The 72,089-nt window shown below is 37.1% G+C and overlaps 2 protein-coding genes, 1 non-coding gene and 2 pseudogenes across 4 annotated transcripts; 1 reads left to right on the top strand and 4 right to left on the bottom strand.

The window, feature by feature from the left end:
• Window positions 1-3,967: 3,967 nt before the first annotated feature.
• CLEC4D (C-type lectin domain family 4 member D) lies at window positions 3,968-12,846 on the bottom strand. Of its 2 annotated transcripts, XM_063693795.1 has the most exons (7): window positions 12,789-12,846; window positions 12,591-12,691; window positions 11,023-11,115; window positions 8,077-8,187; window positions 7,191-7,342; window positions 6,007-6,122; window positions 3,968-5,224 (listed from the first exon to the last, which is right to left on the bottom strand). In XM_063693795.1, the coding sequence occupies exons 2-7, from the start codon at window positions 12,616-12,618 to the stop codon at window positions 5,077-5,079; spliced, it is 648 nt and encodes a 215-aa protein (XP_063549865.1). In that variant the 5' UTR covers window positions 12,619-12,691; window positions 12,789-12,846; the 3' UTR covers window positions 3,968-5,076. The 2 variants fall into 2 exon arrangements, with proteins under 2 accessions (XP_063549865.1, XP_004052704.2); XM_004052656.4 differs by having other exon boundaries at window positions 3,973-5,224; window positions 12,591-12,846.
• A 772-nt stretch (window positions 12,847-13,618) lies between these two features.
• Window positions 13,619-14,580, top strand: LOC101139499 (transcription elongation factor SPT4-A-like; annotated as a pseudogene).
• Window positions 14,581-34,952: 20,372 nt separating this feature from the next.
• Window positions 34,953-35,059, bottom strand: LOC115930256 (U6 spliceosomal RNA). Its single transcript, XR_004066909.1, has one exon. It is a non-coding gene; the product is annotated as a U6 spliceosomal RNA (small nuclear RNA).
• Window positions 35,060-40,035: 4,976 nt separating this feature from the next.
• On the bottom strand, window positions 40,036-65,340 carry CLEC6A (C-type lectin domain containing 6A). The gene is made up of 6 exons (XM_004052655.5): window positions 65,310-65,340; window positions 63,465-63,554; window positions 61,753-61,854; window positions 55,830-55,975; window positions 43,577-43,692; window positions 40,036-42,499 (listed from the first exon to the last, which is right to left on the bottom strand). Exons 1-6 carry the CDS (start codon window positions 65,338-65,340, stop codon window positions 42,355-42,357), a joined length of 630 nt encoding a protein of 209 aa, XP_004052703.5. The 3' UTR covers window positions 40,036-42,354.
• Window positions 60,220-60,834, bottom strand: LOC101134061 (large ribosomal subunit protein eL15-like; annotated as a pseudogene).
• Window positions 65,341-72,089: the final 6,749 nt, after the last annotated feature.

Below are 72,089 nucleotides of genomic sequence, written 5' to 3'. Positions count from 1 at the left end.
ACCTATGATTGACTGGGGTACCAGAAATAGACAGGAAGAATGGAAACAAGCTGGAAAACACACTTCAGGATATTATCCAAGAGAACTTCCCCAACCTAGCAACACAGGCCAACATGCAAATTCACAAAATACAGAGAACACCATTAAGGTACTCCACAAGAAGATCAACTCCAAGACACATAATCATCAGATTCTCCAACGTCAAAATGAAGGAAAAACTGTTAAAGGCAGCCAGAGAGAAAGGCCAGGTACCTACAAAAAGAAGCCTATCAGATTAACAGCAGACCTCTCAGCAGAAACTCTACCAGCCAGAAGAGATTGGGGGCCAATATTCAACATTCTTAAATAAAAGAATTTTCAACCTGGAATTTCATATCCAGTCAAACTAAGCTTCATAAGCAAAGGAGAAATAAAATCCTTTCCAGACAAGCAAATGCTGAGGGATTTTGTTACCACCAGGCCTGCCCTGCAAGAGCTTCTGAAAGAAGCACTAAATATGGAAAGTAAAAACTGGTACCAGCCACTGCAAAAACAGACCAAAATATAAAGACCAATGACACTATGAAGAAACTGCATCAACTAAAGTGCAAAAAAACCAAATAGCATCATGATGATGGGATCAAATTCACACATAACAATACTAACCTTAAACGTAAATGGGCAAATACCCCAATTAAAAGACACAGACTGGCAAATTGGATAAGGAGTCAAGACCCATTGGTGTGCTGTATTCAGGCGACCCATCTTACATGCAAAGACACACAAAGGCTCAAAATAAAGGGATGGAGGAAAATTTTACCAAACAAATGGAAAGAAACAAAAAAGTAGGAGTTGCAATCTTAGTCTCTGACAAAATAGACTAAAGGTTAAAAAAGACAAAGAATGGCATTACATAATGGTAAACAAAATGATTCAACAAGAGATAACTACTCTAAATGTATATGCACCCAATACAGGAGCACCCAGATTCATAAAGCAAGTCCTTAGAGACCTACAAAGAGACTTAGACTCCCACATAATAATAGTGGGAGACTTTAACACCCCACTGTCAATATTAAACAGATCAACAAGACAGAAAATTAACAAGGATATTCAGGACTTGAACTCAGCTCTGGATCAAGTGGACCTAGTAGATGTCTACAGAACTCTCTACCCCAAATCAGCAGAATATACATTCTTCTCAGTGTCCATGGCACTTATTCTAAAATTGACCTCATAATTGGAAGTAAAGCACTTCTCAGCAAATGCGAAAGAACTGAAATCATAAAAAACAGTCTCTCAGATCACACTGCAATCAAATTAGAATTCAAGATTAAGAAAATCACTCAAAAACACACAATTTCATGAAAATTGAACAAACTGCTCCTGAATGGCAGCTGAGTAAATAATGAAATTAAGGCAGAAATCAAGAAGTTCTTTGAAACCAATGAGAACAAAGATACAATGTACCAGAATCTCTGGGACACAGCTAAAGCAGTATTAAGAGGGAAATTTATAGCACTAAATGCCCACATCAGAAAGCTGGAAAGAGCTCAAATTGACACTGTAACATCACAATTAAAAGGACTAAAGAAGCAACAGCAAACTAATCCAAAAGCTAGCAGAAGACAAGAAATAACTAAGATCAGAGAAGAATCGAAGGAGAATAGAGACATGAAAAACCCTCCAAAAAATCAGTGAATCCTGGAGCTGTTTTTTTGAAAAAATTAACAAAGTAGATAGACGACTAGCTAGACTAATAAAGAAGAGAGAGAAGAATCAAACAGACACAATAAAAAATGATAAAGGGGATATCACCACTGATCCCACAGAAATACAAACCCCCATCAGAGAATACTATAAATACCTCTAAGCAAATAAACTAGAAAATCTACAAGAAATGGATAAATTCCTGGATGCATACACCCTACCAGGACTAAACCAGGAAGAAGTTGAATCCCTGAATAGACAATTACAAGCTCTGAAATAGAGGCAGCAATTAATAGACTACCAAACAAAAAAAAAAAGCCAAGGACCAGATGGATTTGCAGCTGAATTCTACCAGAAATACAAAGAAGAACTGGTACCATTCCTTCTGAAACTATTCCAAACAATTGAAAAGGAGGGACTCCTCCCTAACTCATTTTATGAAGCCAGCATCATCCTGATACCAAAACTGGGAAGAGACAAAACCAAAAAAGAAAACTTCAGGCCAATATCCCTGATGAACATTGATGCGAAAATCCTCAATAAAATACTGGCAAACTGAATCCAGCAGCACATCAAAAACTTGCCCACCACAATCAAGTCAGCTTCATCCCTGGGATGCAAGGTTGTTTCAACATACGCAAATCAATAAACATAATCCATCACATAAACAGAACCAAAGACAAAAACCACATGATTATCTCAATAGATGCAGAAAAGGCCTTTGATGAAATTAAACATCCTTTCATGTTAAAAACTCTCAATAAACTAGGTATTGATGGAACGTATCTCAAATAATAAGAGCTATTTATGATGAATGCACAGCCAATATATCATAATGAATGGGCAAAAGCTGGAAGCATTTTCTTTGAAAACTGGTACAAGGCAAGGATGTCCTCTCTCACCACTCCTATTCAACATAGTACTGAAAGTTCTGGCCAGGGCAATCAGGCAAGAGAAAGAAATAAAGCATATTCAAATAGTAAGAGAGGAAGTCAAGTTGTCTCTGTTTGCAGACAACATTATTTTATATTTAGAAAACCCCATCATCTCAGCCCAAAAACTTCTTGAACTGATAAGCAACTTCACCAAAGTCTCAGGATACAAAATCAATGTGAAAAAATCGCAAGCATTCCTTTACACCAACAATAGGCAAGAAGAGAGCCAAATTATAAATGAACTCCCATTCACCATTGCTACAATGAGAATAGAATACCTAGGAATACAGCTAACAAGGGATGTGAAGGACCTCTTCAAGGAAAACTACAAACCACTGCTCAAAGAAATAAGACAGGACACAAACAAATGGAAAAACATTCCATCTTCATGGATAGGAAGAATCAATATTGTGAAAATGGTCATACTGCCCAGAGCAATTTATAGATTCAATGCTATTCCCATCAAACTACTGTTGATATTCTTCACAGAATTAGAAAAAACTATTTTAAATTTCATATAGAATCAAAGAAGAGCTTGTATAGCCAAGACAATCCTAAGCAAAAACAACAAAGCTGGGGCCATCATGCTACCTGACTTCAAACTATACTATAAGGCTACAGTAACCAAAACAGTATGGTAGTGGTCCCAAAACAGACATATAGACCAATGAAGCAGAACAGAGACTTTAGCAATAACACCATACATCTACAACCATCTGATATTCAACAAGTCTGGCAAAAACAAGCAATGGGGAAAGGATCTCCTATTCAGTAAATGGTTCTGGGAAAACTGGCTAGCCATATGCAGAAAACTGAAACTGGGCTCTTTCCTTACACCTTATACAAAAATTAACTCAAGATGGATTAAAGACTTAAATGTAAAACGCAAAACCGTAAAAACCCTAGAAGAAAACCTAGGTAATACCATTCAGGACACAGGCGTGGGCAAAACTTCATGACTTATTGACAACTGAAGCTCAACCTATATATAGTTCTCTACAAATTAAAAATGGATAATATTAACTATACGAAGCCCACTAGCATTTACATAAAGTTACTTCAACAAGTTTCATAGGTTTCATGCTACATAATTTAGTGAATATGGCAAACACAGTCAAATTTATTTAGCACCATTTCAGCTAAAAGTATCAGCTTTTAACACAGCTACACACATCCATCACCACCACCACCACCACACAATCAAACACCAGTATTTCAAACCCAAAAAATCAGTAGCTAATTTACAAAATAAATACTGCTTTTAAAAGTAGTAGTAGGAAAGTTAGGTTAAAAAGCTGTTGCCTGGAATTTTTCAGCTTAGATCCAGGAAAAATTAGCAAATTGAAAATTTTAAGAAAGACCACCATATTTTATTAAAGTTGGATGTGACTGCCCTTTGCAATTAATGTTACATGCACCAGAAAAGCATAATTTCTGGTTGTCAAAACAATAACTTCCTTGCTAGTTCAAACTATAGTTATACAGCTCTAAAGAAACATTAACAATTTGTATAAATGGGTTGAAAATGTGATTATTTTCTATTCAAATTAATAATGCAAACACGAATACAATGTTACTTCAAATAATTAAGAAATTTTATCCAGTCGTTAGCTAAGTAATGAGGTCGAGTAATCCCCAGTAACTTCCTGTGATACCAAAGGGAATGTATGTTATCTCTAATGAAGCACACCTGGGTCTGTCATGAACTAACAATGTGAAGGTGAGCCCTTTGGCTTCTGGGGGATTTTATTTCCTCTGCTGTAGAATTGAAGGACTTTGTTTAAGGTGTCTTACAGAGACTTCTTGCTTTGCAAAAACGTGTTGGGTGGAGTAAGAAGTAAATTTTTAAAGGCATTTGGACTTTTTTTCTATCTGTAGAACAGCATAATTCAGAACTATTCCACAGTGTTGTTCTGGAAAAATTTTCCTCATGCAATGTAAATGTAATGACTGACATTAAAAAGTCTGAAAATGAAACATCAAACAATAAAAATGTGGCTTAAAATCTTTAAAGTGCTTGCAATATTTGGGTTAAAAATGATGCACCACTACCAGTTAGAATATCCCATCTTTGAATTTTAAGAGCTAAGAGTCTGAGAAGGGGAAAAATGACAAAGAGATTGCATTATTCACGCTATTCTTCCATACATGCATTCAGTGCACACCAATTGAAAAGTAAACACCTTGAAATACTACTAAGAAAGCAAAGAAAGATTATTCCTTCCATCAAACACCATACAAAAACCACATTATCTACACACACACACACACACACACGCACACACATACACACATGTTGTCTCAAATGAATCAAACAAAATAGAGACCATCATGACTAAAAACGCCGTATGAACCAGCATGTTTTCTGTGTTCCAATGACGCATGTACATTCTGCTTCATTCTAATTGGTTCTTCTTTTCTCTTTCCATCGCAAGGATCACTTTGTGGGTTTCTAGTTCAATGTTGTTCCAGGTATTTTACAAATCCTACTTGCTTCAAAGTTACAAGGAACATCATTCCAGGCCCATTTATCTTGGTTATAAACAAGAACAACACAGTTTTCTCCCTGAGAGTTGTCGGGTTCATTCTTATGCCAGAATCTGAAAGAAAAACAACATAGATAGAGATTTATAGGTATATATAGACAATGTAGATTATAGGTGTAGATTAGATATAGATATATTAGGAGACAATTCAGAGAAATGTCCCTAGTGAACAGTTTAGAACTGCGCTAATACTATACTCACTAGGCACATGTAGCTACTGAGCACTTGAAACGTGGCTTCTCTGAATTGAAATGTGCTTTAAGTCTTAAGTGCTGTATTTTGAAGACTTAGTGCCAATGAAGAATGTCAAAGACCTCAGTAATAGTTTTATAATGATCACATGTTGAAATGATAAGATTTGGATATATTGGGTTAAATACATTATTAATACATTATTAAAATACATTTCACTTCCTTCTTTTTACTTTCTTAATATAACTAACAAAAAATTTTAAATTGCACATGTGGCTTTGCATTATATTTTTACTAAACGATATTGGCTTCAAGAAAGAAAATGACAAGATTTTGATTCTCTTTCAAAGAAAATTTTTATCGCTTATGTTGTTTATCTAAATGTCAAGCCTAAAACAAATTTTATATCACTTCTATGCTATTCATTCTTTCATTATTGACATTGTGCAAATAAGAATACTGAAAATTGCATGCAAATTATAGGACCATTCTGGAACTGGGACATAGCATATGGAGATTACTCAACCTGCAGTGGTCTCTCCTAACATTTTTATATCAATGTACTCCACTTCAAAATGAATGTTTCTTGCTACCGTCTTCTAACCTTTGCTTATAAATCCCCTCAGCCCACTCAATATACTCACACTCTGCGTGGGTTAAATGGCGTCTGGTCCACCCAACGCCACTGACCTTTGGCATTCTCATCTCTAAGTCCAAGGAAATAGGAAAGCCGTCTATCCAGAAACTGAATAATAAAGTTCTGCATAAAAATATAAATTTTAATATAGTTGCATGAATCAGGTGATGGCTATGATGTTGGAAAAAGAGGAAATATGTCAACTAGATTACTGGTTAAGCACAAAAGCTCTGGCATCAGATAGATCTGTTTTCAAATCCTGCCTGTAATGTTAGTAAGTGCTTCAATCTTACCAAACCCCCAGTTCTCTTGTCTTCAGAACGGACAACTCCACTACTTTATAGAGTTACTAGGAAGATTAAGTGAGGTCAGACTTGCAACCCTTTTAGCACAATGCTTAATAAGATTAGATTTTTTAGGAGGTTTTGTTTTTAATATCATCTTCTTTAATTGCGTGCATATTTCATTAAATTCCATTTTATTCAGAATCACCGAACCTATACATTGTAAACCTATGGAGACAAAATCCTTGAGGAAACTATTAACCAAGAAAAAGTTAGAATCTGAGTCATGGTACATAAATGGAAACATATTACATGAGGAAATAAATTTTAGCCTTTAAAGAATTTACCCTAAGATTTCTTTACTTATCATTAGATCCATACATCTGAATTAGTTTTCCTATACTTTATCCTGAGAAGCTAGTTCAGTCCTGATTAACCATTCATTTATTCACCTACTAACCAAACATTTATCAAGACCTATCCAGTGTGCCTCACACTGCACAGGACTTTGGAAGCGCAAAGGTGAGTAGAGCATGGATCCAGCCCTCCACGTAGTAAAAGTCACTGGAAGAGATGGAGCAGTGAACAGACAATTATAGTGGAGTGAAGTAAATGCCATGATCTCGTTGTGCACAAAGTCCCACAGAAGTACTTCCCACTTAGAACAGGGAGGGGTAGAATGAGGAAGGTAGTTAGGGTAGCTTTCTGGAGGAAATAACATATGAATCAAATATAGGAAGACCAAAAGAAGTTGGCCATATGACAAAAAGTTGAAGAGGAAGAAAGGGCTTTCCAGGCAGATGGAGCAGATGAAAACAGACAGAGGCATAACAGGACAGAGAAATTCCTCTTTTTCTGGAAAGAGATTCAAAGCAGCAGAGAAACTGATGTGATCTTCCCAACACACCTGCTCAGCTTCCGTGCTGATGGTCATCAGATGGGCCCCCATCCCTGAACAGTTCCTTTCACTCTCAGCCCACGTCTTGTTGTCAGTAAGAGGAAAATAGCAGTTGGACTGGAAGGCTCTCCAGTCAATAGGACAACAGTTCCAGGTGCTCCCTCAAGTGAAAATTAAAACGGAAATTGGTAACAAAAGAGCATTTCATCTGTAACAGATTGCATAACTATTCTACTACCTATATCCAATTAATATTTGTGAGAATAATATCAAGATCACCAAAATTATTCTGTTCTCCTACCAAAAGATCCTGAAAATTACATTCCTAAATATCTTCTAAACATAAGTACTGGACACCACATAATGACTACGAGAAAATTACAAAATATTATCTTAGAAGGCATGACTGTTATTCAATGTTCCTACATCTGTTGACTTGCACATTTAAAGTGTTTCCATTACGAAGCTTTTGCAGGATATTTTACCCAAAGGGGGTAAAGAACCTACTAAAACTTAAGCACTGCCCCATTCTCCCAAATGAGATGACAAATTCCACAATAATAAAAGAAATAAAGACATGTCAGCAAAGCTGTATATTCTAGGAGGAAACTGTCTTTATCATATGTCTGAATCAAGGGAAAATTGAATTTGATTAATGTTATGTTTTGGATGTCAAAAATAACCCATCCATCTGTAAAGCTATATTCTCCGGTTATTAACTGGATTACAGTAATGAGAAATAATTCTATCTTAAGGTATTGTTATTTACTCCGATGCCAGATTCTCATCTTATGCTATTTTAATCTTTCCTGGTTCACTACTGACATTCCTTAAGTCAGACTATAAATTTGAACGAAAATGGAAATTAAAAAAGAAATTATCTTACACTCTGTACCTTCAGCATTTTTCAGTTCTGATTTCTCTTTGATGCATTTGAGCTTTGCATGGTGCTCTAATTTGTGCACTCCTGTGCCTCTCTTACAGCGTGAAAAGTTGTGATGAGTCACTGTCAAGGATAAAAGCAAGTTAGGTTTCTTTTTCTATATAACCACTAATTAGGGAAATAGGGGCTGACCTTCCTAACCTTTCTCTTATCCTAATAATTAAGGCCCTCATATTCTCTTTTCTTTCTATGCAGCTTGTTTGTTTCAGCTCCAGGTGAATTGGTTGAAAGCAATTGTTGAAAATTAATATTTTTATTATCATATTGTCCTTTTTTTTTTTGAGACGGAGTCTCGCTCTGTCGCCCAGGCTGGAGTGCAGTGGCGCGATTTCGGCTCACTGCAAGCTCCGCCTCCCGGGTTCACGCCATTCTCCTGCCTCACTCAGCCTCCCGAGTAGCTGGGACTACAGGCGCCCGCCACCACGTCCGGCTAATTTTTTCTGTTTTCAGTAGAGACGGGGTTTCACCTTGTTAGCCAGGATGGTCTCGATCTCCTGACCTCGAGATCCGCCTGCCTCGGCCTCCCAAAGTGCTGGGATTACAGGCGTGAGCCACCGCGTCTGGCCCGTTTTGTTCTTTACGGGAGAAGTTTTGCAAACTTTTATGTACACATGCTTGCAAGCATGTTTTTCTATCAAAATTTGTGTTAGGATAGGGGTTTTTGGTGCGCGCAGGGTTGTATGAACCTTATGCATTTCTAAAATACTTTCACCTTGAAATATATAAACAAATGTACCCTTCCTGGACAGCACACACCGGGGCCTGTTGTGGGGCGGGGGGAGGGGGGAGGGATAGCATTTGGAGATATGCCTAATGTTAACTGATGAGTTACTGGGTGCAGCACACCAACATGGCACATGTATGCATATGTAACTAACCTGCACGTTGTGCACGTGTATCCTAAAACTTAAAGTATAATAAAATAAATATAAATAAATAATAAAAAATAAACAAATGTAAAAAAGTGGAAAACAGTTTAGCAAATTATTGTGAGGTGAACACTCCAGGTAACAACTACTCAGCTCAAGAAACAGAATATTGCCAAAACCCCAGATAGCCTTCACATCTCAAACGCAGCTCACTCCCTCGCCTTTAAAGGTAACCACTCTCCTTTACAGGTAACCACTCTTGGCTTTTAAGTAACCACTGTACTTTGTTTCACAATTCTGTCACTTACTAACATGTCCCTATAGATCAGATTTGCCTGTTTTTGAACGGCAATCACACAGTATGTATTCTGATTCTTTTGTTGAGAATTGTTTCTGAAATTTATCTATTTTGTTACGTGCCCGCTATAATTCATCCATTGTCATCGCTGTAGAGTGAACTATTGTTTTCATGAAATAAAATATATTTATCTATTCTACTCCTATTAGATGTGTGCATTGTTTCCAGTGTTTGGCTACTGTGAACTATGCTCTTCTGAGCATTTTCAACCATGCATTTGGAGCACATAAGCATGCGTTTCTGTAGGGCACATACGTAGGAGTGGAACTGCAGGCAATAGGGTATGAATATTGTAAACTATGATAGCGGTAAACTTTTCCAGAGTGATTGTAATGCTTAAACTCCACCAGAAGCAATTCATTAGAGGTCCATTTGCTCCATGGCATCATCAATATTTAGTAGTGCCAGACTTTTTATTGTTGCCATCCTGTTATGTTTGCAAAGGTGTCTCACTGTGAGTTGCATTTGCATTTTCCTGATAATTAATTAATGAGGCTGGCACTTTTGTGTGTTTATTAGACATTTCATTTTTCTCTTTGTTTTAGTACCTATTTAAGACTTTGCCCACTTTTTTTATTGTAAGTATTTTTCCTACTGGTTTGAAAAAATTTGTATATAATCTACATGTGAATTATTTATTAATTATATGCATTACAAGTATCTTCTCCTATGGCTTTTTATTTTCACTGTTACTGGTATGTTTTGTTGTACAGTAACTCATTTTAATGTAGTATAATTTGTCAATGTTTATTTTCTAGTGCATTTTGTGGCTTGTTTAAGAAATCGTTCTCTACCTCCAGGTCATGAGGATATTCTCCATTTATCTTCTTAAAACTTTATTGATTTACTTTTCACATTTTGGACAATAATCCGCTCTAGATTTGTTTTTGTATACAGTGTGATGCAGGAGACCAATTTCATCTTTTAAGTATAAATAATCAATGGGCTCTGCAACATTAATTGAACAAAACTGTCCTTTTCCCATATATCTGACATATCTTCTTTTGTTTTATATAAAGAGTCTTATATACATGCAGGATCTGTAACCAAGCTCTCCTTTATTTTCCTCTAGTCTATTTGTCTTGCACCTATATCATATTACTTTAATTATAATTATTTTAGGTTTGATATCAGAAAGAATTTTTTTAATGGTGGTGATGGTTTTCAAGGGTGTATACTAATCCCCCAAATTGAGATGTATACATTAAATATGTACAGGTTTTCATATGTCAATTGTACATCCATAAAGAGGTTGAAAGAAAGGAAAAAAGAAGGAAAGAGAGGGAAAGAGAGAGAGAGAACAATTCTTCCAAGCTTGTTCTTTTCAAAGCCAGTCTATCTGAAAGTTATTTCTCTTCTGCTTACTCTTTACTCATAAGACGTATCCCTTTGTAATCCCAGTCCAAAATGGGGGGAAATCTGCTATAGTAACCAACTTTTACATGTACAGAAAATGGTCTAAATTCCATCATTCAATCTCTATCACAAGGTACCACCATTGAAAGACAGAAGGTCAAGAATGTAGCTCTGAATATTCAGTGCAAGACCCTGAAGATATTATAGATAGGTTATGCTAGGAAAAATCAAGATACCAAAAGGCTTAGAGCAACTTCAGAAAAGTTGTTTGGAAATAATAATTCAAGAAGAGTTCTACTTTGGCTAATAACTTACCCAAACAACTTGCAATAAAACAGACACCGAGAAGTAAGATGAAAACTACAGCAATAACCGAAGGTATCAGCTGGGAATGCACGCCTCCTTCCACTAGGACCAAAAGAAAAATAGAGATTAACCTCCTCTCAGCTACAAGCTAGGAAAGCTAATTCTACCAAGGAGCAATCTAAAAGTGAGAGCAAACAAAATATTTCAGATCTAGAGAAAAGCATAAATATTTTCTCCAAATAAATCAATTTTAGAGCTTATTGATGAATAAATAAATAAGAAAGAAAAATGTAAAATTTCTTGGTAATTTTGAAATGAAAAGAATTTTATAAGTAAGATGCAAAACCCAAGAGCCATTAGAATAGATAATTTGAGTACATAAAAATTAAAACTTCTATATAACCCAAGCAATGTTAGAGTCAAGGAACGTATGAAAGGAAAGTCTTGTCATAATATTAATATCCACACTGCATAAAGTATTTCAAAATCAACTAGAAAACTGAGCAAAACTCTGAGCAGGAAATTTGCTGAAATTTTAATTTGCTGAAGTTATAAATAGCCACTAATCAAACAAAAATATGCCCAATCAGGGAACTGTAAACGAAAAGATTGTGGTATAACTTTTCACACATCAGATTTTTTAAGTAAATTAAATACATGCAGTGTTGGCAAGGCTGAGGGGAAATAAGCACTCTTAGTGAGAAAATAAATGCTGCTGCCTGGACTGGAAAATTAGGAATGCCTTTTAGAAGGATCAATTTAGTGGCATTTATCCATTTTTAAATGCATTTCATTTGCCACAATAATTTCAATTACAGGTGTCTATTCTATAGAAATAATTGAGCTTGTTTATGTTAAAAGATATTCATTGCAGTACTTCTCAAAATAGAAAAAACATACTGTAATCTAGTATTTACATGTGTATTATCAATAGTGGAAATTCTAAATTATGGTCCCTTCACACAATGATATTCTATATAGTAATTAAATAAGCATGAAATCAGTATATATTGATGCAAAAAATCTCTAAGAAATATTGTTACCTAAAAAGGTAATTCAATAGGATCACACTGTGATTACAGTTTGCCATGGTAGGGTGATGAGATAAAGTAAAACTTTAATTTTAATTTAAACATTTCCACATTTGTTCTATATATCTATCAAAAATATTATTTAATATTATCACAATACAAATCCACTGGTGTCACTTAAGTCAAACATAAAATGGGACAATTAGAGCCTCTGATACAGCATAAGCCTAAATGCTTTTTCTACATCTTCCTTTTCTCTTTTTTCTTTAAAAGAATCTTCTCATATTACTCTCTTTCTTTTCATCTTATTTCTCTTTTATATATTTTATCTCCCCTCTTGGTCCAATATACATTTTATAAAGAAGTTTCTGTTATCCAACTTATTTGACTCTATGTCCTTCCTCTTCACCAACGTCATTTTTATTTCCTTCCACCTCCTTCTCCCCGTCATCATCAACAATCTTTAAAACTACCATCAACTCATATCTTTTAAATTAGTATAATTCCATCTGCTTCTTTGAAATTGAAAGGAGAGAAAGTACTCACGTTTACTTTGACGTTTTTCTAGCTCCATTGTCTAATTAGTCTCTTGTTCAATGGTCAGGAGGGCAAGAATTTGTTCTATTTTTTTCCCCCAGAGTATATTTCTGTGGATAGAGGAATATATTCAGAAATACTTGAGATCGAACACCAATGTTACATATTGTAGTGAGATTAGAAAGGTACCAGTATAAGAAACTTAACTCAAAAGAAGTCTTTTTCAAAGACGGGGGTTTCCTTTGATTCATTCCGGGAGATGAGGTGGAAAAAAAAAAAAAAAAGGAAATTGAGAAAGCAATACCAAACAACAGTTAGTAGAAACCCACAAGTATGTTGAGATCACTGGATCAGTGTGAAATGTGGAATTTCTCAATTTGTTTTTTTTTCATTTAGACAAAAAGTTTAGCAACGCCTAAAAGAAATAATTGTTATGCCCAATAAAAATTTAGTAAATATCCCCTCTTTTTAAATTCTTTTTGTGAATATTATATTTTCAAAGGCAGTTATATTCTTGGGGTGAGTTATATACTAAAAAGTTCTCTGGACTGAATAAAAAGTTGAGTTTAAGAGAGCAAAAGACAATGTGAACAATGAACAAAAACTTTTAAAGTACACATTGTGTGTACATGGCATGCGAAGACACAGCAACCTTTGTTTTCCAGTTGAGGAAGAGATGATAGAGCTGTTAATTAAATCCCAAGAACTTTCTAGGTGAGCAAAAAGAGTTGTGTTAAGGCAAAGACAAAGAAAATGTAAGATTCTGTGATAAAGACACCATTAGAGTCCCTGACTTCATTTATAGCACTGTTAGGGAGTGAATGTATCTCCTCAAAATTCATTGGTGGAAGCACTACCCTCCAATGTAATGGCATTTGGAGGTCAAAAGTTTGGGAGGTAATTAGGTTTAGTATGAGGTCATGAGAATGCCGTCCTCATGATGGAATTATAATAAGAGACCCGGCTAACGAGCTGTTTACTTCCTGCGGGTGCGCAGGCTGTGGCCGTCTTCCTTGCTGTTGCTCTTCTCATTGGAGAAGATGGCCCTGGAGACGGTGCTGAAGGACCTGCGGCATCTGTGGGTGTGTTTGCTGTGTTCACTGGTCAAGGTACTATAGACCAGTTTGAATATGATGGTTGTGACTATTGAGATGCATATCTACAGATGAAGGGTAACTGAGAGATGCTATATGGCTGCACCAGCTCCTCCTTTGATGGAATCATTGCGATGATGAGTCCAGAGGACAGCTGGGTCTCCAACTGGCAGCGAGTCAATAACTTCAAGCCAGGTGTATATGCGGTGTCAACCACTGGTCGCTTGCCCTAAGGAACCGTGCAGGAGCTGAAAAGTTGAGGAGTGGCCTACAAATCCAAAGACACAGCTATAAAGACCAGATGCAGGGCTGCCAGCATCTTTGCTCTCCACCTCCTGCCTCTGCTTATTTTTTGTTCTGGAACTAAATGGGCAGAGCTTCAAGTGCTTCCTACCCTCCAATTCAGACTCAGCCAACTGTTGAGAGAGCAGCACATCATTTTATCATTTTACCTTATTTGGACTTCAGGTGGGGGTGGGAGGGATTTGGGTTGGTGGATTAACAGATGCAATTGAGGAGAGAGTAGGATGCAGACTTTCCTACCTGTGGCCCAAGGCTGTGCCTTGCTCATGAAGAGGTCTAGGTCAAATGTCAATATATAAACCTCTAGAAAGTTCTTAAGGCCATGACACCTGCCTCGCCTCCCTCTTCCTTTCTCTTAGGCACACAGTAAGAGCTTATTTGCCCTATAAGATACCTTCCCAGAGCAGCAGAGGCCCTTCCACTCCCTCTTGACTGTCTCAGCCTCCAGAATTGCAGCCTTTGTAGTGTGCTTACTTGCTTCCTATCAGAAGGTGCTGTCCAGAGGCTCAGTAACCCCATCAGCTTGGTGGCCCTGGTGTTTTGCGCTTGTATCCTTCTGCCCTTCAGACCTGGCACAGCAGTATCCCTTGAAGAAATCCTGAGGCTTTGTAGTGCTCCTTGCTCCTTGACCATGTTTAATAATTCTTTTCCCCCTCTGCTCGTCAGTTTTCTTCTCTTTACTGCTCTTCCTATATCTTAGGCCAGTCTCACACACTCACATTTTACATTTTCCTTACTGGAGACCCTTGGGCCTTGGCCGACTGCTGGGTCCTAGTCTGCCTTGTGTGTGCCCCTGTAGGAGGCAGGTCCTTTTCTCCGCCGGCCCAGTAGGGGACCTTGGGTAACATCCCATTTTTCGGCCAAGGTGAGTTATTTGTTTTAGGATAAAAAATTTACTACGAATTCTCATTTACTTAAATTTCCACAGAAATCCTGTTAGTGTCCCCATTTTGATTTCCCTAAGTTCCTTGTTCTCCCTCTGTAAAAAGAGAATGATTACACCTTGCCTGTTTACCTCAGGAATGTTGTGATTGTAGAAACGAAGCTATGTGAAAATTATGCAGCCATAAAAAATGATGAGTTCATGTCCTTTGTAGGGATATGGATGAAGCTGGAAACCATCATTCTCAGCAAACTATCACAAGGACAGAAAACCAAACACCACATGTTCTCACTCATAGGTGGGAATTGAACAATGAGAACACTTGGACACAGGGATGGGAACATCACACACCGGGGCCTGTTGTGGGGTGGGGGGAGAGGGGAGGGATAGCACTGGGAGATATACCTGATGTAAATGAGGAGTTAATGGGTGCAGCACACCAACATGTCACATGTATACATATGTAACAAACCTGCACGTTGTGCACATGTACCCTAGAACTTAAAGTACAATAATAATAAAAATTTTTTTTAAAAAGAGTGATAGGGACATCAAAACACATTGCAAGATAATGGTTCAATGTCATTTTGGCATACTTTTATAAATATAAACTATTTGAAAAACTAAAAAAAAAAAAAAAGGAGAGGTGAGAGTTGGCATCCTTGTCTCATTCCACTTTTCAAGGGCAATGCTTTCAGCTTTTGTCCATTCAGTGTAATGTTGGCTGTGGACTTGTCATAGATGGCTCTTAATTTTTTGAGGTATGTTCCTTCAATGCCTAGTTTGTTGAGAGTTTTTAACATGAATGGATGTTGAATTTTGTTGAAAGCCTTTTGTTTATTTATTGTGATGATCCTGTGGTTTTTGGTTTTAGTTCTGTTTATATGATGAATTACATTTATTGATTTATGTATGTTGAGCCAACCTTGCATCCCAAAGATAAAGCCTACTTGATTGCAGTAGATTAGCTTTATGATGTGCTGCTGGATTCAGTTTGCTAGTATTTTGTTGAGAATTTCTGCATTAAGTTGATCAAGAATATTGGCCTGATGTTTTCTTTGTTTGTTGTGTCTCTGCCAGGTTTTGGTGTCAGAATGATGCTGGCCTCATAGAATGAGTTAGGAAAGAATTTTTCCTGCTCTTTAACAGTTAAAGTTAAAGTGCACATTCATTTTTGCCAGAATAAACTGTCACCATAATAACAACTGTGAGAATTTCTAATTTTATATTAAAAATTTTTGAGACTTTGAATATTTAAATAAGGAAATGAAACAGCAGTGAACTTAAAGTATAGTAATTTAAAAAAATTATACAGAACCATAGTGTAAATTAAAATATGTGCATATCTTTTTGGTTGTTTTAAAAATAAACAAAAACAGAAATCAAACACACAACAAAAAAAAGAAACAGCAGTGAACATAAACACTAAAAGAGAGTGTAGTATACTTTAGGAAGACAATGATCTTTTTGCAAATGGTTTTAAACTTTATAGAATACAACAAAGTAGAAAAATAGGAATTAGATGATTTCATAATTCTATTATTTGTAGAATTGTTTGGTAAGCTAGAATTTCTAATAGTAGTCATATATTTCATTTAAGGTATGTTTCTTTCCCACTTTGTAGATTCTTCACATCTTTTAAGGATTAAATCACACCTCACAATTCATAAGGAAAAATCATGTACAAGAATTATGATAAATTCTACAATCTAAGACATATTTAAGGCCAAGTAATATCAAGGAAAAAAGAAAGTGTTAGAGGAAAATGAGGTACCCGATAGATATTTTGGTCCTCCATAAATCTCTTTGAAAGTAAATATTTGTTGCAATCCAGAAGCTGAGAGTGTTATGTAATTATTGCTGCACTATATACTCAAGTTCTTGTGACTTAACTACTAAAAACTTAGCTGCAATAATTTTTGATAAGTTTATATTTATTCTTTTATCCCAAATAACTCATTCTATGATGTGAGATTTATTTTAGCTCGGCTTTCTCCAAATGTTTATTTTAACATTTAGCCATTCAGCATTCATTTATTCAACAATTTACCGATCACTGCTGTGGTTTAATTGTGCCCCCAAAGTTCACGTATTGGAAACTTAATCCCCAGCACAACACTATTGGGAGCTGAGGCCTAATGGTAGGTGATTAGGTCCTAAGGGCTCTGCCTTTATGAATGGATTAATGCTACCATACAGTCAGTTTGTTATCATCAGAGTGGGCTTCTTAGAAAAGTGAGTTTGGCCCCTCTTGCTCTCTCTCTCTTTCATGCATGTGCTCTCTTGCCCTCCGACCTTTTTCCATGGGATGTTGCAGCAAGAAGATCCTCAACAGATGTGGGCCCCTAGACCTTGGACTTCTCAGCTTCAGAATTGTAAGAAAGAAAGAAATCTCTGTTTTCTATAAATTACTTAATCTGCGGTATTCTGTTATAGCAGCATAAAGAAACTACGCCAATTACCTGTTTTGTGACAGGCAGTGCTCTAGCCTTTCACAGTCTGATAGAACTGGCCGTGATGATGGATCAATATGGTAGCCATTAGCCTCAGGAGACTACTGAGCATTTGGAATGTGGCTAGTAAGACTGAGGAAATAGCTTTTTATTGTATTTAAGTTTGTTTAACTTCAATTGAAATAGCCAGAAGTGAACAGAGGCTACACTATAAAATGGCACAGCTCTAGACTCTTATGAAACAGGGAACAAAAGAGGCAAAAATCACCGCCCACATAAAACTTAAATTCTAGTAGGATGAGATAAAGTAATTAAAGATAATCATATATTAAGTAAATTACATAGTATGTTAAAAGACGATATGTGTAGTAGGATAAAATAGAACAGGACAAATGGGATTGGAACTACTGAGAGTGGGACAGGTATAATTTGGATCTATTCATCTGGGAAAGTCTCACTGAGGTCACATTCAAGTAAGCACTTAAAGTTGATGAGAGTTAGTCGTGTGGATTTCAGAGAGAAGAACCTTCCCAGGAGAGGGAGAGGAAACAGCTTGTGTAAAACCCTAAGGTGAAAGCTTATCTGACATTTTCAGGAAGAGGAAGCAGGCCAGTATGACCACCTAACTATATATTTGAGGCACCTTAGTTAGACAGTTAGAAAAGTAAGTACATGTGTTTTGGAAAAAATAATGAAGAATATGGCATTGATATTTTACAATACCTTTAAACATAGCACCAATTTCTGTAATCATTGCATTCGTATCTGCTGGAAGTTTTTGAAGTGTCCAAAAAATCAACCATACGAAATTGCTATTGTTGTTTAAGTATTTTTAAGAAATTAATTTTCAAATATGTAGCTCATGTATCTAAGCTCAGGAAATACTGTGTTTTAAATTTTTGTTTGTTAACTATACACTGCGCACCAAATTGTGCCCAAGGCCCCACAGATATTAGAGATATTGTCAATAATATCTATGTTATAATATGATTTCATTAGTGGATGCTGAAAGATACAACAATTTTTTCTTCTTACTCTCTTATTAACCAATGACTTCAATTTTTCTTTTTTTATACCTCTTCCCAGGTACTTGCTATTCAATTATTTTTGTTCATATCAGTATTTATATTTTCAACCCTAGATTCTAAATTCTTGACATCTTGCTATAGTGCTTTATTCCTAATAATTCATTCCTGGGTTGGCTATGATAGTAGGAATGTAAATGAAAACCCTTGATATGCTTATTGGGTTCTGTTTTCTAGCTCTATATTAATACTCTAGCTCTCTATACTGTACCTAATACTTGTGTGCTTGAGTTTTATTTAAAACTATATAATTTTCTCTTTTTATCAGGTAGAAACAGCCCTAGCAATTAACTCCTAGTAGCTACCTATAAACCTGGCATATGTATACAATTGTTAAGTGAAGATATAAGTAGGAAAAGATTAAACTTTTGAACAAAAAATATATATACCCAAGCACTGTCACTTGTAACAAGTAACAGTCCATCTATTCAACTTTATCAGGAAATCCAATGTTAAATGCGTTTTTGTGGAAACTTAACAGTTTGTGAAAGTTCAACAGTTTGCAGGAACTGAAGTAGATACACTTCAATTTAATCCCTCTTTGATAAAAAGCTATCTTAAAGCACAAAACACAGTCCACAAAATCATAAACAGAATTATTGATCTGGAGCATGTCACTTGGCTTCTCTGAAACAAAGTTGCCTCATCTGTAAAATGATGCTTGCCTCCTGATCTCATAAAGTTGCTGCAAAAAAGTAGGTCTGTGTGAAAACATGCATTTTCTTAAATATTTTAACTTTTATTTTAAGTTCAGGGATACATGTGCAGGTTTGTTATATAGGTAAACTGGGTGTCACTGGGGTTTGATGTATAGATTATTTCATCACTCAGGTAATAAGCGTACTGCCCAATAAGTAGTATTTGATCCTCTCCATCCTCCCACCTTCCACCTCAAGTAGGCCCTGGCGTCTGTCATTCCCTTCTTTGTGTCCGTGTGTCCTCAATGGAACACATGTTCTAAAACTGTAAAGAACTGCGTAAATAAGACACTATCATCTTTGTTAATGAAGATCCTTTAAACTTTACTCTTCTACATCCTCAGTTTGAAGATCAGTGATTATACTGGATGCTCATGCCCTTACAACCAACGTCTGCTACATTACATAAGGCCCCCCAACTATACTTATAGCATTTTTTAGTTTCCTTCTCTTCTTCACTGTCAGGCCATTAGTGTCACTTTTTGTCATTCTCAAGAAGAATCCACATGTCTACCTCTTGCAGTCAGCAGTTGATACCTCCTAATGCAATGGTTGTTAACAATTTCAGTCAACACGCTCTTTGTGAGTATTGCTCCTTTTATCATTCTTCCTCCAAAAAAATTAAACATACATTCATTTTGTGGGCGTTTTATCAAATCTGGGAGAATTCCGTAACAACTCTGCATGGCCCTTGTCAGAATTAATTTAACTAGAAGATGGTCCTCTTTTTCTTTACCTGTCTTTTTTTACAACTCCAAAATAGGATGACAAATAAATAAAATGTTTCATTTTTTAAAGCTTATAATTTAGAGGAGAAACAAGATGAATTTAACTGCAGAGGAAGAAGGGAGAAGTTGCCCTCCTGTGGCTGCTACAGGTAAAACGACCTTCAAGCTTCCCTCTGCACCACTTCTGTTGCAGGTTAAAATAAAGGAATCTCCTCTGAATAAACCAGAATTGAAACACAAGACCCACAGAGAAGAAAACATCACATTAGGGTACAGAATACAAGTTCTAACAAGCTCCTAAAAATGGATAGATCCACCTGAAACCCATGTTGAACAATGGGACAATCAGTGGTGATCCTGGTACACTGCAGATTAAAAGCCCTTCTCCCTTTGTCCTGTCCTCCTGGACAACACATAACCTTCCTGGAATCTCATGCAATTGCAATGAGGAGAAAAGAGCTCCAAAATAACTGAGATTGAACTTCCTATGAGGCTGGCATAACAGGATCTTAGAACCAGATTTCCTTGCACACTCAGGTGTGTTGACAGTTATACCCAACACAACAAAGAGAAAGGCATAGTGTACAAGAAACAGTAGATCTAAACCAAACGAGCCGGGAAGGGAAGTCCTTGGATAACAACCATGAACAGGACTAAAGGATAGTGAGTCTAGTGTGGAGTAGCAGAAGGAGGATGCTGAGAAAAACAGATCAAAGCACAATGCTGTATAATAGAAAGATTGGGAGGATTGAAGATCAAGGGTATAATAGATAATTCAAGGAAAGGTAACTAGCAATATCAGAAAAAAATTAAAGTTGTACAAGAAAGGAGGATTTAAATAGGAATCAAATTGAAGTGTGGCTTGAGTTGAAATAATAGATGGAGTCTAAGTAAATAGAGGCCAGGTGATCTGAGTGATGGAAGCAATCTCCTCTGAATAAATCAGAATTGAAACACAGTACCCACAGAGAAGAAAACATAATGTCAGCCCATATCTTGGCCCAAAAGAAATGTGATTATGTAAAAATTTATTGATTAGAGTTAGTCTTTGGACAAAGCATGGACATTCGGCCATGGTGGAGTATAGAATGTAAATGTCAACAACCTTGACAAGGTACAATTTAAAATGTGGCTGAAGTAAGAAGGAAAGGGATGAAGGAATATGAGGGGAGTATGGGAACAACTGTTCTCATTTTAATGAGATGAAACAAAAAATAGATGGCCAAGAATACTATTTAGACTTACAAAAGTAACCAACAAATTAATGAAAAGTAATAATATCATTACTTAATTATCAAAATTCAAAGTAGAAAATGTAAAAATGAAAAGGAAAGTGGAAAAGAATTAGAGGAGCAGGGAGTACTGGATTGCAATTTGCAGAAATAGAAATATGAGTTTTATTTAGAATCATGGAAAAAATCACTAGAAGAACTTAAAAAAAAAAGCTGACCAGGCATGGTGGCTCACACTTGTAATCTCAGCATTTTGGGAGGCTGAGGCGGGCAGATCATAAGGTCAAGAGATCAAGACCATGCTGACCAACATGGTAAAACCCTGTCTGCACTAAAAACACAAAAATTAGCTGGGCATGGTGGTGCTTGCCTGTAGTCCCAGCTACTCAGGGGGCTGAGGCAGGAGAATCACTTGAACCCAGGAGGCAGAGGTTGCAGTGAGCCAAGATCAAGCCACTGCACTCCAGCCTGGTGACAGAGCGAGACTCCGTCTCAAAATTTAATTAAAAAAAAGCTTAAAGAACTTGCATCTGCACAGTAGTGCCAGGAAAGATTGGTTGCTTTTCATAATAAACTCTTTGGAACAATTTGAATGATCACCACGTGCATATTTTATTTTGGTGTTAATTTTTAAAATTTATTATTGACCTGTATGATGTCAGAGTTTGCATTCTTTTTATTATTTCATGCTGCCCAAACTGGTGATATAGGAATATAAATTATTGCAAGTAATTAAAGCATTACAACGGCAACAACGAATCCCCCTGAGTGTATCAGAGCACAGGAATAAGAATGGGGAATCTTTTATACAATGTCCAGAAATCATGTCTCACTCAGCCATGGTTGAAGATATTGTCAGTCTCTGAGGTAGTCTAACTCAGCTGCAGGAGAAAGTTCTAACCACTGCTCACACTTGAAATCAGAGAAGTAACAGCACTCAAAGTTTTAACAGATGCTTATGGGTACAGAGAATATGAAGGTGGGGTTAGAAAAGAGGATTGAGAGTTGATCGAGTAGTTTTCGGCAGAGATTCCAAAATTCATCAAGAAACAGGAGTCATGAACAAACTGAAGCAGACATCAAATCAATGGGTTAAAAATGGTTGTATTTTGGGAACGGTCTGAGGATAAGGTAAACAATTTCTAAATTCATAAACTATGCTGGGTGGGGTGGCCCATGCTTGTAATCCCAGCACTTTGGGAGGCCAAGGTGGGAAGATTTCTTAAGCTCAGGAATTGAGTCTAGCCTGGGCAACATAGTAAGACCTTGTCTTAATAATAAATAAATAAATAAAAATTATAGGCAATGTAAGTGTCTCACTATAGATATCAGATCTTATCAGGTACAATATTAATATCAGTCCTACTAATTAGAGGAACTGATGTCCTTTTTGAGTTTTCAGGTTAAACAGCAAAGCTGAGTTTGCAAAAAGACGATATTGGTGAATACAGCCAGAAGAGGCTGGAGTAAAGGGAGTGACTGACAGATATGGATGCTTTGGAAACGGATTCCTAATAAAGTGGTCTAACAGGTTGTGTCTCTGATTCATTATTTAGATCTTTTGTTGGATCTTTAATGTGTTTGTCCCCTGCCCTCCGACCATTGGCATTATATGTCAAGAGTTTATAACCCCCAAGGACATAATTGTGGCCTTTCTCTGCCCCATCTTCAACGAAAGGAGTTATAAAAATAAACTTATGTAAATTATTTTAAGGAATTTGGGCCACGCCAGTGTAGGTTCGGTACTGTATGAGTAGTCACGTCATTTTGTTATTGCGGTACAGGAAAATAGTTTTCTAGCTCAAATGTTCTTAAACTGAAATCATGTAAATGAGACCAGAAAGTCCTTGATGGTAGTGGTGAAGGCAAATTCAGTCAAATTTTTTTGAAGCAAAAAGCCAACCAAGAGTAAAATTTGAAAATCATGAATTGAGGCAATGCCAAAATTGTCAAATTAGCATGTCAATAGTACACGTCACTGGGTGGCTCAGTACATCTTCTAGAAAGAAGAAATAGGCTCCCCAGGGATTGGAAAAGGAGCAGAAATGTACATCGTGGGAAGGAGGACAACAGTTATTCACTGCAGACTGATGAGCTTCATTTTAATAATTGCCAATAAAGCAAAACAAAGCATAAGATATTTTGAAACTGGCTTTTAAGTAACATTCATCTTGGCTTAGAAAATTTAAATGAAGGCATCTTACTCGATCCTCTCTATTGATGAAAATAGCCACTATTAACAAGACAGTGAAGCTGCACCCATAGCCGCCCCTTCCCCCTGATGCTCTGTCCCAGGAAGATGGGAGTTTTATCTACAAGCCCATGACTGGGGCTGCTGCCTTTCTTTCAGAGATGCCCTGCCCAGAGAGGAGGAATCTAGAGAAGCAGTCTGGCTACAGTGGCTTTGCCATGCTGCAGTGGGCTCCACCCAGTCCGAACTTCCCAGGGGGCTTTGTTTACACTATGAGAGGAAAACCACCTACTCAAGCCTCAGTAATGGAGGAAGTCCCTCCCCCTACCAAGCTGTGCCAGGTCAACTTCAGGCTGCTGTGCTGGCAGCGATAATTTCAAGCCAGTGGATCTTAGCTTGCTGGGCTCTGTCGGGGTGGGATGCACTGAGCAAGACCACTTGGCTCCCTGGCTTCAGCCCCCTTTCCAGAGGAGTGAACAGCTCTGTCTCACTGGCGTTCCAAGCGCCACTGGGGTATGACAAAAAAACTCCTGCAGCTAGCTCGGTGTCTGCCCAAACAGCCACCCAGTTTTGTGCTTGAAACCCAGGGCCCTTGTGGGGTATAGGCATCACATGGAATCTCCTGGTCTGTGGGTTGCAAAGACCATGGGAGAAAAGCTTAGTATCTGGGCTGGATAGCACCGTGCCTCACAGCAGGGTCTCTCATGGCTTTCCTTGGCTAGGGGAGGGAGTTCCCTGACTCCTTGCACTTCCTGGGTGAGGCAACACCCCACCCTGCTTCTGCTCGCCCTCTGTGGGCTGCATCCACTGTCTAACCAGTTCCAATGAGATGAACCAGGTACCTCAGTTGGAAATACAGAAATCACCCACCTGCGATGGTCTCACTGGGAGCTGCAGACCAGAGCTGTTCCTATTCAGCCATCCTGCTTATTACAAAAATTGACTCAAGATGGATTAAAGATTTAAATGTAAGATGTAAAACCATAAAAACCCTAGAAGAAAACCTAGGCAATACCATTCAGGACATAGGCATGGGCAAAGACTTCATGACTAAAACACCAAAAGCAATGGCAACAAAAGACAAAATTGACAAATGGGATCTAATTAAACTAAAGAGCTTCTGCACAGCAAAAGAAACTATCATCAGAGTGAACGGGCAACCTACAGAATGGGAGAAAATTTTTGCAATCTATCCATCTGACAAAGGTCTAATTTCATGCATGTCCATGTGAAGAGACCACCAAACAGGCTCTGTGTGAGCAACAAGGCTGTTTATTTCACCTGGGTGCAGGTGGGCTGAGTCCGAAAAGAGAGTCAGCAAAGGGTGGTGGGATTATCATTAGTTCTTATAGGTTTGGGATAGGTGTACAAAGTACATTCTTAAGGGCGGGGAAGAATATTACAAAGTACCTTCTTAAAGGTTGGGGAGAATATTACAAAGTACCTTCTTAAGAGCGGGGGAGAATATATGTATCAGTTAGGGTGGGACAGGAACAAATCACAATGGTGGAATGTCATCAGTTAAGGCTATTTTCACTTCTTTTGTGGATCTTCAATTGCTTCAGGCCATCTGGATGTATACGTGCAGGTCACAGGGGATATGATGGCTTAGCTTAGGCTCAGAGGCCTGACAGCTAATATCCAGAATCTACAAGGAACTTAAACAAATTTACAAGAAAAAAACAAATCACCCCATCAAAAAGTAGGTGAAGGATATTAACAGGCCCTTTTCAAAAGAAGACTTTTATGTGGCCAAAAAACATATGAAAAAAAGCTCATCATCACTGGTCATTAGAGAAATGCAAATCAAAACCACAGTAAGATACCATCTCACACCAGTTAGAATGGCAATTGTTAAAAAGTCAGGAAACAACAGATGCTGGGGAGAATGTGGAGAAATAGAAATGCTTTTACATTGTCGGTGGGAGTGTAAATTAGTTCAACCATTGTGAAAGACAGTGTTGCAATTCCTCAAGGATCTAGAACAAGAAATACCATTTGACCCAACAATCCCATTACTGGGTATATACTCAAAAGATTATAAATCATTCTGCTATAAAGACACATGCACGTGTATGTTTATTGTGGCACTATTCACAATAGCAAAGACTTGGAACCAACCCAAATGCCCATCAATGTTAGACTGAATAAAGAAAATGTGGCACATATACACCATGGAATACTATGCAACCATAAAAAAGAATGGGTTCATGTTCTTTGCAGGGATATGGATGAAGCTGGAAACCATCATTGTCAGCAAACTAACATGGTAACAGAAAACCAAACACCGCATGTTCTCACTCATAAGTGGGAGTTGAACAATGAGAACATACGGACATAGGGAGGGGAAAAACACTTACTGGGGCCTGTCAGGGGAGGATAGGAGGGGGTAGAACTTTGGGGAAAAGAGCTAATGCGTGCTGGGCTAATACCTAGGTGATGGGTTGATAGGTGCAACAAACTACCATGGTACACATTTACCTATGCAACAAACCTGCACATCCTGCACATGTACTCCAGAACTTAAAAGATAAAGTATAAAAAATAAAAATAACAAAGATTTAGTCTGCTAGAGAAAATCCCTGAGCATTTTTTAATTTAAATATTGGTGTTTTCACAGAGAATTCATGGAGAAGGACAAAAAAAGAATTTCCTTGGTTAAAAAAAAAACCAACTTAATACAAGTATCCTAAGTAATATACCAATAAAAAGATGAGTTCCAGCTGACGCTAGCTCTAATCTTGGAGCATTATGAAAGATGTACCTCTAAAGCAATGATAGGTAACATATGTTGATATGTCAGGCACTGCTCTAAGCACTGAATGGTAATTAACTTGTTTAATTTTCACAAAATGAGGTAAATGCTATTACTGCCATTTTACAAATAACATACCCAACACTTTAAAAGTTAAAAACTTGCCTGAGCTCCTGAAGAGTGCTGGAATATGCTAGAACTGGAATTCAGATTTAGGCTTCATAACACTCAAGCCCATATTGGTAACCTCTAGGTTAAAATCCTCTGAGAAAAAAAGGACATCTTACCAGTTAAAAAACCACCAATAAACACTAACAGATAAATTAAAAACATCAGAAAATATCTAGCAATCAAATGTTGGGATTCATGACTAGAGTAACTAGAAAAGGAGACTGTGTAAGAAGCAGAGGAAGGAACAGATGTATACCAAGGGTCGTGGTGATGAAACTGGTATCAGCAAGCCAGATGGAAACCACAGCAGCAGTTCAGTGACTCAAAAGGGACCCACAGCTTCCTCTTTGGGTGGAAAATGTAAAGAATAGTGATCTGGGGTAATAAGCTTCTCGGCCAGGGTAACTCAGAAATGTTTACAAGTGAGTATGTCTAGACTTACAGTAAAGATCCATTTTTCTTTCCAAAAGTACTTCTGACACATTCTAGAGGGCAGACTGCAGTCAGAGACATTTTAAATAGAGGAAATGTCTTCAAGTAGTGAGACAGCATCCATACTTCCAGGCTACTGATGGGGTATATATGTAGGAGATGAACTCCTTAGGAAACACAGATTATACATTTACATCTCTAGTTCTTTTATAGTCAGGGGCATACTTAACTTTCTTTTCAAGGTTATAGTCGTTTCCCCAAACCACTATAATTTTATATTTCATTCTAATCCATCTCAGGTTATCATTTCCCTACTTCTTGTTATTTAGGTAATTTGTGTATTGTGTTATATTTTCATTTGTAAGTGATAGAAATAAGCTTGTGGGCCAGGCATGGTAGCTCAGTCCTGTAATCTCAGCACTTTGGGAGGCCCAGGTAAGCAAATTGTTTGAGCCCAGGAGTTCCAGACCAGCCTGGAAAACATGGCAAAATCTCATCTCTGCTAAAGATACAAAAAATTAGCTGGGCGTAGTGGTGCTTGCCTGTAATTCCAACTACTCGGGAGGCTGAGGTGGAAGGATCACCTGAGCCCAGGAGGTTGTGCTGTGATCCATGGTCATGCCACTTCACTTTAGCCTGGGCAACGGTGAGATCCTGTCTCGAAAAAAAAAAAAAGGAAAAGAAAAGAAAAGAAAAGAAAGCAGCTTGCTAAAAACTGCTAATGAAAAATGAATGTATAGGAAGGCTGCTTGTGCATTTCCCAGAATCCGTAGAGCAGAACAACCAGGCCCCACAAGGATGGGGTTGATGTAGCTTGGGGAATCTCAGACACAAAAGCATTTGTGGATCTTAAACCTAGAGCTCTGCCGTCAGCAAGATTTGGTTCCCCAAATCGTGGACTCATATTTTTCAGCTTACATTCGGAATCTATGTGAGGGAGAATTTAATTTTGATAGCCTAGAGCAAGTGTAGCCAAAAGATGGACTCATGTAACTACAAACATGGTTACTAAGCTCTCTGGGGACAAACCTCAAAGGAAATAAAATTGTCAAAAAGTGGAAATGATAGCCCCAAACCTCCTACTTCATCCCAGTGTTTCTGCTTATGCAAAAATTTTTCTTAGAAAATGTGTACACATTACTACCAGCTCATTTACTTAGATATAGGGCACATTGGTCAGAGCTCTGAGATGACATACAATGGAATGGAATGATCTCCTATGATCAGAATCAGTAGTCAAAATCTCAAAAGGTTAGATAGGTTGACCAAAAATAATAAGAAACAACTGAACATGCATAAACATTAAGAGTCATGCTTGTGTCCAGAGATGTAATTGTATGGTCAGTAGTGGTTCAGGGAAAAACCCTCAACACACTGGAAGATCTGCTGTTATTTCCTACCCACAACTGAGCAGACTCCATTACATTTCGGAAGTACTCTGGAGATGGAGTTTATGTGTAAAGATTGTTTCATACAAAAATTACAAAACAGAAAGTTGTTTTCACTATTCAATAAACATGTTATATTTACATTTTCAAAGTATATTCCTTACTATAAAAGGGGAAGCTGGTTGGATCACTGAGAAGCCTTACCTTAAACCTATCACAGCCTTGTTATTAGCCAGTTGGGTGAAGGATAACATAAAGTGTTTTAGGCATTAACTAGATACCAGGTCATACATTTCCTTAATTTATTACAATTCCAATAAATTCCAAGAGAAATGGTCAGCAGAGAATGATTTATGACAGGCAGGATTTATGACAGGAGTTTGAGACCAGCGTAGGCAACATGGTGAAACCCTGTTTCTACTTACAAATACAAAAATTACCTGGGTGTGGTGGTGCATGCCTGTAGTCCCAGTTACTTGAGGAGCTGAGGTGGGAGAATTGCTTGAAGGTCGAGGATGTAGTGAGTCAAGATTGCACCAATCTCAGAAAGTAATGACTTTTAACTCTTGAAATAGGGAAAATGAGGGTGGATGCACCCTTTTTGCTGCCGCACCTCTCCTCTCCCTATATGTACTATTGACGATTATTGGCCCACTCACTGGAATAAATTTTCAGTGTTAGATTACATTAGCAGTTGAATGCATGACTGAGAACTTCTATAGTTCCCACTGCCTCTCAGACCATTAATATGAAATACTAGAAAATAAATTGATTATATATTTGTAGCTGGGAATGGTAACAGGGTTGAGGTGCAAATCAATTTTAGCCTTTTGTAAAATGTATTAATTTTGCATGAGGAAATGTATGTTTGTAGTTGTTGACTTTAAAATAATTTAAAATAATCAAAAACAAGGTAAAATTTCATTGTGATTAAATTCTGATCTTATCACAGATTAAATAAGCAGATTATTTGAAGAAGCCAATATGCTGCCTTTTTTAATTTGTAATTTTTTTTGAGACAAGGTTTCACTCAATTGCCCAAGCTGGAGTGCAGTGGTGCAATCTTGACTCACTACATCCTCGACCTTCTGAGTTCAAGCAATTCTCCCACCTCAGCTCCTCAAGTAACTGGGACTACAGGCATGCACCACCACACCCAGGTAATTTTTGTATTTTTAAGTAGAAACAGGGTTTCACCATGTTGCCTATGCTGGTCTCAAACTCCTAGATTCAAGTGACCTGCCTGCCTCAGCTTCCCAAAATGCTGGGATTACAGACATGAGCCACTATGCCAGGCTTCAATTTTTAATTTTTTAAAATTTCATTTTATTGTGGTAAGAACATTTAACATGAGATCTACCATCTTAATAAATTTTTAAGTATACAATACAGTGTCATTGACTACAGGGACAATGTTGTACAACAGATCGCTAGAACTTATGCATCATGCTTAACTGAAATTTTATGTTTGTTGATTAACAATGACCCATTTTTCCATACTGACAGTCCCTAGCAACCATCATTCCACTCATTCTATTCTTTGATGTTATGAATTTGACTATTTTAGATTGCTTATAAAGGTAAAATTATGCAATCTTTGTCTTTCTGTCACTAGCTCATTTCACTTAAAATAATGTCCTCAAGGCCCATCCATGTTGTCACATCAGATTGTCTTCTTTTTGTTGTAATATTCCGTTGTATGTACCACAAACCACATTTTCTTTAGCCTTTCATCTGTCCAAGTATACTTGGGCTGTTTCTGTGTCTTGCGTATTGTAAATAATGCTGTAATGAACATAGAAGTGCTAATATCTCTTTAAGATACTGATTTTGATTCTTTTGGATAAATACACAGAAATGAAATTTCTGGATCACATTATAGTTCTACATTTAATTTTTAAAGGAATCTCCATACTGTTTGTCATAGCATCTGCACCACGTCGTTATTTCATTTTGTTTCATTTGGCTTCACTATTTTGCATTCCCACCAACAGTATACAAGCATTCCAATTTCTCCACATCATCAATACTTGGAGTCATTTGTTTCTGTGAGAATAACCATCCTGACAAATCTGAGAGGATTTCTCACTGTGATTTTGATTTGCATTTCCCTGATGATTCGTGATGTTCAGCATTTTTTCATAAAGCTATTGTTATTTGTGTGTCTTCTTTGTAGAAATGTCTACTCAAGTACTTTGTCCACTTTTTATTATTATTATTTTTTGACACAAGATCTTGCTCTGTTGCCCGGGCTGGAGTTCAGTGGCACAGTCACGGCTCACTGTATCCTCTACCTCTCTGGCTCAAGTAATCCTCCAGCTTCAACCCCCAAGTAAACATGCCTGGCTAACTTTTGTATTTTTTGTAGAGACAGGGCTCCACTATGTTGCCTAGGCTGGTCTGCAACTCCTGAGCTCAAACAATCCATCTGCCTTGGCCTCCCAGAGTGCTGGGATTATAGGCATGAGCGACCGTGCCTGGCCCTTTCTCCATTTTTTTAATCGAGTTATTAGCTTTTCTGCTATTGAGTTGTAGGAGCTCCCTATATATTTTGGATATTAATCTCTTATCATATACATGGTTTGCAAAAGAATCTGTAGATTGCCTTTTCACTCTGTGATTGTCTCATTTACTAGGCTGAAACTTTTGTTTTGATGTAGTTTCATTTGCTTATTTTTGGTTTTGTTGCTTGTGCTTTCAGTGTTGTGTCCATGAAATCATCTCCAAGACCAATGTCACGAAACTTTTCCTCGAAATTTTCTTTTAGAAGTTTTACAGTTTCTGGTCATACATTTAATCCTTTTCTATTTTTGTGTTTGGTGTAAGATAAGCGTCCAATTTCATTCTTTTGCCTGTGGATATTCAGTATTTCCTACACCGTTTGTTGAAGATACTGTCTTTTCCCCATTGTGTATTCTTGGCACCATTGTTAAAGATCAGTTGACCGTATATATGAGGGTTTATTTCTAGACACTCAATTCTATTCTATTTGTCTATATGTCTGTCTTTATACAAGTACCAAATTGTTTGATTACTGTAGCTTTGTAATATATGTTGAAATTATGAAGTGTAATGCCTCCAGCTTTGTTTTTCTTGTTCAAGAATTATTTGACTATTTGAAGTCATATAAATTGTAGAATTGTTTCATATAAATTGTAGAATTGTTTTTAATATTTCTGTAAAAATGTCATTAGGATTTTGATAGGGAGAGGGTGAATCTGTAGGCCACTTTGGTAGCATGGACATTGTAATAATATTAATTCTTCCAATCCATGAACACAGGATGTCTTTCCATTTATCTCCACCAGCTTTAATTTCTTTCTTCAGTGTTTTATACCTTTCAGTACATAAGTCTTTCACCTCCTTGGTTAGGTTTATTCATAAGTATTGCATTCTTTTTGATGCTACTGTAAATGGGGTAGTTTTCTTAATTTCCTTTTCAGATAATTTGTTGTTAGTGCATAGAAATACAACTGAATTCTGTATGTTTATTTTGCATCCTGCAACTATGCTGAAATTGTTCATTAGTTCTAATAGTCTTTGTGAAGTTTTTAGGATTTTCTATATGTAAGGTCATTTTATCTGTAAACAGATAAATTAACTTATTCCTCCTGTATTTGGATGCTTTTTATTTATTTTTCTTGCCTAATTGCTCAGGCTGGAACATTCAATACTATGTTGAAATGATGAGAGAAGCATCCTTGTCTTGATCCAGATTTTAGAGAAAAATCTTTCAGTTTTTCACCATTGAATATGATAGTAGATATGATGCTTTTCAAATATGGTCTTTATTGATTAAGTTAAATTCTTTCTACACCTAATTTGTTGAGGGTTTTATAATAAAAGGATATGAAATTTTGTCAAATACTCTTCTTCATCTATTCAGATGATCATATAATTTTTATGCTTCATTTTGTTGATATACTGTATCACATTGATTAAGTATATTGAATGATACTTGCATACTAGGGCTAAATGTCACTTGTTCATGTTGTATTATACTTTTTATGTGCTTTTTAAGTTCATTAGTTGCAAACTAAGTTAATTAGGGATATTGAGCTATAATTTTCTTTTTTTGCAGTGTCTTTATGTGGCTTTGGTATCAGGGTGATACTGATTTCATAGAATGAGTTGATAACTTTCTTTGCCTCCATGATCCAATCACCTCCCACCATGCACCACCTCCAACATTAGAGATTACATTCCAACATGAGGTTTGGAGGAAACATCCAAACTATATCAGATGCCACAGAAATAAAAAGAACCATAAGGAACTATTATAAAAAATTTTATGCCAACCAATTAGATAACTTAGAGGAAATGGATAAATCCCCAGAAACATACAAACTACCAAGACTGAATCAAGAAGAAATAGCCTAAACATTCCAATAACAAATAAGGAGATTGACTCATAATCAAACTATCCAAAAAAGAAAACTCTAGGATCAGACAGCTTCACTGGTGAACTCTAATAAATATCTAAAAAATAACTAACATCAATTCCCATCAAAGTATTACAAACAACAGAAGAGGGAACACTTATCAATTTTGCCTTTTGTGACAAATATTGACTTAAAGTCTGTTTTGTCTAATGTAATTATAAACACAACTACTCTAAATTTTTGTTTGTTTGTTTTATGTGTTGATTTTTTTTTTGTTATACTTTAAGTTCTAGGGTACATGGGCACAACATGCAGGTTTCTTACATATGTATACATGTGCCATGCTGGTGTGCTGCACCCATTAACTCATCAGTTATATTAGGTATATCTCCTAATGCTATCCCTCCCCACTCCCGCAACCCCACAACAGTCCTCAGTGTGTGGTGTTCCCCACCCTGTGTTCAAGTGTTCTCATTGTTCAGTTCCCACCTATGAGTGAGAACATGCGGTGTTTCATTTTCTGTCCTTGTGACAGTTTGCTCAGAATGATGGTTTCCAGCCTCATCCATGTCCCTACAAAGGACATGAACTCATCCTTTTTTATGGCTGCATAGTATTCCATGGTGAATATGTGCCACATTTTCTTAATCCATTGTATCACTGATGGACATTTGGGTTGGTTCCAAGTCTTTGCTATTGTGAATAGTGCCGCAATAAACATACGTGTGCCTGTATCTTTATAGCAGCATGATTTATAATCCTTTGGGTATATACCCAGTAATGGGATGACTGGGTCAAATGATATTTCTAGTTCTAAATCCTTGAGGAATCACCACACTGTCTTCCACAATGGTTGAACTAGTTTACAGTCCCATCAACAGTGTAAAAGTGTTCCTATTTCTCCACATCCTCTCCAGCACCTGTTGTTTCCTGACTTTTTAATGATTGCCATTCTAACTGGTGTGAGATGGTATCTCATTGTGGTTTTGATTTGCATTTCTCTGATGGCCAGTGATGATGAACTGCTCTAAATTATTGATATACTTCAATTTCAAAGAGAAAAAATCAGAATTTTGCCTCATTAATGGAAATCCAATAAAAGGGGTCGATTTCAGAGAACATTAAGTGTTTTGAAGATTCAAAAGCACAAATTTGGAAAAATAATTAATTCATTACTTAGAAAAAATTGTAGTCCCAGTAATAGGACAGATGTTGGGAATATGAAGATTAATACCATATGTCTTAGTCCGTTTAGGACTAAGTCTATTAAGACTTCTCATTCCATAGCGATCCATCACTGTAAAGAAACATGTGAGGCTGGGTAATTTTTAAAGATGTAAGGTTTATTTGGTTCATGATACTGGATGGCTTGAAAGTTCAAGATTAGGCATCTGCATTTGATGTCGGCCTTAGCCTACTCCCACTCCTAGCAGAAAGTGAAGGGAAATTGGCTTATGCAAAGATCGTATGGCAAGAGAGGAAGCAAGAGGCAAAAGGGAGTTGCCAGGCTGTGTTTATCAACCAGATCTTGAGGGAACTAATGAGTGAGAACTCACTCACTTTTGAGAGAAAGCACTAATCTATTTATGAGGGATTCACCCCATGACCCAAACACCTGTCATTAGGCCCCATGTCCAACATTCAGATGAAATTTCAACATAAGGTTTGGAGAAGACACATATCCAAATCATAGCACCATAAAATCATTGCCATCAAGGGTCTACCATCTACCGTCTGATAGACAAAAAAAATGGGATTCCACTTGGAATTATTGCATTCCAATGTCTCTGATCAGGAACAGGGGCAGGCTTCAACTAATTGTCAATAATGGCCATATTTTTTACTCCAAAATGTTTATATCCACACCATTCCTCCCCTTGAGCAAAGTGCCATATATGCTATGACTTAAAATAACTTTAATATTTTAAAGACAGAAATAATATTTGCCTATCCATTCATTCTAGAAAAACAGATTGAGTTGTTATTTTCCAAGGCAGAGCATTGTCTTAATTTTCTAAGAATAGCGTCTTCACATCCCTCTCAAAAGCATCACAGAGATTTCAAACTTGGAATGTGCAAAAACAACAACAAAAAAAGAAAACAAAAACCTCTGAGTTCCCCTCCCCCACCCCACGTAAAACATTCTCGTGCCCCAGGATTCTGTGTCTGTGGAATTTCTTTATTTTAAAGTAAATTGAAATCATGTCATTCTTCACCTCAAAGCCTATAAAGGCTCCTTATCTTGCTCAGAATAAAATTTAAAACTCTTTATCATGACCTAGAAAGCACTATGTGACCAAATTTCTCTACTTCACTGAGCTTCTCTTCCAAAACACACCTCCATTCACACTTATTTTTATTTTAAGGATTGGCAAGTTTTGGAGCCTTGGAACTCGTAATTCAACCGAACACTTTTCCTCAGCTATCTCTCTGGTATAATTTTTCTCTTCCTTGAAGCAATTGCTCAAATGTCACCTTAACAGAGAGGCTTCCCTAAATATCTTAAGTAAATTAGTACCCCACTGTCACTCCCTATTCCTCCTTTCTGCTTCTGTGCATTAAAAATTTGTTTTGTTTTTTGTATGGAATATTTCATAAATTTGCATATTATTCTTGCACAGCAGCCATGCTAATCTTCTCTGTATCGTTCCAATTTTAATATATGTGCTGCCGAAGAAAGCACTGCTTCTATGCATCTTTAAAGCACATATATTATATATGATGTATTTTTTATTTATTTGTTGCATCTTTCCACTAGAACACTAGAATGCAATCTATATAAGAACAAGAACTCTTTTTTTTACTTCCTTGTTCCTATCTAGGAAATATCTTGTCACAAAATAAACCTGCTGTATATATTTTCTGAATAAATAGAAAATAAGTCATTGGGTCTACATAGTCTGTATTGACAATATTTGTTTTATGAATTACACACTATATTATGCATTTCCATATGTGCCTAGACCTCTAAATTCTACAGCCTACAGCACTGATTCCCCAACAGATATGTCACAGAATACTATTTGGTGACATATTTATAAGTATTCCATAAAAAATTAATTGAAAAACCCTTTGGGCTGGGTGTGGTGGCTCACACCTGTAATCCCAGCACTTTGGGAGGCTGAGGCAGGTGGATGGTTTGAGCTCAGGAGTTTGAGACCGGCAGGCAAAATGGTGAAACCTGTCTCTATCAAAAATACAAAAATTAGCTGAGTGTGGTAGTGGGTGCCTGTAATCCTAGCTATTACGATGGCTGAGGCACGAGAAACGCTTGAACTCAGGAGATGGAGGTTGTAGTGAGCCGAGGTCGCATCTCTGCATTCCAGCCTGGATGACAAAGCAAGACCCTGTCTCAAAAAAAAAAAAAAAAAAGAAAAGAAAAACCCTTTATATCTACATCCTACTTTGAAGATTTATGATGCATATTGTCATGTAAAAAAAAATTCTGAAACTCCTACAAAAATAAATCTACTTAAATTTGCTTAAGACAAGGGAGTGATGTCAGCAAAATAGCAGAGTAGGAGATACCATCCCTCATCCCCCCCCTCAACCTACACACAAAAACACACACAACTGGACAGATATCGAACACTGAAGAGAGCATTGGGAGGGCTCAAGGTTTCAATCAAGAACCTGAAGCAACACAGTGGAGTAAAAAAAAAAAAAAAAAAGGAGAATAATCACAAACAGAAAAGGTCACTGAGGAGACTGGCATACCCAAGACATCTGGAGATGGCTAGGAAAAAAGAAGAAAGCAGGGGCTATCAGTATCAGACACATGGTGGACATCAATACAGTCCTTTGCGGAGGATGCTGGTAGCTTTCACCACTGAGGCAACACACAGACATTGTCCCCATGCAAATGCCCTGAATAGGAAGACACTGCTGTGCCCTTAATCCCACCTTAATCCCAAAATGGAGCCACTCTTGTGCCGTCACTGGATTAGGGCCAAAACCCATTCCTGTGTGGACCCCAGACCCTGAAGCTGCAGCTACTCCATGCCTATGCTGTAGAACTCAACTCCATGGCCACATCATGTACACCCACACTTCAGACATGGGAGCCACCATCACTGAAGGCTGACTCCACAATACACCCTGAGCCATGACCAGTCTGAGCACATCCATGTGACCCAGGCTCTGCCACCACCCCATGAGTGCCCATATTTGGGCATCTAAGCCACTGCCACAGTAAGTCAGCCCACATCCTGGAGTGGAGCAAATATCACTTTGTAGATTTTTGTACTCCAGACCCTGACTCCATGGCCACACTATGTGTACCTATGCCTCAGTCACCAGACCCACCACTGCTGCTGGCTAGCCCCACCCCTGGCCTTGAAGCTATAGTCACTCTTCACACACCTAAGCTTTGGACCCTGGCTCCATCATAACTTTATAAGTGCCATGCCTCAGACATCAAAGCCACTGCCACAGCAAATTAGCCCACATGTCAGCTCCTGGAGTCACTGTGGCTCTCAGGCCACTCCATCAGCACCTGCACTGCAAACACCAGAGCCAATGCTGCAGCAGGTGTGCCCATGCCCCAGTCTGAGTTTGACAGAGCTGCACAGAGACTACACTGCTGTGCCCTAACCAAAGCAGGAAGGGCAACATCCCACCCAGCCAGTGTTTTTGCACTCACTCATAGTTGAAAGTTTTCCCCCTCTAAAACCAGTCTATAAAGTCTGTAACATGTAACTGTTTCATCAGATGCACAGACATCAATGCACAGCAACAAGAAACATCAAAAACAAAGGAAACATGTTGCCAGCAAAAGAACACAATAAGCTCTGCAAGTCCTGCTGCCTCTGTAGATCCCAGCTCTGTGGGCAGGGCATACCTGAACAAAAGGCAGCAGAAACTTCTGCAGACTTAAACATCCCTGTCTGACAGCTCTGAAGAGACCAGTGGTTCTCCCAGCACAGTGCTTGAGCTCTGAGAACAGACAGACTGCTTCCTCAAGTGGGTCCCTGACCCCTGTGTAGCCTGACTGGGAGATATCTCCCAGTAGGGGCTGACTGACACCTCGTACAGGTGTGTGCCTCTCTGGGACGAAGCTTCTAGAGGAAGGATCAGACTGCAATATTTGCTGTTCTGCAATATTTGCTGTTCTGCAGCCTCTGCTGGTGATACCCAGGCAAACAGGGTCTGGAGTGAACCTCCAGCAAACACCAACAGACCTGCAGCTGAGGGATCTGACTCTTAGAATGAAAACTAACAAACAGAAAGGAATAGCATCAACATCAACAAAAAGGACATCCACACCAAAACTCCATCTGTAGGTCACCAACATCAAAGACCAAAGATAGATAAAACCACAAAAATGGGGAGAAACCAGACCAGAAAAGCTGAAAATTCTAAAAACCAGAGTGCCTCTTCTCCTCCAAAGGATTGCAGCTCCTCGCCAGCAATGGAACAAAGCTGGATGGAGAATGACTTTGACGAGCTGACAGAGTAGGCTTCAGAAGGTCAGTAATAACAAACTTCTCTGAGCTAAAGAGGATGTTCAAAACCATTGCAAAGAAGCTAAAAACTTTGAAAAAAGATAAGAAAAATGGTTAACTAGAACAGTGTAAAGAAGACCTTATATGACCTGATGGAGCTGAAAACCATGACACAAAAACTACGTAAGCATGCACAAGCTTCAATAGCCGATTTGATCAAGTGGAAGAAAGGGTATCAGTGATTGAAGATCAAATTAATGAAATAAAGTGAGAGGAGAAGTTTAGAGAAAAAAGAGTAAAAAGAAATGAACAAAGCCTCCAAGAAATATGAGACTATGTGAAAAGACCAAATCTACATTTAATTGGTGTACCCAAAAGTGACGGGGAGAATGGAACCAAGTTAGAAAACACTCTTCAGGATATTATCCAGGAGAACTTCCCCAACCTAGCAAGCCAGGCCAACATTCAAATTCAGGAAATACAGAGAACACCACAAAGATACTCCTTGAGAAGAGCAATCCCAAGACACATAATTGTCAGATTCACCAAGGTTGAAACGAAGGAAAAAATGTTAAGGGCAGCCAGAGAGAAAGGTTGAGTTACCCATAAAGGGAAGCCCGTCAGACTAACAGTGGATCTCAGCAGAAACCCAATAAGCCAGAAGAGAGTGGAGGCCAATATTCAAAATTCTTAAAGAAAACAATTTTCAACCCAGAATTTCAAATCCAGCCAAACTAACCTTCATAAGTGAAGGAGAAATAAAATCCTTTACAGACAAACAAATGCTGAGAGATTTTGTCACCACCAGGCCTGCCTTATTAGAGCACCTGAAGGAAGCGCTAAACATGGAAAGGAACAACCAGTACCAGGCACCGCTAAAACATGACAAATTGTAAAGACCATCGATGCTAGGAAGAAACTGCATCAACTAACGGGCAAAATAACCATCTAACATCATAATAACAGGATCAAATTCACACATAACAATATTAACCTTAAATGTAAATGGGCTAAATTCCCCTGTTAAAACACACAGACTGGCAAATTGGATATAGAGTCAAGACCCATCAGTGTGCTCTATTCAGGAGACCCATCCCACGTGCAGAGACGCACATTGGCTCAAAATAAGGGGATGGAGGAAGATCTACCAGACAAAAGGAAAGCAAAAAAAAAAAAAGCAGGGGTTGCAATCCTAGTCTCTGATAAAACAGACTTAAAACCAACAAAGATTAAAAGAGACAAAGAAGGCCATCGCATAATGGCAAAGGGATCAGTTCAACAAGAAGAGCTAACTATCCTAAATATACATGCACCCAATACAGGAGCACCCAGATTCATAAAGCAAGTCCTTAGAGACCTAAAAAGAGACTTAGACTCCCACACAATAATAATGGGAGACTTTAACACCCCACTGTCAACATTAGACAGATCAACGAGACAGAAAGTTAACAAGGATATCCAGGAATTGAACTCAGCTCTGCGCCAAGCAGACCTAATAGACATCTACAGAACTCTCCACCCCAAATCAACAGAATATACATTCTTTTCAGCACCACACCACACCTACTCCAAAATTGACCACATAGTTGGAAGTAAAGCTCTCCTCAGCAAATGTAAAAGAACAGAAATTATAACAAACTGTCTCTCAGACCACAGTGCAATCAAACTAGAACTCAGGATTAAGAAACTCACTCAAAACCGCTCAACTGCATGGAAACTGAACAACCTGCTCCTGAATGAATACTGGGTACAAAACGAAATGAAGGCAGAAATAAAGATGTTCTTTGAAACCAATGAGAACAAAGACACAACATACCGGGATCTCTGGGACACATTCAAAGCAGTGATAAGTGTGATGAGCAGAAATAGGCTTCATTAGAGTAGAGTGACTATTAAAAAATATAACTTTCTAGGAGCTATAAATCAAAGCTTTAAAAAGATGTTTGGATATATTTGAGTATTCAGATCATGAAAATAGAAATTGCCCTGCCTACTGTAAGAACAGACTGATGGGAAATTATACACCTGGTCAACTTAACCTTTAAACAGACAATGCTGTAAAAGCTAATGGTTTCTCTGATATTTATTTTAAGTTTTAGTACTGATCTCCTTTTCCAGTGCTGCACACTCCTGTGTTTGGAACTTTAACAGATTTGCAACAAAATCCTATATCCAGCTTCCTATAATTTAATTAAAGAAAAACACATCCAGATAAAGGCTTTATTATGTTTTATTATTATTATACTTTAAGTTCTGGGGTATATGTGTAGAACATGGAGATTTGTTACATAGGTATTCATGTGTGAAATCTTTGTTATTAACAGCAGATAGCATCAGAAATCATGTGACTATTATGATTCTCAGAATATGTCTTAACTTTTAGGGCAAAGTTAACACTGAAAGCTCTAGCTTAAGTGTCGGCACCTCTGTGGGAAAAAAATCACTTTTGAAACTCAGACTTCAATAATTTAAAATTATTGAAGACAATAATTTAAAATTACGTGAAATGTTTTAAATTTGTGAACTCCTAATTACTGTCTTAATGATTCATTTTCTTGAGAGCGATAATTGTATAAAAAGCTATTGCAGCTTTATTTTCAATATGACATGCCTGTAAACAACGGAGTTTTCCCTGTTTGTAAATAGACATTGTAGATAATTGAATGTTTGATTTTAGAAAGGTCATTAGTTTCTTGTTACACATTTTGTTAGTCTGGTTTTTGTTGCTTATTGGGTTCTTGAAAATAGTTGATGCTGTGTTATGTATAACTTTTCTAATAAAAGTTGTGTTATAAGCTGTAAAAAAAATATTTTGGAGCAGAGGAAATGGAAACCACCTAGTAAGATGATAGATTTAGAACCATATATATGTCAAATTGTCACAAATGTAAATGGATTAAATGTTTAACCTAAAAGGTGATTGCCATATTGGATTTTTAAAAATTTAACTATATGCTACTCATTAAGAGCACATGTGGAATACAAAGATAAAAATGGTCAAAAATAGAAGACGGAAAAAAATTTTTACAGCACTAACATAATGAAAGTTACTGTATCTATTTTAATATCAGGAGAAAAATTAAAGCCAAAGGCATTACTAAATTTAAAGAAAGTGACTCCACAATGATAAAAGAATTAATTTGCCACGTACAAGTAATAATTATAACATTGTATATACCTCGTCATGGCTTCAATATACAGGTATCTCTTTCTATAAGAAACTTTAATATCCAAATATTTGCTAAATTAATTTAAAAAATTGTTGTGCCAAATTTCTATTCAAGGGGGAAAAATATGTTAGCATCTACATATGCATCACAGTTACAACTATTCAAGTTGCTCATGAGTCCAGGTGAGAAGATGTTCGGTACTACCAACTTCCCAATCCTTTCCCAATTGCTTATCCCTTTATAGGCTCCTACTGCCAGATTCTTCTGAGTATCAATCAATATAGGCTCAATTTGGATGATGGGATTCTTCTTTGTATTATGGTATTTTCAGTGCAATGGAAAAGAATAACATAATTTGTATCATATATCATGTAACTTTTGCATATAGTCATGCCCACTAATAAGTTTAATATGCACTAAATAATTAGGTAATTTGTTTTAAAGTATGTTATGCAGAAATCCTTTGTGGATACATATTAATGACCATTTTGGTAGTTGTTTAGAAAATTTGTTGAGGTTTTTATATAAAATAAAAATAAACTATCGTTATCATTGCCATTGAAAATGATGGATTACAGGCTCTAGTTATCTCAAACTTTGCTAACCATCATATTTTCAGGAATAGATTAGATTTGGGTAACAAGAAATGCTTGCAAGCAAAGAAAGATTTGACAAAATTTAAATGAGAAATAGACAAATTCCCAATCAACGAGAGATCTTAACACATATTTCTCAGAAATAAAACAAGTAAACCAAGAATACAGGATATAGCAGTATCAAACACCCTGCTTGCCAAACTTGATTGAATCAACATGTATAAAATGCCAAATCCCTAACTGCAGAAAAAAATTTATTTCCAGGATACATCAATAGCCAACACCAAGTTGCCAGCCATGTGAGTGAGCCATCTAGAAAACATGTCTTTCAACTCTTGTCAGGCCTTCAGATGATTGTAGTTCCAACTACCATCTTGACCAAAAATATTTCTTTATGGTATGTTGAGGAAGGAAAGTCATAATTTTCAAAAGATACTGCCTTATAAATCTTCTAACAAACAAAATAGTACAGTCTCTGAAACAATAAATACTTGTGTAATGAAGTGTGAAGAAAGAAAAAAATGAATAACAAGTGAAAGAATGGAACAAAGAGAGGAAGGGTGCATTCTATCATTAATGGAAAAGAGGAAATGAGAAGATTGATTAAAGGGAAACAGGTATCTTTCCATTTCTGTGAACCTCTATAACATAAGGATTATGTGTAAATTACAGAAAGAAATTATCATTTCATGATAGGTTTCAATTTTAAAGATGTCAGTGAAAAAATTATGTCAGTAATTCTTCTCTTCTTTCCAATTAAGCTTCTACTCATAGGTAAATCTTATTCATCTCACATATTGAATTCCTTCTAGTTTCACAGATAACATCATTCCAGCCCCATCCTGTAGGTTTCCAGAAGACTACTGAAGCACATTGCTCTGCAGAATGATTGGGCTTACCTAGGTGCCAAAATCTAAAGGAAAACAAAAAGGTAGTACACATCTTCAACAAATGCATGGTGAATGATTAGAAAGTATAAGAGTTTGGGGTGAACAAAGTGGGATTTAGGAAGAGAGAACGTTCCAATGATTGTTCCTTCTTCTCATACTACCCTCCTCAAATCCTCAGGTATGGACACATACTTTTACACTTGCTCCTTTAACATTCTGCTGGCAAAATTTTATGAGATGGTTTATTCCTAGATCTTTCCGCTGCAATCATCTTCCTCTTTACAGAGCCTTTATGCTGGCGGGGTTATTAAATAATTTCCTTCTTACTGACATGAAATAAAGAGGCTATCTCCTTACATCTATGTATTCTTATCACCTTCCTAAGCTTCTTTATTCTCATGGATCTGCCTTAAGTGAATCTTAGGATGCCTGAATCTGGATGTAAAAGTTACCCTGCCTCCAGGGAATACATTCTGGGTAAAGACTGGGAGGTTGGACATAACTTTTGGAATTACAAGACCTGGTTTTGATACTCACTCATTTTGATCATGGGGAAGTAATTCAATCTCCCCAGGTATTAGATTCCTCATCTTTAAAAATGAGAATTATAATAAGGTCCCTAACTAACTCACAAGATTTGGAAGAATCAAATAAGATAATGTATAACTAAATTCTTTTTTAAAGCCACAAGGAAATAGTATTATTAGGTAATTTTTCTACTAAAATTGTACATAGTTCTGACCCAGATATTTTAAGTTTTATTAATTAGAGATCAGTTTAAGTGTCTACTTGTGTTTAGAAACAGCAACATATAATAGTTTAGAGCACTGTCTCTGGAATCAGATAGACATGGAGTTGACATCCAGTTTCTCATCTTATTAGTTTATTGATTTGGGGCAAGTTATTTAATTTTTTATCTGTAAAATTAGTTCAGAAAAAGAGAAGTTTTCATGAAGTTTAAGTGAGATAATGCATATCCTCAGTAATGCTTAATAATTGTTAGAGCCTATTATCATAATTACCAATATTAACATTATTAGTAACTCCTAACAAAATTTCCCAGATTTTCTATGTAAACAAGGCCCCAGATCTGCACTCACCTGACATTTTTCTCATAAGATGTCTTGTCAATCCATTGCCAATTATTATTACCTTGTGGGTCTGAAAGCCCCAGAAAATAAGAAAATGACTCGTTCAGCTGCTGGACAATGTAATTCTGCATGAAGGAAAAGAAAGGAGTCAAAGACTTTGGTATTTCCAGATTGAACAGAGTAAAGGTTGCTTATAGCCTTCAGAGCTATTCTTTAGAAGAAAACACAAGGTGCAAGGAGCAGTCACATGATGGCCTACTGACCAGGAGTACAGGCCAAAAATAACAATATCATTACAGGGAAGAAACAGTCCTAATACAGGAATTCTTGTCTCAGAATTTCATTCTTTTCTTTACCAAGAAACAGAATTGTCTTTAAATGTACATAAATTTAGTTTTGTGTTTTCAATTATTTTTTTATTTTATATGTTGAGATGGTGTAATGGCTAATTCTATGTGTCAACCTGACTGGGCCAAGGGGTGACCAGATGAGAGTTAGGGTGTTTTCAGATGAGATTAGCATTTGAATTGGTAAGCTCAGTAGTAGATTGCCCTCCCCAGTGTGGGTATGCATTAGCCAATCTGTTGAGGACCTGAATAGAACAAAAGGCAGAGGAAGGAGGAATTCATCCATTTTTTTATTTCTTCCTGCCTGCCCACTGCTTGACCTAAGACATCGATCTTTTACTACCCTTGGACTAGATTTACACCATTGGTTCCCCTGGATTTCAGGCCTTTGAACTCAAACTGGACCTATATCACCAGCTTTTCTAGGTCTCCTACTTCCAGATGGCAGACTGCAGGACTTCTTAGCCTACATAATCATGTGAGCCTATTTTTTCATATAAATCTTTTCATATATACATATGTGTGTGTGTATAGACACACACACACACACATACATATATATATAGAGAGAGAGAGAGAGAGTTTTTCTGGAGCATGTTGACTGCTAAGATGTATTCCATATTAATTTCCTATTGTTTTTCAGTGAAATTGCATTGGGGTTCTTAAAATACAAATTTGTTTCTCTACTCCCCTGAGTATTCTTCCCTAGAAAGTAGCAAATTACTAACCATCATTCTCAGCAAACTATCACAAGGACAGAAGATCAAACACCACATGTTCTCACTCATAGGTAGGAACTGAACAATGAGAACACTTAGACACAGGGCGGGGAACATCACACACTGGGGCCTGCGTAGGGTAGGGGGCTGGGGGAGGGATAGCATTAGGAGAAATACCTAATATAAATGATGAGTTAATGGGTGCAGCAAACCAACATGGCACATGTATACCTATGTAACAAACCTCCACGTTGTGCACATGTACCCTAGAACTTAGAGTATAATTTTAAAAAAAAGAAAGAAAGTAGCAAATTACTTGGAAAAGTTAAACATAATAGAGAGCTCACTAGGTTTTAACTATAGTCGATTTATTTATTTCATAAAAAATAATTCTTCTCATCTTTCCAATTAAGCTTCTAAAATACCTTTAGCTATGTCCAGATTGTTTTCCTATAAGTAACTTTATCAAAGCAAATGGAAATTAATTTTGAATTGAACCTGAAGGCTTAACAAATATTTGTTGTGTATTGCCCCGAGGCTTCCTGACATAACCTAACATTCCAGGGTGGGGAGTAGTGCTTCTCAGCCAGAAATGTTACATACTAAATAGGAAAGTTTTCCTGGTATTAATTTGTATTTTTAAAAGTACCTGCTCAAAAGAACAAAGCCAGACACATCACATTACCCAACTTCAAACTATACTATAAGGCTACTGTAACCAAAACATTAGAGTACTGCTACAAATATAGACACATAGACCAATGGGACAAAATAGAGAATCTAGAAATCAAGCCAAACATCTGTAGCCATCTGATCTTTGACAAAGTTGACAATAGAAAGCAGTAGAGAAAGAATTCCCTATTCAATAAATGGTGCTGGATAGCTGGGTAATCATATGCAGAAGAATAAATCTGAACCCCTACCTTTCACCATAGACAAAAATTAACTCAAAATGGATTAAAAGTTTAAGTATATGACCTCAAATATAAGAATCCTAGAAGAAACCCTAGGAACCACCATGCTGGACATCAGCCTCGGGAAAGAATTTATGATTAAGTCCTCAAAAGCATTGGCAATGAAAACAAAAATTCTCAAGTGGGACCTAATTAAACTAAAATGCTTCTTAGCAAAAGAAACTATCCATGGAGCAAACAGGCAACCTACAAAATATGAGAAATATTCACAAATTACACATCCAGCAAAGGTCTAACATCCAGAGTCTATCCGGAACTTGAACAATTGAACAAACAAGAAACAAACAACCCCATTAAAAAATGGGCAAAAGACATAAACAGACACTTCTCAAAAGAAGATATATAAGCAGCCAACAAACATAAGAAAAAATGCACATCTCTAATCATGAAAAAAATGCAAACCAAAAGCACAATGAGATACCATCTCACAGCAGTCAGTATTGCTATTACTTAAAAGTCAAAAACAGCAGATGCTGGAGAGGCTGTAGAGAAAAGGGAACACTTACATACATTGCTGGTGGGAATGCGAATTAGTTCAGCCTCCATGGAAAGCAATTTGGAGATTTCTCAAAAAACATAAAACAGAAGTACCATTCAACCCAGAAATCCCATTACTAGGTATATATCCAGCAGAAAATGAACCATTTCACCAAAAAAAGTATGTACTCATATGTTCATTGCAATAGTATTTCCAATAGTAAAAACATGGAATCGACCTAGGTGCCTATCAATGGTGAATTGGATAAAGAAAATATAATACATATACACCATGGAATACTATATAGTCATTAAAATGATTTAAATCATGTCCTTTGCAGCGACATGGGTGCAGCTGGAGGCCATTATCCTAAGTGAATTCACACAGGAACAGAAAACCAAATACCACATGTTCTCACTTATAAGAAGTAGGAGCTAAACATTGAGTACTCATGGATATAAACTTAGCAAAAATAGATACTGGGGACTAGTAGAGGAGGAAGGGAGAGGGAATGGAATGGGGTAATGGTTGAAATACTAACTATTGGGTACTACACTTAGTACCTGGGTAACAGGATCAGTTGTACCCCAAACCTCAGCATTGTGCAATATACCCATATAACAAACATGAACATGTACTTTCTAAATCTGAGACAGAAGTTGAAATTAATTTTTAAAAGTACATGTTCCACTGATGTCAGTAAGATTGCAGAATATAAAGCCCCATGCCCTAGTTCCCCCATGAAGACACTGACTTAATATATGAATCAAATTGCCTTTGTAAACTTCAGAAAATAGTTAAAAGGTTACAGCACCACTGGTAAGACCAAAGCCAAGAAAACTGGCATTGAAGCAGGTAAGAAAGTTTGCTGCATTTACTTGCCATAATCCTTCCTCATACTGGGGCACAATGCAATAGAGAAAAAACTCCCATCTCTAAGCATCTCTCTTGGAAGGGAAAGAGAAGAGTGAAACATGCATCAGTTTTCTGGCTTTCCAGGGGACTGCCTTAGGGACTGGTTTCTGTCACACCTAATTCAGGCTGCTAATAGGAAACACAACATATGTGGGATACTTGGTGGCGGCTGAGAACGAAAGCAAGCATGGCAGTTTATTACTGCTCTAGAGAGACTGGTACTGCATATAGACACCAGGTAAAGCAAGAGAATACAAGCTCCTAAAAATGAAACCTGTGTAAATTACTTTATCTGGAAAAGTACACACACAGATCCAGAGAAGACGCATCACCAGAAAAAGTTTGAGAGACTCCTGGAATCTATACCCAGGCTGATTGGTGAAGGTCTGTATGAAGCCAGACAATAAACACTAGAATAGGTGTTTTTTTTGATGCCTAAATGTAAACAAAAGATCTCAAGATGTACAATGAAACAAAAAAAAAGGCTAAATTAAAGGAACAAAATAAATCTCTAGACACTGTCTTAATCAAACTGTCAAAAGTCAGAGAGAAAGAATGTTAAAAGCAGCAAGAGAAAAGTGCTCATCATGTACAACCAAGCTCCTATAACTGTCAGCAGATTTCTCAGTGAAACCTTGCAGGACAGAAGGGACTGTTATGATACATTCAAAATACTGACAAAAATAAAATCAGCCAACTAAGAAAATTGTATCTGGGAAAACTATCATTCAAAAGTGAAGAAGAGGCTGGGTGCAGTGACTCACATCTGTAATCCCAGCACTTTAAGAAGCTGAGGCAGGTGAATCACTTGAGGCCAGGGGTTGGAGATCAGCCTGGCCAATATGGTAAAACCACATTTCTACTAAAAATACAAAAATTAGCCGAGTGTGGTGGCCCATGCCTGTAATCTCAGCTACTCAGGAGGCTGAGGCACAAGAATCTCTTGAGCCTGGGAGGCAGAGGTTGTAGTAAGCTGAGATGACACCACTACACTCCTGCCCAGGTGGCAGAGGGAGACCCTGTTTCAAAAAAAAAAAAAAAAAAAAAAAAAAACACAAAAGTGAAGAAATTAAGAATTTCCCAGATAAACAAAAGCTGAGAGAATTCATTGCCACTAAAACCTAAAACAAATGCTAAAGGGAATCCTTCAAGTTGAAGTGAAAGACTCATAGATAGAACCATGAAAGCATACGCAAGATTTCTGGTAAAAGTAAATATATACATAAATACAGAACTCTGTAATATTGTAATGTTAGTGCATAAATCACTTTTAATTCTGGTACAGAATTCAATTGACTTGTCCTCAAGTTCACTGATTCTTTCTTACATTCTTTTAATACATTTCTTTAAAAATGTATTAAAATAGCTGTAAAATCTTTGTTGTGGAAGTCAGTGTGGCAATTCCTCAGGGATCTAGAACTAGAAATACCATTTGACCCAGCCATCCCATTACTGGGTATATACCCAAAGGAGTATAAATCATGCTGCTATAAAGACACACGCACACGTATGTTTATTGCGGCACTATTCACAATAGCAAAGACTTGGAACCAACCCAAATGTCCAACAATGATAGATTGGATTAAGAAAATGTGGTACATATACACCATGGAATACTATGCAGCCATAAAAAAGGATAAGTTCATGTCCTTTGTAGGGACATGGATGAAGCTGGAAGCCATCATTCTCAGCAAACTATCGCAAGGACAAAAAACCAAACACCGCATGTTCTCACTCATAGGTGGGAATTGAACAATGAGAACACTTGGACACAGGAAGGGGAACATCACACCCCAGGGCCTGTTGTGGGGTGGCGGGAGTGGGGAGGGATAGCATTAAGAGATATAGCGAATGTAAATGATGATTTAATGGGTGCAGCACACCAACATGGCACATGTATACATATGTAACAAACCTGCACATTGTGCACATGTACCCTAAAACTTAAAGTATAATAAAAAATAAAAAATAAAAAATCTATGTTAACGGATGCATGATGTAAAAATAAGTAATTTGCGGCACCAGTAACATAAATGGGGAGGGGGGATATCTGAAGGAATAGAGGGCTTTTTGTATACAATTGAAGTTAAGTTGTTATCACCTTAAAATGGTTATAATTTTAATATCTTTAGTATGTTTTATGTAATCCTCATAAAGATAACAACAAAGAAATACTTATAGAAGATACACAAAAGGAAATGAGAAAGGAATCAAAACATACCACTCCAGAAAATCAATGAAACACAAGAGATAGCAGCAAGAGAGGAACAAAATGACAAAATACACAAGATATACAGAAATACTGAGGAAAACGGCAATATTAACTCCTTCTCTATAAAGAATTGCTTTAAATGCAAATGGATTAAACTTCCCAAGATCTAGATTGGTGCAATTATTAACAAAAAACAAGATTCAACTATATACTGTATACAAAAGTCTTATGTTAGCTCAAAAGCACTCACAGGCTGAAGTGAAAAGAAAGAAAAAGATACTCCATGCAAATGTTAACAAAGAAAGAGCATGGGTCACCATATTTATATCAGACAGATAAAATCTAACTCAAAAGCTGCCCCAAGAGAGAAAGAAGGAAGATATGGCAATTATAAATATATATGCACCCAATATCAGAGCACCTAGATATGTAAGACAAACATTACAGAAGTGAAGAGAGAAATAGACACCACCATAATAAGTGGGAGCTAAGCTATGAGTAGGAGACCTTGACAAATGCTTATCTAGACTAAGTAAGAAAAAGGAAAGAAGATTCAAATGACTAAAATGAGATGTGAAATAGAAGATATTACAAAATATTTGCAGAAATAAAAGGGATTATAAGAGACTACTGAGAACAATTATATGCCAATAAATTAGGTAACAGAAGAAATTCATAGAATTCTAGAAACATACCACCTGCCAAGACTGAATGATAAAGAAATAAAAATCTGAATAGATCAATAACTAGTAGGGAAATTAATCTGTAATCAAAACCTCCCAACAAAAAAAAGCCCAGAATCAGAAGGCTTCACTGGTGAATTCTACCATACATTTAAAGAAGAATTAACACTAATCCTCCTGAAACAATATCAAAAAATCGAAGAGGAGGAAATATTTCGGAACTCATTTGATGAGATCAGCATTTTCCTGGTATCAAAACTAGAAAAAGATACTACGAAAAAACAACAGACTAATGTGCCTGATGAATATTGATATAAAAACTCTCAGCAGAATACTACAAACCACTCCAATAATATACTAAAAGGGTTACACACAATGACAAACTGGGATTTATTTCTGGAATGTAAAAATTGTTCAACACATGAAAATCAATGTAATGTAATAAACCACATTATGAAAATTAAGAACAAAAACCACCTGATTACCTCAATTGGTGCATAAAACCCATTTGACAAAATACAACATCCTTTACTAATAAAAACACTCAGCAAACAAGGAACAGAAGGAAAGTATCTCAACATGATAAAAGTCATATATATAAATCCCACGACTAACATCATACTCAATTTTTTTTATTTCAATATGTTTTGGGGGAACAGATGGTGTTTGGTTACATGAATAAGTTCTTTAGTGGTGATTTCTGATATTTTGGTGCATCCATACCTAAGCAGTGTACACTGTACCCAATGTGTAGTCTTTATCCCTCACCCGTTTCTCACACTTTCCCCTGACTCCCCAAAGTCCATTATATTATTCTTATGCCTTTGCATCCTCATAGCTTAGCTCCCACTTATGAGTGAGAATATACGATGTTTGGTTTTCCATTCCTGAGTTACTTCACTTAGAATAACGGTCTTTAATTACATCCAAGTTGCTGCCAATGTCATTATTTCATTTCTTTTTATGGCTGAGTAGTATTATAGACAAATGACAGGCATTTGGGCTGGTTTCACATTTTTTCAATTGTGAATTGTGCTGCTATAAACATGCATGTACAAGTATCTTTTTCATATAATGACTTATTTTCCTCTGGGTAGATACCCAGTAGTGGGATTGCTGGATCAAAGGTAGTTCTGCTTTTAGTTCTTTAAGGAATCCCCACAATGCTTTCCACAGTGGTTGTACTAGTTTACATTCCCACCAACAGTGTAAAAGTATTCCCTTTTCGGCACCTCTATACCAACATCTATTATATTTTGATGTTTTGATTATGGCCATTCTTGCAGGAGTAAGGTGGTATCACATTGTGGTTTTGATTTACATTTCCCTGATCATTAGTGATGTTGAGCATTTTTTCATAAGTTTGTTGATCATTTGTATATCTTCTTTAGAGAATTGTCTATTCATGTCCTTAGCCTACTTTTTGATGGGATTGTTTGTATTTTTCTTGCTGATTTGTTCAAGTTTGTTGAAGATTCTGGATATTAGTCTTTTGTTGAATGTAGAGATTGCAAAGATTTCCTCCTACTTTGTGTGTTGTCTGTTTACTCTGCTGATTATTTCTTTTGCTGTGCAAAAGCTTTTTAGTTTAATTAAGTCTCAGCTATTTATCTTTGTTTAGGTTGCATTTGCTTTTGGGTTCTTGGTCATGAAGTCTTTGCCTAAGCCAATGTCTAGAAGGGTTTTTCCAATGTTATCTTCTAGAATTTTTATGGTTCCAGGTCTTAGATTTAAGTCCTTGATCCATCTTGAGTTGATTTTTGTATAAGATGAGAAATCAGGAGCCAGTTTCATTCTTCTACATGTGGCTTGCCAATTATCCCACCACGGTTTGTTGAATAGGGTGTCCTTTTCCCACTTTATGTTTTTGTTTGCTTTGTTGAAGATGTTGACTGTAAATATTTGGCTTTATTTCTGGGTTCTCTATTCTGTTCCATTGGTCCACGTGTCTCTTTTTATACCAGTACCATGTTGTTTTGGTGAATATGGCCTTATAGTGTAGTTTAGAGTTAGGTAATGTAATGCCTCCAGATCTGTTCTTTTTGCTTAGTCTTACTTTGGCTATGCAGCATCTTTTTTGATTCCATATGAATTTTAGGGTTTTTTTTTCTAGTTCTGAGAGGAATGATGGTGGTACTTTTATGGAAATTACATTGAATTTGTAGACTGCTTTTGGCAATATGGTCATTTTAACAATATTGATTCTAATCATCCATGAGCATAGGATGTGTTTCCATTTGCTTGTGTCATCTGTGATTTCTTTCAGCAGTGTTTTGTAGTTTTCCTTAGAATGGTCTTTCACCTCCTTGGTTAAGTAAATTCGTAAATATTTTTGTTTTGCAGCTACTGTAAAAGGGGTTGAGTTCTTGATTTGATTCTCCACATGGCCACTGATAGTGTATAGCAGAGCTACTGATTTGTGTACATTAATTTTGTATCCTGAAACTTTGCTGAACTCATTTATCAGTTCTAGGAACTTTTTGGGTGAGTCTTTAGGGTTTTCTAGGTATAACCATGTCATCAGCAAACAGCGATTGTTCAACTTCCTCATTACCAATTTGGATGCCCTTTGGTTTTTTTCTCTTGTCTGATTGCTCTGGCTAGGACTTCCAGTACTATGTTGAATAAAAGTGGTAAGAGTGGGCATCCTTGTCTTGTTCCAGTTCTCAGGGGGAATGCTTTTAACTTTTCCCTGCTGAGTATAATGTTGGCTGTAGGTTTGTCATAGATGACTTTTATTACCTCAAGCTATGTCCCTTCTATGCTGATTTTACTGAGGGTTTTAATAATAAAGTTATGCTGGATTTTGTCAAATGCTTTTTCTGGGTCTATCGAGATGATCATATAATTTTTGTTTTTAATTCAGTTTATATGGTGTATCACGTTAATTGACTTGCAGATATTAAACCATCCTTGCATCCCTGGATCATACTAAATTTTGAGAAATTAAAAGCTTTTCCTCTAAGATTCAGAACAAGGCAAGAATGCCTATTCTCATCACTTCTTTTCAACATAGTACTGGAAGTCCTAGCCAGAGCAACTTGGCAAGGAAGAGAAAAAAATTATCCAAATAAGAAAGGAAGAAGTAAAATTGTCTCTGTTCACAGATGACATAATCTTATATGTAACGAACCCTAAATATTCAACAAAAAATCTGTTAGAACTCATAAGCAAATTCAGCAGTTTCAGAATGCAAAATCAATGTAGAAAAAAAAGTATCATTTCTAAACACTAAAAATAAACAATCTAAAAAGAAAATTGAGAAAATAATCCCATTTAAAGTAGCATCAAGGCCACATGTGGTGGCTCACGCCTGTAATCCCAGCCCTTTGGGAGGCCGAGGTGGGTGGATCACTTGAAGTCAGGAGTTCAAGACCAGCCTGGCCAACATGGTGAAACCCCATCTCTACTAAAAATACAAAACATTAGCTGGGCATAGTGGCTCATGCCTGTAATCCCAGCTACTCGGGAGGCTGAGGCAGGAGAATCGTTTGAACCTGGGAGGCAGAGGTCGCAGTGAGCCAAGATCACACCACTGCACTCCAGCCTGGTGACAGAGCAAAACTCCATCTTGGGGGGGGGGAAAAAAAAAGCAAAATAAATAAAGTAGCATCAAAAATAATAAAATACTTAGAAATAATCTTAACCAAGGAGGCAAAATGCTTGCACTATAAAAACTACAAAACTTTGATAAAGGAAACCAAAGAGGACACAAATCAATGGAAATACATCTCATGTTTAATGATTGGTAGGCTTAATATAGTTAAAATGCAATCTAAAGAGTCAACGTGATCCCTACCAAAATCCCAATGTTATTTTTTGCAGAAAGAAAGAAAATTCGAAAGTTCATATGGAATATCAACAAATCCCTAATAGCCAAAATAACCTTGAAAAAGAACAAAGTTGGATGCCTCACACTTCCTGATTTCAAAATATCTGCCAAAGCCACAGTAATCGAAGCAGTGTGGTGCTGGCATAAAGACAGACATAGAGACCAATGGAACAGAATAGAGAGTCCAGAGATAAACCCTCACATATATGGTCAAATAATCTCCAACAAGGTGCCAACACCACACAATGGGGAAAGACAATCTCTCTTTAACAAATGGAGCTAGACATACTGGATATCCATAGGCAAAATAATAAAGTTGAATCCTTACCTTACGTCATATAAGAAATTAACTCAAAATGTTTTAAAGACCTAAACAAAGGCCTAAAACTGTAAAACTCGAGGAAGAAAACATAAGCAAAAAGATTCATGACATTGAAATTGGCAATGTGTTGGATATGAAACCAAAATCATGGGGAGCAAAAGCAAAAAAATAGACAAATGGAACTTCATCAAACTAAAAACTTCTACAAAGCAAAGGAAACAATCAACTAAGGAAAAGACAGCCTAAGGAATAAAAGAAAATACTTGCAAGCCATATATCTGGTAAGGGATTAATATCAAGAATATATAAGGAACACCTCCAACTCAACAACAATAAAACAAATAACCCAGTTAAAAAGAGGGCAAAGGACTTGAATAGACATTTCTCCAAAGAAGATATACACATTGTCAACAGTACATTTTAAAAGTTGCCAGTCAGGTGAGGTGGCTCACGCCTGTAATCCCAGCACTTTGGGAGGCCAAGGCAGGTGGATCACGAGGTCAGGAGTTCAAGACCAGCCTGACCAAGATGGTGAAACCCCATCTTTACTAAAAATACAAAAATTAGCCAATCATGGTGGCAGGCACCTGTAAGCCCAGCTACTCGGGAGGTTGAGGCAGAGAACTGCTTGAACCCGGGAGGCGGAGGTTGCAGTGAGCCGAGATTGCGCCACTGCACTCCAGCCTAGGTGACAGAGCAACACTCCGTCTCAAAAAAAAAAAAAAAAAAAAAAAAACCAAAAAAAAAAAAACCAACACTTGCTCAACATCACTAATCATTAAAGGAATACAAATCAAAATCACAATGAGATATTACCTCACATCCATTAGGATTGTCACTATTCAAAAAGCAAAACAGAAAATAACAAGTGTTGACCAGAATGTGAAGTGAGACCCTTGGGTACTCTTGCTGGTGATGTTAAATGGCACAGTCATCATGAAAACAGTATGAAAGTTCCTCAAAAAATTAAAAATAGAACTAACTTGTGACCCAGCAATCCCACTTGTGGGTATATATCCAAAGAATTAAAAGCAGAAACTCTAAAAAATTATTTGCACACCCACATTCATTGCACAATTATTCCCAATAGCTGCAAAGTGGAAGCAACCTAAGTGACAATTGACAAGTAAATGAATGGAAATGTAGCATCTTATGTGTTCTCACCATAAAAAAGGAGAAAAACAAGGCTAAATATATGAGGTAATAGATATATTAATTAGCTTGATTGTGGTAACCATTTCACAACATATTTGTATATCAAATCATCACAGTGTACACCTTAAATATATACTACTTTTGGTGGTCAGTCGCACTTCAATAAACCTGGAAAATAAGAAATCAAATAAAACAAAGAAACAAAAAACAAGTGTTAGATACACATACAATGGAATGTTATTCAGCCCTAAAGTGAAAGAAAGTCCGGTCATATATGAGAACATGGACGAATCTTGTGGATATTATACTAAATGAAGTAGGTTATTCAAAAAATGACAAATACTATATAATTTCACTTATATAAAGTATTTAAAATAGTCAAACTCATAGAAACAGAAAGTAGAGGAGTGATTGCCAGGGCTTTCAGGGATGGGGAAATGGGTAGTTGTTGTTCAATGGGTGGGGAGTTCCAGTTTTGCAAGATGAAAAAGTTCTAGAGATCTGTTACCCAGTAATGTGAAAATAGTAAATGCTACTGAACAGTACACTGAAAAATGGTTATGACAGTAAATTTTATGTTATGTGTTTTCTCTACAATTAAATAAATTTTAAATGGAAACAGTACCTGCTCTGCTTCTGTGTTGAACACAAGCAAATGTGCTCCCATCTCAACACAGTTCTGCTCACTCTTAGTCCAAACCTTCTCTTCACTGGAAATGAAGTAGCAACTGGAACCAAATGACTTCCAAGAAGCTGGGCAACATCCCCAGGCTATTTTTGTGTTACGTGAAAAAAAAGAGTGAGTGCAAGATAAGATAAATGAGATTAATGATCTGCGGTTGCTTTGTAGAGACAGTTTCTTAATTCATGTTTTTACTGTTTCCTGAATTATAGAATTTGGGTTCCTAGAATTGATTTCAAATAAACATTCTTTAGCATTAAGTCCTCAATATTTTCTAAAGTTTACCTGCAGAATTTCTCTCAATTTTCTTTTTTGCAAAAAAAGAAGTCACTATTGAGTTTTGTTTTTCATGTCCCTTATACATTATCAGCACCAAGTCCTCTTAGAATTTTAAATGACTAACACAGACGAACCTAGAAACCCAGTTCTGCTCAGTAATCTTGGGCAAGCCACAGAGCCTCAGGTTTTCAAAATGGTAACTATTCACAAGCTGGTTATGAGAATTAGAATTATGCCTCATTAGAATTCCATTTATCATGTATGTCTTTGAGCAAATTCATAACCTTCTTGAGCCTCAATGATTCCATCTCTAAAATGGAAATAATAATAGTGCCAACCTCACAGGGGGACTTAATCACATAAAATGTATAAAGCATTTTAAAAGATGCTTAACAGAATAATTGCTCAATAAATGTTACCTATTACTAATTTTCACACAGTATTAAATGCTTTAAGCATCTTAAACAATTAGCAGTTCTCTTCCCTTACAAGTACCAGTTTGCCACTCTTCTAGGATTAAAGAAATCCATAGCTAGCCATATACAAATCCACCGATATATTTTATATCAATATGATTTTGATTAAGTATAATTTAAACAAATATATATGTATGCCTAAATAGTAAATTGTTTAGATTTGTTTTGTTTTGAAATTTTAGGCCAGGCGCAGTGGCTCACGCCTGTAATCCCAGCACTTTGGGAGGCCGAGGCGGGCGGATCACGAGGTCAGGAGATCAAGACTATCCTGACTAACAAGATGAAACCCCGATCTCTACTAAAAATACAAAAAGAAATTAGCCAGGTGTGGTGACGGGCGCCTTTAGTCCCAGCACTCTGGAGGCTGAAGCAGGAGAATGGCGTGAACCCGGGAGGCGGAGCTTACAGTGAGCCGAGATTGCACCACCGCACTCCAGCCTGGGCGACACAGCGAGACTCCGTCTCAAAAAAAAAAAAAAGAAAAAGAAAGAAATTTTAAACAGCAATTATAAGATATGTGATCTTCTTGGGCTTATTTTTTTATTTTGCATTGCTAATATTCATCCATGTTATTACATATAGTTCTATTTTATTCATTTTTTATATAACTATATCATTACATATTAAGTGATTAAAAACCAAAAAGCTTATTCTTCCTTTTATAATGTTATAAAATGAATAAAATAGATTAACCATACCTATATTATTTGCATATTGGCTGCTTTTAGAAATATACCTTCATTGTGCATTCTGCTCATTATTAATGATGGTTTTAATATGTCTCAAAGTATGTATTAACATACGATTTGAATTTTGAAAGTCAAATTTGACTGACTTTGCCAGTTGAGCTATGTACACCAAACATTTTTTGTAAGCTGAACATGTGAAATTGCCAGCTCCAAGGCTGACAAAAAATATTGACAGCTGTGATCAATAAAAGCATCTGTCAAAAGGTATGCTAACATTAATAATATTTTGTTTTCTCAATTTATGCTGAGAATAATGAGCAGATCAAATTACTTTGGAAGTGTAGAAAGTAGCAGGTGTAAATCATAATCATTTGATAAGCCTTATTAGAACACCTTTTGGTATACCTTTGAGAAAGCAAATAACTACTGACTGAGAAATAAATCTTTTGCAAAATTATTCTATAATATTTCTCTTTCTTTACTTTCAATAACATTGGGAGTAACCTGATGAAATTCTCAGTTTACGAACCATTATAAATAATTTTTGACAACAGATCACTATATCATCGTAAGCAGATAATGCTGAAAGAATATCCAAAATTGAGTGACATTCAAACAAAGCCTTTTTCATTGTTATTTACTGACTTAGGTGAGCAAGATTTTTCAGTTAATGTCATTAAATTGGAAAATAGGAGATGAATTGGTGTTGAATATGTTAGCAACAATATTACAATTACATTCGATAGCATTTTTTCAAAGTTCCACTCATCTCATTAAGATTTAGACTTCCAATAGTTTTACTTAATTATTAATGATTTATCAAAATCTATAATAACTTTGTGATGTTTTGATATTGTGTCCTGATAATAATTATGATAGTAAATCAATGCAGAACACATTTTATACCACTCAAAGCCTAATGGGCCACAGGAAATTAAAATATTAGGCATGTTTATCTACATATTTTGACAGATGAGAAAAGTATCATGTAAATTTTAGTTCAAGGGGATAGAAAAATGATGTAAAACATCCAACTGTTAAACAATACATGTTTATGATTGTTTTAATGGATGATGGGGGTTAACACTTCGTAATAGTATTTACACACAAGTAAATACATTTTAAAAGAGAAATAACATTTTTATTTTTTAAAGTCAATATTTACAATGTTCCAGAAATTAAAACTTTTGCTTCTATAGCATGATAAAAATTCTGATGTCAAATTATGAAGGGGTGGGTTGCCCCTCCACACCTGTGGGTGTTTCTTGTTAGGTGGAATGAGAGACTTGGAAAAGAAAAAGACACAGAGACAAAGTATAGAGAAAGAAATAAGGGGACCCAGGGAACCAGCGTTCAGCATATGGAGGATCCCGCCAGCCTCTGAGTTCCCTTAGTATTTATTGATCATTTTTGGGTGTTTCTCAGAGAGGGGGATGTGGCAGGGTCATAAGATAATAGTGGAGAGAAGGTCAGCAGATAAACACGTGAACAAAGGTCTCTGCATCATAGACAAGGTAAAGAATTAAGTGCTGTGCTTTAGATATGCATACACATAAACATCTCAATGCCTTACAGAGCAGTATTGCTGCCCGCATGTCCCACCTCCAGCTCTAAGGCGGTTTTCCCCTATCTCAGTAGATGGAACATACAATCGGGTTTTATACCGAGACATTCCATTGCCCAGGGACGGGCAGGAGACAGATGCCTTCCTCTTGTCTCAACTACAAAGAGGCATGCCTTCCTCTTTTACTAATCCTCCTCAGCACAGACCATTTACGGGTGTCGGGCTGGGGGATGGTCAGGTCTTTCCCTTCCCACGAGGCCATATTTCAGACTATCACATGGGGAGAAACCTTGGCCAACACCTGGCTTTCCTAGGCGGAGGTCCCTGAGGCCTTCCACAGTGTTTGTGTCCCTGGGTACTTGAGATTAGGGAGTGGTGATGACTCTTAACGAGCATGCTGCCTTCAAGCATCTGTTTAACAAAGCACACCCTGCACAGCCCTTAATCCATTTAACCCTGAGTTGACACAGCACATGTTTCAGAGAGCACGGGGTTGAGGGTAAGGTTACAGATTAACAGCATCTCAAGGCAGAAGAATTTTTCTTAGTACGGAACAAAATGGAGTCTCCTATGTCTACTTCTTTCTACACAGACGCAGTAACAATCTGATCTCTCTTTCTTTTCCCCACAAAATTAAACTGTATTGGAGGGTATATATGTTTTCAAAATCCTTTTTGGGGGTTGACAAGCAAAACAGTCAAAACTGGCCTAGGCCGAGTACAGGTGGATTGAAGGAACTCTATCTCTTCCTATGCAGCTGAAAGTCTCCACACTCTGACTAAAACTGAGTGGGAAACAAACTGAAGAAGATACAATGTGGATTTCAATTATTTTTTAACGTTAATCAAAATGGAAATTTTGTGTATGGACTTTTATTTTTATTTTTCATTGTAATGATCATTTGAAAGGATGTTGTTAAAATTGGAGCACTTTTATTTGCTGACATGGTATTATACAAAATAATTGTATTTTATCACATAAGCTTTTCTGTAACTTTAAGTAGTTGTATTGAACAGCTTGGCTGGTCATTTACATTGGATATACTTAGGGGGCAAATGAACAGTCTCTTATGCCAGATGGATATGGAGTTAATTTAATTAATATCCATCTCTGTCCCATTTCAGGGCATTCTGAAGGCAAAAGCTAAGGTGCCCATTGTTGCTTCCAGGAAAATATTCATTCAAATGCTAGTTGTTGAAGCAGTGTTCCACATAGGTGAGAAGAAAACTATGCACTTTACTTCTCTTTCCCTTTTTCTTTTCTTTTTTTTTTTTTGACTGTCCTAAATTGCTTATTAGGTATGAATTTTACAAACTTTACTTATATTAGCGGTAACGGTGGAGCTGGAGAGTATTGCACATTCTCCAAGCTGCCAGATGAGAACCACAAATAGTGTGGTGGAACTTACGGCCCTTTCCAAGGCCACGGCTCTTTCAGCCTGCAGATGTCAGCCCACGCATCTCCCTGTGCTTGTGGACTGGTTTGGTGATCCACTGGGTGTCAGGATTTCTTCTGATAGCTTTATAGAATGGATCAATGAGGATAACCCCCAAAAATTTTTATGTGGAATCTTCACCAACGCAGTAAGAATTTGGGACTCTTAGAGCCCCACAGTGGCGTCCAGCTCGCTCCTCTGCAACAGACTGAAGGTTTGGAGCAAACTTTGGCTGGTTAACACCATGATAGACAGGCTTGCGGTAAGTTGTACCCTTAGGAACTGGGCGTTTTTGGCCACCAGGGCGAACACGAATCCTATATATAAGGTAACCTTGCTTGGCCTTGTAGCCCAGTCGGCTCGCTTCATCAGGCCAGGTGGGCTGGGGAACCCTGTGGAGAGCAGAGAGCTGGCGGTACTGCCAGCAGCGGACCCTCAGAAGAAAGCTCATGACATCAGACTGCTTCTTTCTCCATAGCTCCTAGATGTACTTGTATGCACCCATCTTGACTTACGTGATGGCTGCCGCCAGACAGAAAGACTCTTTCCCTTTTCCATGAAGCTGACTGATATGGTTTGGTTCTCTGTCTCCAACCAAATCTCACCTTGAATTGTACTGCCATAATTCCCACGTGCTGTGGGAGGGACCCTGTGGGAGATGATTGAATCTTGGGGGTGGTTTCCCCCCTGCTGTTCTCCCGCTAGTGAATAAGTCTCACAAGATCTGATGGTTTGATAAGAGGAAACCCATCTCACTTGGCTCTCATTCTCTCTTCTCTTGTCTGCTGCCATTTGAGATGTGACTTTCACCTTCCACCATGATTGTGAGGTCTCCCCAGCCACGTGGAACTGTGAGTCCAATAAACCTCTTTCTTTTGTAAATTGCCCAGTCTCAGGTATGTCTTTACCAGCAGCATGAAAACTGTCTAATACACAACCATAATCCCAAATTCAACTCTGCCAACTCTCCGCATATGAAGTTAACAACAGTATATTTTGGACAGGCATCAGTGTCATCCTGAACCAATTTGACCAGGAATAAAGCTAGTATTTGGGATGGAGATGGGTAGTATTAATTGGAAACCTTAAATATCAAAGAAATTATTTTATGATGGAGGGTGAGGGGAATGTAAGAACTGTAAGAATTGTTATGAATAATTTCCAGGGTTGGCCTGAGCAAATTACATGCATGTAGGTTTATAATATTTACCAAGCTCAAGAAGTGTGGTGAAGGAATTATTCTGGAGGCATGTCTAGAGCCTGATATGAACATGTATGTTTAGAGAAATTATGAAAATATCCAAGCAGAGGCTTTAATAAAACATACACACACAAATGCACAATAGAATACACCAATCTTGAGCTCAACCCTGATCTCTCCCTGAGAAAAAAGAAAGTCTATTTCAGTATTTTAAAGATTTACCTGGCACCTTTGTCCCTTCACTGAAGCAGGTGAGACTTGAATGATATGAGTGTAGTTCAGACAGCCTTTTGCCAGTTTCACCATATGTAAAATGGTAAGTTACTGTAAAGGAAGAAGAAGGATTAGTGTCCATCTATTATTTTGCTATAAAGCCTTAGGCTCTATATCTGTACAGTGCTGGCTTACCTCTGACCCCCACTGCTGTTTCTCTAGGCAAGCCCCATAAAAACCATGCCAAATTATTATTTGCTTGTATTCATTTATCTTATTTTTTTATATATGTCCCTCATTTAATTTTTTGGTCTTTTCACCACTAGAATTTAGGCTCCATGCTCTTGGACAGAGATTCTGCCTGTTTCCCACAACAATTAATCACAAACACAACTTAAAGGTATCAAAACATCTCATGTACCCCATAAATATATACACCTACTATGTACCCACAATTTTAAATAATAATTTAAAAATATTTTATTATAAAAAAAGAAGGAAGTCTGAAGGTGAAAACTGATAATATTTTTTAATCGCAAACACCTACAAGGGTAACTGTCACAAAGTCATCAATAAATATTTATTGACTCACTGGATGTCTGCTTCTCCTTAGCGTTAATAACCTTGATGCAAGCACACAGGTTATTTTGATGTTTTCTAAATAATTCTAGCTGCAGGTAGCCACACATAAACATATGGGCTAAGTAACCACCAAGGGGAAACTTTAAACGTTTATAAAAATATTTTTAATGTCTCAAATGAACATTAACTTTTATGTTAATGTTCACTTTCAGCAAGACCTTTTATCTCTCAGGATCTGATCTGATTCTTCACTCATTTCTTTTTTGTCCTTCTATAACTAGAGCTCAATACAGTCAAATCTTTCTGCCCCGCTCTTAGTTCATGTTTTGAGATCCCGAATTTGTGTTTCTTTTTTATGAAATAACTATTCTTAAACCCCCTTCTCTCTTGCACTGGATTATGAAAAGTAAAACAGATTCTAACTTTGGTGATAATTATTTGTATTTTACTAAATATTGTGAGATTTATTTAAATCTCTGAAGGAACTATAGCTACAACCTTATTGACAGGGGAAGTCACTTTCACTCCCTCCCAGACTATTCAATAACCATTTTTAATCACCTTATCAATGAATAGAAATCCAAATTGTGAATCGGAGAGGAAAAAGGTCTTTAAGACTTCTCACACAATGAACTTGAGACATGTATTTGGAGGCAAGCAGAACAGGGAAGAAATATTTTATTCTCTTTATCTCCATCATTTCATTTGAATACTTTTTCCTCTCACATTGGAAAGGATCTGCACATGAATCAAAGAATCTAATATAGAATACGACAATTATGACAGCAATTAGAGTTGCACTCCCAATACAAGAGTTTTGTGACCAGGGAACACATGATTACTAGTGAATCCAGTCCTGAAAGATGGTGTCTTAGATGATGGCTACAATGGACAACAAGGATATGTGAGGCCATGATTCAGAAAATGCTAATAAAACCAGGTAAAGTACATCTACAAGAATTCAGTTTTCAAAAGATAGAGGGAGAAAAACAAAGGGAAATGGAGAAATCAAGGAAAGCGTGGCATTCCAAGTAAGAGCTGACGTATTAATGGGGCAAAGGAGAATATATCCTAGGAAACCTGTATGGAATATTCAAGGGAAAGGAAGCAAGGAAAATGCACCTCAGTGAAGAACTTACCTACACAGCTCACAATGAAGCAAGCACTGAGGAGTGCAATGGAAATCCCAGCCACAGACCAGAGTCTCAGGGACCACCAGCCTCTTTTCTCTGTCCAATCAGGAAGACAACAAATGCAGTTACCAGGGGGCCAGGGAGCCAAAATCCCCAGGAAGCTTACAACAATGAACAAACTAGATGAAGAACCTCAGAGCAGTTAAAAACTTAAAGCAAGAAGACAGCTTACAAACTCCCTCAGAATAAATAACCAGGTAGTAGCTCTGTGGCCCAAAAGAATACAGGTAAAACATACGCTCAACCAACTGGAATTTCCATATCTTTATTCTTTCTTCTAAACTATTACATGTTTCCATTGATTTCCTTTCTTAAAACATCACTTTTGTCTCCCATTTCTCATATCCCTGTATTGATATTTGGTTTCTTCAGTATATCCAAGAGATATCTGCACTCCCATGTTTATTGTAGCACTACTCACAGTAGCCAAGATATGAAATCAACCTAAGTGTCTATCAACAGATGAATGGATAAAGAAAATGCAGTATAATATATACAATGGCATATTATTCCACCATAAAAAAGAATAAAATCCTGCCATTTGCAACAGCACAGATGGAACCAGAGGACATCGTGTTAAGTGAAATGAGCCAGGCACAGAAAGACAAACATTGCATATTCTGACTCATATGTGGGAGTTAAAAAAATTGATCTCATGGAGGTAGTGAATAGAATGGTGGTTACCAGAGGCCAGGAAGGTTAATCAGGAAGAGAAGATAGAGAAGGGTTGTTTCGTGCCTACAAAAATACAATTAGCTAGAAGAAATAAAATCTAGTGTCCCTTAGCACAGCAGGATAACTGTAGTTAACTTTTTTTTTTTTTGACATGGAGTCTCACTCTGTCACCCAGGCTGGAGCACAATGAGGCAATCTTGGCACCCTGCAACCTCCACCTCCTGGGTTCAAGTGATTCTCCTGCCTCAGCCTCCTGAGTGGCTAGGATTACAGGTGCATGCCACCATGCCCAGCTAAGTTTTGTCTTTTTATTAGAGACGGGATTTCACCATGTTGGCCAGGCTGGTCTTGAACTCCTGACCTCAAGTGATCCACCCACCTCAGCCTCCCAAAGTGCTGAGATTACAGGTGTGGGCCAATGAGCCTAACCTAACAATAATTTATTGCATATTTCAAAATAGCTAGAAGAGTAGATTTGGAATGTTCCAAACACAAAGACATGATAAATATTTGAGGTGATGGATAATCTAATTTTCCAGACTTTACCATTACACATCATATTCTTGTATCAAAATATCACATGGAGCCCATAAACATGCACAACTATTTTGTATCCATAAAAAATTTTAATAAAAATTTTTAAAAACATTATTGATGGACATGCAAAGTGTTGAAGCTAAAGTCAAATTTTCATGCATTAAAAATGGGAAGCTTTTTTCTTACAAAAAAATTAGAAAAGCAAGTGCAAAAGAAAACTTAGGGTAATTGGAAAGAATACTGCTGCCTGGATTTCAAAATTAGTCAAAAGACTTTTAAGAGCAGACATCCAATAATCAGTTATTTCCCTGTTTACCTTCTATCATGTAAATCTTTTCTGTCTCCCTAAACTATCAATAAAATCTGGTACAAACCTCCCAAAAAATATTTGCTTGCTTATTCTTTCAAGTGCTTATGGCTCTGGCTCTGAAGAATTACTCTTTCTTTCAAATTCCTTTGAGTCTACTACATTGGTCCAATCACTAGCTCTTCAATCTGTTCTTTGGCTACTTCTTCTCTCCAGGTGATCTCATTTCACCATACACTTCCACTTTCCTCTGAAACTGAGGAAATACTCACCTGTACTTTGAGGTTGCTGCTCTTGCATCATTATGCAGGCTCCCTGTGTTGAGAAGGTCCAGGAACCTTTTGTACCTCTCTCCCTAAAGATGTTGCCCAGAGACACAGCTTCATTTAAAGAAGCTAGAGCTCAGGGACAAACTACTACACACTCTCATGGGACTAAGAGACTTCCAACATTAAGTGTACCTCAGAAGAAGAAGTCACAATTACAACTAAAGTTTCCAGTGATTTCGATACATGGGGTAAAAAAAAAAAAAACAAAAGAGGAATTGAGAAACATATTGAAAACCATTCATGAGAACTTTGACAAGAATACTTAGATCATTTCTTCAGTTTCTAACATAAAATTTCTCTGTCTGATTCCTATTCATTCTGGCATGCAAAATAGAAAATTTTGTATCTCCTAAAAGACATCTATTTAGAGAACTTGGTTAAATTAAGTGCTCCCCAACTAAACTTTACATTGGCTACTTATTTTATGCAAGCCTTAATCCATGTGTTAAACAGTGTCCTAGGAAGTAAGCAAAAGTTTGATTGGATGGATATGGTTTAGATATGAAGTGTAACATAGTAAATAACAAAACCCATGAACATTGTTAAGGAATGTGACTGCAAAATGAAACATTCTGAAATCAGTCTGCAAAGGTGATGAAACATTCTTACTGCATCCAGACTAATAGTGGGCAGATGTCAGTGATATTTTGTAATCTCCCTGATTAGGCAAAAGAGAGCCTGAAGTGATATAAAATCAGAAACAGGCTTCATGAATTTTATATTGTAGCACAGAAAATATATGATGTTTTCTTATCCTCATCGATTCTTAGTAGAGACACTCTCCTGAAAACAAAAGGCAGAGAAACAAGAGAAAAAGCAGCAGTTTATCAATGTGTGTTATACCCATCACTCAGGAGAGAACTCAGTTCAAATGTATTTATCTCTTTCATGGCAGTGGCTTACAGGCCTTGCTTAAATAGTATGTTAACAAACAGCCATAAATCTTATGGAGTGCTGAGAACAAAAAAAAAACAAAACAAAACTGTTATTTGAGGAATGTGAGTGCCTTGAAACTATCAAGTCCAGAGTGGACTCATGAGAGAGACATGACAGGAGTCATGCCTCACTCCCACCTTGCGCTAAATTTACCTCTTGAAGCCATTTGCTATGTAGGTTCTAGACTAACTGAACCCTAAAATTTAACAGTATACAGCTAATTACTAATCAATGTGGTTTCTGTAAACCAATGATAATTTACTGATGAGTAACTTTTTAATTCACTCCCTCTCCTGATTCATTCTTTTTTTAATTTTTATTTTTCCATAAGTTATTGAGGTACAGGTGGTATTTGGTTACATGAGTAAGGTTTTTAGTGGTGATTTGTGAGATTTTTGTGCACCTATCACCCAAGCAGCATGCCCTGCACCATATTTGTAATATTTTATCCCTCATCCCCCTCCCACTCTTCCCCCCAAGTCCCCAAAGTCCATTGAACCATTCTTATACCTTTTGTGTCATCGTAGCTTAGCTCCCCATATCATTGAGAACATATGATGTTTGATTTTCCATTCCTGAGTTACTTCACTTAGAATAATAGTTTCCAATCTCATCCAGGTCAGTGCAAGTGCTATTAATACATTGCTTCTTATGACTGAGTAATAGTCCATTGTATATCTATACCACAGTTTCTTTATCCACTCATTGATTGATGAGCATTTGGGATGGTTCCATGATTTTTCAGATTCATTCTTTTTTCTTTAAAATCTTCAGTCTTTCCTTTGTTCTCTAGACCACTTCCCAAGGCAACCTAGAAGTGTTTTCCTGGGTAGCTGTCCTCATCCTTGGCCCAAAGAAACTCTCTATATTAATGTGGCTTCAGCTACTTCCTTTAGGATGATAGTGAAAAGACAAAGAAGAGAGTATCTTCAGGATTCCAAAAGGAAATGAAATACAGGAAGGTATTTTAACAGGAAGAGTAAAATTTGCTTCTAAATCCTTTTACAAGTATCGTAAAGGAGCTAATCCTTAGCTGGGAAAAGTAGAAAGGAGGGCAGGAAGACCTTCATCTTTGTAAATTGTTGTTCTGCCAACAGGCAAGAAGAAGGAGGGGAAGAATGTTCTCCTACATTGCCACCTTTTTCAGCTCAACAATTTGCAGTTATCTTAGAGAAGGTTATTTTGGTTTCCTCCAATCATTACCCAAGGGCTTCGAAATACTTAATCATTCACATGCAGTCTCTAAAATGTAGATCATTCTATTAACGTCGCAAACAGCTCCACATTCTCAAGTGAGCAATCTTGTATACAAGAGAATCTACTATGAATATTGAACTTGTGATATTATAAGAAACATGTATATTTCATTTTTGTTTATCACAGAGCTTCTGAAACCCTAAAACTTCCTGGTTGATGGAAATGATAAGAGCATCTTTCGTTACAATGTTTGGGTTTTGTCCTCAGCTTCTCAACCATGTTCTAGAGTAATAAAGGTGTAAGAAACATCTTATGTTATCTATTTGTTTTTTGTTCCAAGTTTCTGAAATAGCTCCAGGGCAACAAAAGATGAAAGAAAAAAATTAACAATAGTTACCTAACTGAACATTAAAAAAAAATTTTAAGATGAAAAGAGAGTCTTTTATGATTCACAACAAGTTTAACCAAGCCTGGTGTCTATGCTCGTGAGGTAACTCTTGATGTTCCCCAAGACTGCTTCAGGATGGGGGCTGGTTGCCAGAGGAACCAACCATGTGACTAGAGGATGGAAACTTTCAGGCCCACTCCTCCGGGGAAGAAAAAGGCCTGGAGATTGAGTTCAGTCACTAATGGCTAATGATGTAACCAAACATGCCTTCATAATAGAGCCTCCATAAAAACTCTCAACAATGGTTTTAAACTGAACAGGGATTTTTAAAGTGACAAGATAGTTACAGCTGTAGCGAATGATGAAATAGACATTGAGTAACAGGATAAAAGCTCAGAAAACTTCCCCAATGGTTAATTTGAGATGCATTTGATCATAAAAGGACAAGGGAGAAGAAGTGGTTATAAGATGTCAACATTTGTTTCCAGTTCCCGTCAGAGACAAAGAAACACAAACCCAAGGATTGAATCACTTGGTGGTCCAGTAAAAGAATGCATTCTCCTCAGCTATCTGGAGGTAAAGTAGTTTAAACACTCCTTTGGTTCTCATCTGTCTCCTATTATGCTCCCCTAATCACTTTCTGGTCTTGACCATTAGCAATCCTATGCTCCATTCTCTTTGCTTCTTTCTATTTATTTGTCCTGTATAAATTTCTAGATTACAGTGACATGCCTTTGAATCAAGAGTGCTGAAATGGTAGGAGCAAAGGCAAAAAGAAGAGATGCACCAATATAAAATATAATATAACATAAAACAAAATCAAGAGAAAGAATGCTAAATCAGAGCAAAAGCAGAATTGTGGGCAGGTTCAGGCCACATCTCCAAACAAACATTAAGTTCTTTGAGCCTGTCCAGGGAGTAATGCAAAAACAAGCAATGGAGAAGATGGGAACTACTAGAGATTGAAAATAAAAGCATATACTAGTATACCAGTAGACAGAGACAAAGTGAAAATTGTTGTTTTGGCTTGATCTCTTTTAAATGAGATGTGAGAGGTGAACTAACAATATGAACTAGATCCTTTTCCTAAAAGGAGTATTGGGTTGTTCTTTTGAAAACTGGTATCCATGATTGGATCTATCCATGATTGAACTAAGCAGGCACAACTTGATTCTCTTGTATCTGAATTAAGATAAAAACAATTACATCAATTGCTGGTGACAAACATTGCCCCTGGGAGATATTTAGACTCAGATATGAAGTCCACACAAATTAATATAAAATGTCCTCAAATACCCGCCCGGCCGCCGCACCGTCTGGGAAGTGAGGGGCGGAGGTGAGGAGAGCCTCTGCCCTGCCGCCGTGCAACCCTCCAGATGTGAAGTGGCAGCCTTGTTTGTGATCTTTCCGCCCTCCCCAAGTTTGCATTTTTGACAGTAAAGTTTATTTTTAAATTTAAATATACATATATCCTCAAATACACAAGACATATAGCATCTCATTATTTTCAATGTATTATGTTTTTTGTTATTGTTGATTCCTATTACCACTGGATAATAAGAAATTCTTTGGAAGTCATTCTTGGGACTATCCTCTGTCCCTGGGATTATATCAAGATTCTAGAGATTATGTAGATTCAGAAATTGAAGGAGGGAAAAGTGACAGTTTATTGTTCATGGATCCACACTGGTCACACATGTACCCTCATGTGCCCCAGCGCTCAGTGCCATGATACCTCCCCAATGCTTTGAAGCCGACTTTGTTCTGTTAGTTGTTCTTCGTGCAAGAGTTGGTCTACAACAAGCTAGTTCACCATTACTGGAAGTGGGACAGCTCATTTGGGTAACCCTAAATAATTTTGTTTTCCCTTAACCCTTATCAGGGGTTTGGAGTAGTGGAGTGGAGTTGTTGGGAAGTTGAAACCAATCTAGATGAATAATGATTAAACTCTTGTGGGCCAATGACCCATGTGAGATTCTGATTAAAGCTTTGACTCTCTAACAGGTTATTATTTTCATAAATACATAACAAAAATTATATATATTTTTATCAAAAATTAATTTCGTTAACATCAACAGCATAAGCTATTTTTACCAAAAAAAGTGCCTCTTTTTAATTTTTATATAACTATTAAGGTCCTTTCTTTTTTCTTTATATTTCGGCTTTTATTTTAGATACAGGGGGTACATGTGTAGGATTGCTCATTGAGTATATTGGACCCAGCTTGTGAGCACAGTACCCAAAAGATAGTTTTTCAAACCTTTTCCCATCCTCCCTCTCCCAACTGGTAATCCACCATGTCTATTGTTTTCATATTTATATCCATGTGTGCTCAGTGTTTAACTCCCACTCATAAGTGAGGACGTGCAGTATTTGGTTTCCTGTTCTGATGTTAATTCCCTTAGGATTATGGTCTCCAGCCCCATCCATGTTACTACAAAGGACATGATTCCTTTTTTTTTCATGGCTATGTAGCGTTCCATATTGCATATATACCACATTTTTTTATACAGTCCACCACTGATGGGCACCTAGGTTGATTCCATGTCTTTGCAATGGTGACTAGCACAGCAATGAAAATATGAGTGCATGCGTCTTTTTGATGTAATAATCCATATTCCTTTGGATATATACTCTAATGGAATTTCTGCATTGAATGGTAGCTCTGTTTTAAGTTCTTTGAGAAATATCCAAACTGTTTTCCACAGTGGCTTAAATAATTTACATTCCCTCCAGCAGTGTATAAACACTTATTTTCTCCACAGCCTTGCCAGCATCTGTCATTTCTTGACATTTTAATTATAGCCAAAATGTGTACTTTTTACCTTCAAACTAGTTTTCAAGGAAAAAAAAAATACAAGCCTAAGTTAGTGCCCCCAAGTAAAGAACTTATCAGCAGCTCATCTTCTAAAAGAACGTAATTCATTAAAGGAAAAAGCCATTGGTTCTAATTCTTTTTCCCTTTCTTTCTTACAGAATTTCAAGATTGTCTTTGATAAAAGAATATTTACCAGGTGTCTGAAAATACCAAGCTGGACAATTAGTCTATGGTGATTAAAAAGTCTCAAGGTATGTCTTACCCACTGGAGAATTTTTCCTATGTCAACCAAAGGGGTAAGTCTGCTACATTTTTCCTAGTAACAAATTGCTGTCAATCCTGGGAAAAGCGAGCATTACACTATTCAAATAATTCCTGGTCAACAGTTTCCTCAGTCTGTGATACAAGTACTAAAAAGCTAGGCTTTAGAACTGCATATATTGTATTTGAGTGACTCCTTTGCAGCTGAAAACACTGAATTCGATTTATAGTTTTTAAAAATAATATTGTCAGTAAAAAAAAAACTGAGTGCACGGAAATAAATCTCACTAGAAGATCCTTTAATTTCTTCCTCAGTTTATATCCAGGGGATCTAAATGCACTCAGGTGCTATCTTCTGCATTTGTCCACTTGATATCGTCTAACTGAAATCACATTAGTGATTTTCAGTGACTTATTAAACTCACTTTCCCTTGTGAAGTAGTAATATGAAATGAGCTGCTGTATTGAGGGAAGAGAGAGACCCTCTCATATTGTTTTATATTGTTTTATACTCAGTACCTGTTTTAAGAAAAAACAACAAGGAAGTAAAACCAAAAACAGGCAGCCCCGTGCCAGGCTCAAAACGAGGCCTGGGCCTGCCGGTCCTAAACCCAGTAGTTAAAAATCAACTCATAACTTACAAACCAATGTTATTCATAGATTCCAGACATTGTATAGAAGAACATTTTGAAACACCCTGCCCTATTCTGTTTCACACTGACTACTGGAGCATGCAGCCCCTGTCATGTACCACCTGTTTGCTCAAATCAATCAAGACCCTTTCATGTGAAATCTTTAGTGTTGTGAGCCACTAAAAGAGACAGAAATTGAGCATTCAGGGAGCTCCAATTTTGAGGCAGTAGCTTGCCGATGCTCCCAGCTGAATAAAGCCCTTCCTCCTACAACTTGGTGTCTGAGAGGTTTTGTCTGCAGCTAGTCCTGCTACATTTTTTCATTCCCTGACCAGGAAATGAGGTAACTGACCAATAGCTGAGGCAGCCCCTTAGGCAGCTAAGCCCTGTCCTGTGGAACATCCCTGCAGGCGACTGCGGCCACCCTGAGTGACGCGATTCAAAGCGGAGTAAGAGCCACCCCCTCTACCACCCTGGCTCTTAGGACCACC

This window comes from Gorilla gorilla, chromosome 10, assembly GCF_029281585.2.
Source record: "Gorilla gorilla gorilla isolate KB3781 chromosome 10, NHGRI_mGorGor1-v2.1_pri, whole genome shotgun sequence".
Taxonomy (NCBI): domain Eukaryota; kingdom Metazoa; phylum Chordata; class Mammalia; order Primates; family Hominidae; genus Gorilla; species Gorilla gorilla.
This window is presented reverse-complemented; position numbering and strand designations above follow the sequence as displayed.

Bases quoted from the DNA above. Each gene is read 5' to 3' on its own strand.
- CLEC4D (XM_063693795.1), bottom strand. From the start codon at position 12,618: ATGGAGCTAGAAAAACGTCAAAGTAAAC. The intron at 8,188-11,022 runs GTAAGTTATTAG...TATCCTTGACAG, and splicing joins TTTTATTGCAAGTTGTTTGG to TGACTCATCACAACTTTTCA. The intron at 5,225-6,006 runs GTGAGTATATTG...TTTTTCTTTCAG, and splicing joins CCATTTAACCCACGCAGAGT to ATTCTGGCATAAGAATGAAC.
- CLEC6A (XM_004052655.5), bottom strand. From the start codon at position 65,340: ATGATGCAAGAGCAGCAACCTCAAAGTACAG. The intron at 43,693-55,829 runs GTACTGTTTCCA...TCCTTCATGCAG, and splicing joins TCAACACAGAAGCAGAGCAG to AATTACATTGTCCAGCAGCT. The intron at 42,500-43,576 runs GTGAGTGCAGAT...GTTTTCCTTTAG, and splicing joins TCTTATGAGAAAAATGTCAG to ATTTTGGCACCTAGGTAAGC.